The sequence below is a fragment of the Phacochoerus africanus genome, chromosome 3, assembly GCF_016906955.1.
Source record: "Phacochoerus africanus isolate WHEZ1 chromosome 3, ROS_Pafr_v1, whole genome shotgun sequence".
Classification (NCBI taxonomy): Eukaryota; Metazoa; Chordata; class Mammalia; order Artiodactyla; family Suidae; genus Phacochoerus; species Phacochoerus africanus.
This window is the reverse complement of record NC_062546.1, coordinates 80,630,396-80,697,826: the sequence shown is the minus strand read 5'-3', so window position 1 is coordinate 80,697,826 and position 67,431 is coordinate 80,630,396. Positions and strand designations below refer to the sequence as shown.

At 42.0% G+C, this 67,431-nt stretch overlaps 1 protein-coding gene across 2 annotated transcripts; it reads left to right on the top strand.

Annotated features, from left to right (window-relative positions):
• Positions 1 to 21,571: 21,571 nt before the first annotated feature.
• UBXN4 (UBX domain protein 4) lies at positions 21,572 to 66,009 on the top strand. 2 transcript variants are annotated; one of them, XM_047772032.1, is made up of 13 exons: positions 21,572 to 21,957; positions 29,879 to 29,981; positions 34,640 to 34,668; positions 35,430 to 35,548; positions 36,200 to 36,377; positions 44,340 to 44,433; positions 50,488 to 50,542; positions 51,325 to 51,489; positions 52,588 to 52,715; positions 55,891 to 55,993; positions 57,941 to 58,072; positions 62,707 to 62,906; positions 65,329 to 66,009. In XM_047772032.1, the coding sequence occupies exons 1-13, from the start codon at positions 21,876 to 21,878 to the stop codon at positions 65,465 to 65,467; spliced, it is 1,527 nt and encodes a 508-aa protein (XP_047627988.1). In that variant the 5' UTR covers positions 21,572 to 21,875; the 3' UTR covers positions 65,468 to 66,009. The 2 variants fall into 2 exon arrangements, with proteins under 2 accessions (XP_047627988.1, XP_047627990.1); XM_047772034.1 differs by lacking the exon at positions 21,572 to 21,957 and adding an exon at positions 22,491 to 22,511.
• The last annotated feature ends 1,422 nt before the right edge of the window (positions 66,010 to 67,431 follow it).

Sequence of the window (67,431 nt, the reverse complement as noted above, 5' to 3'; positions counted from 1 at the left end):
TGTGAAGGCGGCCAGCTCCCCACCCCCAGCAGATAATGAAATGGGGTTTGATTGTCTTCCCAGGCAGAGAGCAGATTCTGCCTTCTGATAGTGACGAGTGTCACGCTAGCATGAAGGTGACAGGATTCAAAGCCAGCCTGTGCTGCTTGGAATTCTCATGAGCTTTATGAGCTGATGTTAAAAGAGAACCAGAGACTCACGTGCACACATGCAGCCCGTAGTTCCCACCAGCCTGGAACACAGGTAGATACAGCTCCCCTTTCACCTACACTCAGGGCCACACTCAGGAGCTGGCCACCTTCACATACTGCACATCTGTTAGTCATTTTCCCCTTTGGTGTCTCCATTTGGATTCACTTTGGTTTGATTTCACCAGCTTAAGAATATAGGAGGAGTGTAAGGAAAAGACTGTAGGAACTTCTAATCAGAAAACTGATCGAAGTTGATTCTTTGCAGGGGAAGGGGGAGGCATTGAACCCCCCCCCCAAAAAAAAACAGCATCATTTCAGTTATCTGCTATCTAACAAACCACTGAAAATGTAGTAGTTTAAAGCACCAATCCTGTGGGTCGAGAATTTGGACGAGGCTCAGAGAAGACATCTTGGCTCTTTCCCACCTGATAACAGCTGCCCTCAGCTGGGGCTGCGCTGGGCTGCAAGTTCCAACACTGACTCATGTGTCTGGGCTCCAGGGGCTCTCACCCTCGATGCTTCCATTCTCCATGTGGACACTCTCTACTGGAGACATCTCATCCTCAAAAGTAGCTCTGTCCACGTGGCTTTTCTCTCCAGCACCCTAACCCGGACTTTATATAAATAGTCAGTCACCATGCTGTGCATTGGATCCCCAGAACTTACTAATCTTACAGTAGAAGTTTATACCCTTTGACCTCCTCCACCCAACTCCTCTCAGCCCTGCCCTGGCAACCACCAACTATTCTCTATTTCCATAAAGTCTTTTTTTTTTTTTTTTCTTTCAGCAGCACCCATGGCATGTGGAAGTTTCTGAGCTGGGAAATAAACCTGCGCCTTAGCAGTGACCTGAGCCACACCAGATCCTTAACCCACAGGCCACCACCAGGGAACTCCTTTAAAGTCATGGGGTTTTTAGGTTTGTCTCATGAGATCATACAGTATTTGTCTTTCTCTAACCTATTTCACTTAGTGTAATGCCCTCAAAGTTGATTCATATTGTTAGAAATGGCAGGATTTCTTTCTTTCTCTATGGCTAATTAAAAGGTCTCTTAAAACCTAGTCTTGTAAGCAGACAGGGCAGGGATTCCTGGAGAAAGAGAACCGGGCTTTCCTGACATTAGAGAAGCCATTTTTGGCCTAAGCCATTTGTGATCTAAGCCTGGCCATGATGCTTGCCCTTGGACAGGTCTCAGTAATAACCATCTTAAGAGAACAAAAGAACAAACCATTATCAGACAAGAGACATGACAATAGCAAAGATGATTAACCAGTTGTAAAGACTCCCAGTCCTGCTTCAATGGTAAAGGCTGGTCTGAAACACTTTCTTGAGCCATTGTGCAGAATTTTAACACCCCTCCAGATCAACTGGAACCTGAGGGATGATAATGTTGACCTTTTCTGACCCTTAAGACTTCACTTAACTAAACTTGAACAAATATTTGTTGACTGGTTAAGAGAGAAGATCAGGAGAATCCTAGCCTCCAGACCTGGTTATTTCTCCCACTAAGTGCTGTCAGGAGATGGGAGGGAGCTAGAAAGGAAAAGACTCACATGCCCTCCTCTAGCTATCTTGGCACTTAGGTCAGTTCCTTAATGGCTGGGGCTGGGGGGGAGGTGGGGGCTGGTCTTTAGAGCTGCGCTGATTGGTCACAAGGGAAAATGAAATAAAATGTACGTATGAGTCCCTGGGTAACCTGGTTAAAATGCAGATCTAGATTCATTAGGTCTGGGGTGGGACCTGAGATTCCGAAAGTTAATGACTCTGCTGGCACTCAAACAGGATTTAAGTAGCAAAGCACTAAGGCATCCCTGTTTTCAGATAAGTAACTCAGAGCACATGGCTAGAGCTGGGTCTTGCATCAATATCCTGAGAGAGGGAAGCTATTATTATTCATCTAAGTTATAAGAAAACTCACAATTGGGAATCATACATACAGTTCTGGCATATCACTAGCTTGATTTTTTTCACAATTTTTTTTCAAATCTCTCTAATGTCCGTTTTTTGTTTGTTTCACTAGTTTGATTCACCCCCTCATGAAAAGAAGAAACGAGCTTTTACAAATAACTCAGGGACAAAAGCCAACAAAACTCTCATATGTTGGCCCCTGCCAATATCACATCAATAGAAATATCCTTGAGCTATTCCTATTTTATTTTTTTATTTTTTGCTTTTTAGGGCCACACCCACAGCATATGTATGTTCCCAGGCCAGGGGTCAAATAGGAGCTACAGCTGCTGAACTACACCAACACCAGATCCAAGCCGCTTCTGTGAACTACACCACAGCTCACAGCAACGCCGGATCCTTAACCCACTGAGCAAGGCCAGGGATCCAACCCGCAACCTCATGGTTCCTAGTCGGATTCGTTTCTGCCTTGCCACAACGGGAACTCCGAGCTATTCCTGTTTAATTGCTGTCCACATCATCCTGCATTCATTCCACCCTCACCAAGACATCATCCTTCGTGGTCACCTGTCAAATTTAGACCTTTTGAGTATCCTTCCTATGTTTGGGCAAATCCCACATTACAAGTCTTTCTACCCTAAATAGCAACCAGGATGACTCAATTCTGTTTCACTTTTGCTCAGAAAAGCTGCACCCCAGCATGGCTGTGATCTGGAGCTCCCCCAGCCACCCCCACCCCCCATCCTGAGAATCTGATCAAGAAGACAACAGGGGAAGAAACAATCTCTTAACAGAATTCGTGGTTGTAGTTGACAGTTTCTGTGTGCAACCACAGGAGGTTTTCGAAACTGCTCGGCTCTGGAGTTCCCACTATGGCTCGACAGAATCAGTGCCATCTTGGGAGCGCTGAGACACAGGTTTGATCCATGGCCCGGCACAATGGGTTAAGGATCCGGCATTGCAGCAGCTGTGGCTTAGGTCAAAACTATAGCTCGGATCTGACCCCTGGCCCATGAGGGAACTCCATATACCATGGAGTGGACAAAAAAGGGGAAAAAGAAAAGTGCTCAGCCTTATCCTTCCGAGGGTTTGTGATGACAACCTTGAATTAATTATTCTTCTGTTTAAACTGGCTAGAATGGGAAACAAAGTGGCTTGAATAAAACTACACATTCTGCATAACGCAAAGCCCTCGGGTGGGTGTTTCCAGGATTGGTTAATAGAGCCATACAGATACAGTACGCCACCAACGATCCAGCTTCCTTACATCTTCCAGGCATGTTGACTTGTCCGTTGGGGCTGGTTTCTCCCCTAGTTACTACAGTCCTGGGTGCCTGCAGTTGACAACATGCAGAAGCAGAAAGGGAAACCTCTCTGCAGTGTGGCTTTTCCAGAAGTTCCCAAGAGATCTCACTTCTCTGGACTAGAATTGTATTACATGTCTCTGCCTAAAGAGATTATTGGATAGAGAGCATGAGAGCACTGTAATTGGTTAAAGTAATCAATATTCACCATCTTGAGGAGTTCCTGTCATGGCGCAGCAGAAACGAATCTGACTAGAAATGATGAGGTTGCAGATTTGATCCCTGGCCTCGCTCAAGTGGGTTAAGGACCCGGCATTGCAGTGAGCTGTGGTGTAGGTAACACGCAGCTCGGGTCCCATGTTGCCGTGGCTGTGGTGTAGGCTGGCAGCAACAACTCTGATTTGACGCCTAGCCTGGGAACCTCCCTATGCAACGAGTGTGGCCCTAAAAAGACAAAAGACCAAAAAAAAAAAAAATTCACCCATTTGAGATGGGAAAGGACACAGGCAGGGCCTCTGAAGGACAAGGCCATTTGGAAAAGGGTCAATAAAAGCAAGGTTGTTTGCAGAGAAGGGATAGGTGACTGTAAGGTAAGCGACCAAGAGTCTGTCACATTCACTTCTGCCTGTTCAGTGCTCAGTGTCATGCTGAGCACAGGACAGCGGTCAACCAGCAAGTGTTTATGGAAGGGAGTGAAGGTGGGCCAATGGATGGTGCCATGATCTCTTAATTTTTAACCCCTTCCTTCCTTCTTACAGCCACTCCTCTCATTTAACCCTTTAGCATTCACTCCTCATAACTTCAGTAGCCTCCCAGCTGGTCAGTATACCTGTGTTATCAAACCCCGATCCTTGAGCCTACACAGTAACACTAGACAAACTGAAATGGAGTTTGGAATAGAAAAATGCTTTTTGCAGGGCAAGCAAGGGAATGAGCGGCTAGTACTCAGAAGAACTGAACTCCCCAGTGGTTGTCAGGAAAGAGTGCTTTTTTTTTTCTTTGCTTTTTTTTTTTTTTTTGGCTTTTTAGGGCCGAACCTGTGGCATATGGAAGTTCCCAGGCTAGGGATCAAATCAGAGCTGCAGCTGCTGGCCTACACCACAGCCACAGCTATGCAGGATCTGAGATGTGTCTGCGAACTACACCACAGTTCCCAGCAACGCTGGGTCCTTAACCCACTGAGCGAGGCCAGGGATCAAACCTGCATTCTCACGGATACTAGTGGGTTTTGTTACTGCTGAGCCACAGCAGGAACTTCAGGGAAGAGATTTTAAAGGCAGAATATGGAGTGAGGACTGCAGGGTGTGTGACTATTCTGATGGATGGTGGTAAGGTAACAGGGCGGTTGTCCAGGAGTCTTGTGCTCAGCATGAAGTTACTGTTCTCCATCTGGGTGGGGGCCTTAGTTCTTGTGGAAGAACTCAAAAGCATATTGTCAAAATATCCCTTGAGTAGGAAATAGGACTCTGCTTTATCACTGCACTATTTTTTTTTTTTTTTTTGGCCTGCGGAAGTCCCTGAGCCAGAGACCAAGCCCATACCCCAGCAGTGATCTGAGCCACAGCAGTGACAACACTAGATCCTTAACCCACTGAGCCACCAGGGAACTCCTCACTAGTCTATTTTGTGTCTGTTTTTCCTTTGTTCTGCATTTCCTCCTTTCCCTAATAAGTAACTGTTAGAATCTGCCCTTTGGAACTCAGGGAATGTCTAGGAGCCTGAAGCCTTTTTCTTACAAACGAGAAACAGGGAACACAGAAAGGCTTTTGTACCCAGGAGGGCCCCACAGGGTCCTGTTTGTTTTCACTTGCCTCATGTTTTCCTTGCCCCTCTTTCACTCATCTGTCTAAATCCTATGCACACTTCACCCATAAAGACTTACCTGGTTACTCACATCTACTGAGATAAAAATAACAGCAATAACATGTAAGCTTATTGAACACTTATATGTAGGCACTGTACTAAATGTTTATAATGCTTGAAGTTAAAATAACCCAACTCAGAGTTCCCGTCTTGGCTCAGCGGAAACAAATCTGACTAGTATCCATGAGGACACAGGTTCGATTCCTGGCCTTGCTCAGTGGGTTAAGGATCTGGCATTGCCCTAAGCTGTGGGGTAGGTCGCAGATGAGACTTGGATCTGTTGTCGCTGTGGCTGTGGAATAGAACATTCGCTACAGCTCTGATTCCACCCCTAGCCTGGGAACCTCCATATGCTGCTGGCGTGGCCCTAAAAAGACAAAAGAAAAAAAAAAGAGCCATTTTGAGTTTATTTTTGTGGTGTGAGGGTGTGATCTAGTTTCACTGATTTGCATGCAGCTGTCCAGGTTCCCAGCAATTCTTGCTGAAAAGACTCTTTTCCATTTTATGTTCTTGCCTCCTTTGTTAAAGATTAGTTGACCATAGGTTTCTGGGTTCTCTATTCTGTTCCATTTGTCTGTAGGTCTGTTTTGGTACCAGTACCACACTGTCTTGATTACTGTGGCTTTTTAATATTGCCTGAAGTCTGGGAGAGTTATGCCTCTTGCTTGGTTTTTCAGAATTGCTCTGGCAATTCTGGGTCTTTTGTGCTTCCATATAAATTTTGTATTGTTTGTTCTAGTTCTGTGAAAAATGTCATGGTTCATTTGATAGGGATTGCATTGAATCTGTAGATCGCTTTGGGTAGTATGGGCATTTTTACAATATTAATTTTTCCAACCCAGGAACATGGAATATCTCTCCATTTCTTTACATCCTCTTTAATTTCCTTGATTAATGTTTTATAGTTCTCAGCATGTAAGTCTTTCACCTCCTTGGTCAGGTGTATAACCAGGTATTTGATTTTGGGGGGTGCAATTTTAAAAGGTGTTGTATTTCTGCATTCCTTTTCTAACATTTCATTGTTAGTATACACAAATGCTACTGATTTCTGAATGTTAATCTTATATCCTGCTACTTTGCTGAATTTGTTGATCAGTTCAAGTAGGTTTGGGGTTGAGTCCTTAGGGTTTTCTATATATAGTATCATGTCATCTGCCTACAGTGACAGTTTTACCTCTTCTCTTCCTATTTGGATGCCTTTTATTTCTTTTGTTTGTCTGATTGCTGTGGCTAGGACTTCCAATACTATGTTGAATAACAATGGTGAAAGTGGGCATCCCTGTCTTGTTCCAGATTTTAGTGGGAAGGCTTTCAGCTTTTCTCCATTGAGTATTATATTTGCTGTGGGTTTGTCGTAAATGGCTTTGATTATGATAAGGAATGTCCCCTCTATGCCCACTTTGGTAAGAGTTTTTATCATGAATGGATGTTGGAGTTTGTTAAATGCTTTTTCTGCGTCTATTGAGATGATCATGTGGCTGAAAGACTTAAATATAAGACAAGACACCATCAAACTCCTGGAAGAGAATATAGGAAAATCATTTGCTGACATCAACCTTACAAATATTTTCTCAGGTCAATCTCCCAAAGCAATAGAAATAAAAGCAAAAATAAACCAATGGGACCTACTCAAACTGACAAGCTTTTGCAGAGCAAAGGAAACCACAAAAAAAAAACCCAAAAAGAAAACTTACGGAATGGGAGAAAATAGTTTCAAATGATGCAACTGACAAGGGCTTAATCTCTAAAATACATAAGCAACTTATACAACTCAACAGCAAAAAAGCCAACAACCCAATGGAAAAATGGGCGAAAGACCGGAATAAACATTTCTCCAAGAAAGATATACAGATGGCCAACAAGCACATGAACAAATGTTCAACATCCCTGATTATTAGAGAAATGCAAATCAAAACTACCATGAGATACCACCTCACACCAGTCAGGATGGCCATCATGAATAAGTCCACAAATAACAAGTGCCGGAGGGGGTGTGGAGAAAAGGGAACCCTCCCACACTGTTGGTGGGAATGTAAACTGGTACAACCACTATGGAAAACAGTATGGAAGTACCTTAGAAAACTATATATAGAACTACCATATGATCCAGCAATCCCACTCTTGGGTATATATCCAGACAAAATTTCCCTTGAAAAAGACACATGCACCAGTATGTTCACTGCAGCACTAGTCACAATAGCCAAGACATGGAAACAACCTAAATGTCCATTGACAGATGACTGGATTAGGAAGATGTGGTATATATACACAATGGAATACTACTCAGCCATAAAAATGAACTAAATCATGCCATTTGCAGCTACATGGATGGAACTAGAGACTCTCATACTGATTGAAGTCAGTCAGAAAGAGAAAGACAAATACCATATGATATTACTTATATCTGGAATCTAATATACAGCGCAAATGAACTTTTCCACAGAAAAGAAAATCATGGATTTGGAGAATAGACTTGTGGTTGCCTGGGGGAGGGGAGGGAGTGGGATGGATTGGGAACTTTGGGTTAATGGGTGCAAACTATTGCTTTTGGAATGGATTAGCAATGAGATCCTGCTGTGTAGCACTGAGAACTGTCTAGTCACTTATGATGGAGCATGATATTGGGAGAAAAAAGAATGTATACATGTATGTGTAACCGGGTCACCATGCTGTACAGTAGAAAAAAATTGTATTGGAGAAGTAACAATAAAAAAAAAAAAACCTCAAAGGAGTTAAAGCAGCCAAGGAAATGTATTGGCTCACTGTAATTGAAAAGACCATGGGTATATGCTTCAGGCATTGCTGGATCCAGGGGCTCTGCAATATCCTCAGAATAAACTATCTTTATCTGTAAACTCTCCTATCCTGTGTTGGCTTTGTAAGCAGATAGGGTAGGGGGCTCTGGAGAAAGAGAACCAGCTATGGCTTTCTTGATGAGCCATTTTAGACCTAAGCCTTTTCTTTTTTTTTTTTTTTTTAATGGCCACACCTATGGCATATGGAAGTTCCCAAGCTAGGGGCTGAATTGGAGCTGTAGCTGCTGCCTGTGCCACAGCCACAGCAATACCAAACCCAAGCTATGCTGCAACCTACACCACAGCTTGCGGCAATGCCAGATCCTTAACCCACTGAGTGTGGTGGGCCAACTGGAATAGTCCTTAATGCCTTACTGGAGCTAGAGGTCCACTAGCATGTTGTGTATGCTGAGCAGCCATAGGCTCTGCCCCAAGCTCTGCTGAAGCCACAATGGGGCTGCTTCATCATCCCCTTGAAGACCACAACATTGTCCTTCTTCATCAGCATGTCCAACTGCTCCACCAAGTTGCTGCCCCCCGGCGCTGGGACCCACTCATCCCCCAACGCTCACCCAGCACCTGGGCAAGACAGCCTGAGCCTTCCAGGTAACAGCTTTAAAGAGACAGACACTTTCCATTAGCTGACAAGATAGCCACCTGCAGACCCAGCTTAGATCCTATTCTCTTGGCAACATCAATGAAAGAGAATAGTTCTTTTCCACTAATTCCTACAAAAATCCTGAAGTCAATTTTCATTGGTCTGGCTTGGGTAAGGGCCCTCACTGAACTATCTTCATGGCCAGAAAGAAATGGGTTGACCATTCCTGGCCCAGAAAACAGGGCAGAACCCCCAGATCACATGGACTAAGAGTGACCACCACCCACACTCCCCCCCAAAAAAAGGAAGACTGACATTCTGTGATCACAGGTGGAGGAATGGCCACTGAACTGGAAGATGATACATCCCAAGTAATATTTCATTCTTAACCCACTGCCATCAATATCACAAGCTTAGTGAAGCTTGGGGAGATTAAATAACAAATGTCATTTGATCAGGTTTAGAACTCTGGAGACTGTGCCCTGAATTCTCTGCCCATCTCTTAATTGCATATAATAGTTTATACTGAACTATATGACTTGGTTTTGGTCATATACTGTCAAGTGTTGTTGGTTATCTTCGCAAATATTTTATTCCAATTTCTGAAACTGTACTATCCAAAATGGTAGCTACTAGCTACCATAATATTATAGTAGGTATTATCTTGCTAGTAATTTAATTGAAATCAATTGGAATTAAATAAAATAGGAGTTCCTGTCATGGCTCAGTGGTAATGAATCCAACTAATATCCATGAGGATTCAGGTTCGATCCCTAGCTTCACTCAGTGAGTTAAGGATCCAGTGTTGCTGTGGCTGTGGTGTAGGATGGTGGCTACAGCTCCAATTTGCCCCTTAGCCTGAGAACTTCCATATGCAGCAGGTATGGCCCTAAGAAGACGTAAATAAATAAATAAATAAAATTCAGGGAGTTCCTTGGTGGCTCAGTGGGTTAAGGATCTGGCCTTATCTCTGCTGTGACTCTGGTTATTACTGTACCACAGGTTCAATCCCTGGCCTGGGAATTCCTGCATGCTGTGGGCATGGCCAAAAACAAAAAAGGAAAACAAAAAAAAAGAAATTCGGTTCCTAAGTTGCACTAGCCTCGTTTCAGATGTTCAAAAGCCACCTGACTTTTTGCTGTCCAAAATCCTATCACCTTCCAGGTCTTCCACTGACTCTTACCTACCTACCTCTCCAGGGTTACCTGGCACTTGCTCCCTCCCTTCCTAGACTCTAGTCACTTTGGACTTCCCTAAATTCCCCAAATATGCCATGCTGTCTGGTCTCTGGGTTCTCTCAAGTGGTAAGACAGACACTAGGATTCTCATCTGTGGCAGAGATTGCTTAGTTTTTCAGCAAACTGTAGTAGGAGGGGTGTGTCTCTCTTCCTTGGCCGGTGCCAGACTAGGTTTTCCAGCCCCCTGCACCCTGAAGGCCCAGTGTCTGAGTTTCAGCCAATGAAATGTGAGCAGAAATGATGCATTCCCTTCTTGCTTGGTCCCAAACACCTCCTAAGAAATTCTCCCTGCTCTCGCTAATCAGAGTGGAGGTGTTGCCGAAAGTTGGCCTCTGTCCACTGGTGCTGAATAGAAACGTGGTGACAGAGTTTGGGGTGAAGGAGGAAAAAAATAGCTTTATTGCTTTGCCAGGCAAAGGAGACCACAGCAGGCTAATGCTCTAAAGACTGTGTCCTCCTTTGGGAGATGTTAGCAAGCGGTTTTATAGTTTGGGAGTAGAAAATAGGGCCATAAATAATGGATCGGGGTAGATGCAAGCTTTCCTTCCTCTTCAGGGTTGGTGTTTAGTGGCCCCAGGACTGGTTCTGGTGGTCCTCCTTTTTGTTTTTTGGTTTGCTTGTTGGTAGTGTTAGTTCTGCAGAAAGATATAATATCCCTTGACCCAGCCCCAAGGCTGCACTATTGTTTCTTGACTGCTCCTCCCTGTTCTCTGCATCCCCTCCCTTCCCTGGTCATCAGCTGTTTGAACCTGCCCTTTGGAAACTCAGGGGAGGTCATGGAGGCTGGAGCTTGTTCCTTAAAAATAAGAAATTGAAGACACAGAAAGCCTTGTGTGCCCAGGAGACCCACAGGGCCCTGTTAGTTTTCAGGGGCTAGAAACCAGCAGTAATCAGTATCACCAGAGAGCTTGGCCCAAATACAGAATCTCATGTCCCACTCCAAACTGATTTGAATCAGAATCTGCACCTGCACAAGCTCTCCAGGTGATCTGTAGACACTGAAGCTTGCTTGTTGGCTGCCTGTGGAGGGTGTCCTATCTCCAGGACACCCTCCCAAAGGATGAGAAGATTTAAGACTTCTTGACTGACTTGATGGAGCTGAACCCCTTGCACCAACACCCCCTTACACCTCTGACTGGCATTAATCTCTGAGGTGAGTGAACAATAAACCTTGTGTTTAGCCATTTTGAATTTGAAGATTTCTTTTTCCCACATGTAACTTACCCTCTGCCTGGAACATTGATTCTTTCCAACCTCCAACTTCTGTTCACATGTACTCTCACTTCAGATCTCACTTCAAATAGTTCCATCAGGATATGGGTTCCAGCCCTGGCCTCACTCAAGGTTAAGGATCCAGTGTCACTGCAAACTTCAGTGTAGGTCACAGACATCTGTGGCTTGGATCTTCCATTGCCATGGCTGTGGTGTTGCCCTCATGTGCAGCTCTGATTTGACCCCTAACCTGGGAACTTCATATGCCATGAATGTGGGTGTAAAAAAAGAAAAACAAAACTTTCTTCCTTCAGGTAGTCTGCTCTCCTTCCAGAACTCCCTAATTCAATTCTCCAGACTAAGGCATTGATGCCAGTAGTAACTCTAGTACTATCCCATACTTTCTCTTCAAAGCATTACTCACAATGATAATTATATGAGTAATTGGCCAATTAGTTGCTTAATGTTTTCTATCCATCAGTATGTAAACTTCAGGGCAGGAAAAACATCTACGGCTTTTGTTTGCTAATACCTACCCAGCTCCTACAAGTACCTTTCTCAGTAAATATTTGTCTCCAGTGATTAAATGAAGAAATGATCTGGCTGAGTCAAATACTTTGAATTCTGAAAGGCACCTATGTATTTTTCTCGAGCGTGGTTTTTGCAGGCAGGCAGAAATAATAGCTAACATTTGTAAAACAGTAAATTATTATGTGGCAAGCACTTGCTAAGCACGTATCCAGGTCCATATTTAACCATAACAGTGGCCCTAAGAGGTAAGTTCTATTATTACCCCACTTTACACTGAGACAACTGAAGTGTCAGAAAGGTGAGGAGGAGTTCCTGCTGTGGCTCAGTGGGTTAAAAACCCAACTAGTGTACATGAGGGTACAGGTTCAATCCCTAGCCCTGCTCAGGAGGTTAACATTTCAGTTAACTCTGGCTTGGATCTGGCGTTTCTGTGGCTGCGGTGTAGGCCAGCAGCTGCAGCTCCGATTCAACCCCTAACCTAGGAACTTGCATATGCCACAGGTGCGGCCCTAGAAAGAGAGAGAAAAGAAAGTTCAGGAAATTTGCCCACCATCACCCAACTAGTAAGTTTGGGCTGCATACATGAAGTGGGCAACTGACCATGGCATAACTATTTAAGTTACTACCATAAGCCTTGCTGATAATGTAATGACTTTCATTAAAAAAAAAAAATATGGAAGTGAGAGTTCCCGTCGCGGCTCAGCAGAAATGAATCCGACTAGTATCCATGAGGACGAAAGTTTGATCCTTGTCCTCATTCAGTGGGTTAGGGATCCAGCATTGCTGAGAGCTGTAGTGTAGTTTGAAGATGTGGCTCAGATCTGGCATTGCTGTGGCTGTGGTATAGACCAGTGGCGGTAGCTCTGATTAGACCCCTAGCCTGGGAACCTCTGTATGCCGCAGGTGTGACACCAAAAAGACAAAAAAAAAATTGAAGTATATTAGATTTAATGACTTCCATTTTTAAATTTAAAGAAGAGTACCATCCCATCTTTACTTCTGAAAATTCAGTTTGTGTAAGTGAAGGTTATAATATATTCAAATGGAGTTCCCGTCATGGCGCAGCGGAAATGAATCTGACTAGGAATCATGAGGTTGCGGGTTCGATCCCTGGCCTTGCTCAGTGGGTTAAGGATCCGGCATTGCCATGAGCTGTGGTGTAGACTGGCGGCTACAGCTCTGATTAGACCCCTAGCCTGGGAACCTCCATATGCCGCAGGTGCGGCAAAAGACAAAAGACAAAAATAATAATGATAATGATAATAATGATAATAATAATAATAATATATTCAAATGGTTCTTCTCCCTGCCCCACTCCTTTTTTGCCAAACGTGAGGCATGTGGAAGTTCCTGAGACAGGAATCAAACCCATGCCATAGCAATGATCCGAGCCACTGCAGTGACAATGCCGGATCCTTAACTCACCACACCACAAGAGAACTCCTCTCTTTTTTAAATTTCATTTGCATCCTTAAGCCTAATATAGTAATTAAAGCATTCTCCTTCTGATATATAGGTGAGTGATTATGCTTTCCGTCATCACTTTATCTTTTTGACTCCCTTTTTCTCTCATGAAAAAGCGAGAACAGACTATTTTTTCCTTTACATTTTATTTATAAATAGTTTTCAATATGTAAGTCATACAGCCTCCTCTAGTGGTAAACAGGTGAAAGCTTCTGTGAAGCTTTTTCTAAAAAGCATGGTGTGGGATTCTATATTTCAAGATTCAGGAGGAAATACAATTTGGGGATTTCCCAACGTGGCTCAGCGGAGACGCATCTGATGAGTATCCTTGAGGACTGAGGTTCAATCCCTGGCCTTGCTCAGTGGGTCAGTGATCCAGCATTACCATGAGCTGTGGTGTAGGTCACAAACGTGGCTCGGCTCCTGTTGCTGTGGCTTTGGCGTAGGCCAGCATCTGTAACTTCGATTTCACCTCTAGCCTGGGAACTTCCATATGCCACAAGTGTGGCCCTAAAAAGCAAAAAAAAAAAAAAAAAAAAAAAAAAAAAAGAGAAATACTATTTGGTTCTTTTTCAAGCATGATAAAGGCTGGCATTGAACCATCACCTTCTTATAAATATTGAAATATATTTGTGTGAGCAGAGTTAAGAATTGAGTTTATGATGGGTTTTTATCTGTGCAAATTAGAACAGAACCTTTGTAGTGGGGAAACTTTGGCCTCATGACAATAATAATTCATTCAGTCTGTAAAGGACACAGGTATTATGGGGGGTAGAAAATTAGGTAGAGTTGCTGCTTTTCATCCTTTGGAGGAAGGAAAACATAAACCCCTGAATTTAAATATACGTAAAATAAAATGTTCACAAGAGGAATTCCTGTGTAACTCAGCAGGTTAAGAACCTGACACAGTATCCGTGAGGATGGGGGTTTGATCCCTGGCCTCACTCGTGGGTTAAGGATCCTATGTTGTCACAAGATGTGGCTCAGAACCTGCATTGCTGGAGCTGTGACGTAGACCGGTAGCTGCAGGTCCTATTCCACCCCTGGCCTGGGAACTTCCATATGCGGTAGGTGCAGCCCTAAAAAACTAAGAAGAAAAAGAAAAAAAATGTTCACAAGATAAAATGGCAATGAGAAACTGCACACTTCTTCCAGATATGCCATTTTCCCTGATCAATTGCCTTTCAGTTTCTTGGTTGGAAGCTGGTATTGAGCAGGCTGGTGAGACATAGCCAACCTTGCTTGGATACTTAATGCCTGTACACACTCTGGTGCCAACTGAATGTGTACAGCAGGCAAACTCAGATGTTTGTACTTCTGGAGAGCAAGGGAGGGAAGCTAAGAAGTGGGAGGGGCCACAGCAAACCAGAGTGCACATGGCTTTCACAAAACCTTGTGAAGCCCAATAACATTGGAATGCCAGTACAGCCCACCACAGGCTCCAGCACAAGTGCAGAACTAAAGAATCCTGAGATCCCACATAGCCAAGACATGGAGAGAGTTAAGGGACATGTGCTGGGTAAACAGCTGCGGGGCCTCTGCTGGAAAACCTGAAGAGACACAGGGTGATGGGTCACAGAGGAGAACCAACAGATTTGAGAGGTAGAGGCCAGAGGATTCAAGGTCAGCCAACTGGGAGGGTTCCCCCATCTCAGCTCACAATCACTGTGAACAACCTATGTGTGTGTGTGAGTGTGTGTGTGTGTTTTAATTTTTTCTTTTCAAAGCCACATCTGTGGCACATGGAAATTCCCAGGCTAGGGGTCAAATAGGAGCTGCAGCTACCGGCCTACACCACAGCCCCAGCAATGCAGGATCCAAATTCTGTCTGTGAATTACACTGCAGCTTGTGGCATGGCCGGATCCTTAACTCACTAAGCAAGGCTAGGGATCCAGCCCGCATCCTCACAGATACTAGTCACATTCTTAACACTCTGAGCTACAATGGGAACTCCCAACAACCTCTGTCTCTGATGACAAGAAGGCAGACTGTGAATTCACACTGGAGTCTAGCAGGTGGGTTGGGCCCTTGTGCTGGGGGTTCTCCAAAAGGTCAGGGACACACCAACTGAAACCTGGCCTTCCTCTCCACTGCCTCTGGACCTGGTAATAGTTCTCATGTCTACAATCCCTCATAGAAGAGCTCATTGCAATGAAACTACTCTTTTTGCAACAAAGAAACCCATAAATCCTTGAAGCCCAAATCATGGGAAGTCTTTTTTTTTTTTTTTGGCTGTACTCAATGCATGCAGAGGTTCCCGGGCCAGGACTGGAACCCGCACTGCAGCAGTAACCAGAGCCACAGCAGAAGCAACACCAGATCCTTAACCTGCTGAGCCACCTGGGAACTCCCCATGAGAAGTCTTCTTCTTTTTTTTTTTTTTTTTGTCTTTTCTAGAGCTGCACCTGCGGCATATGGATGTTCACAGGCTAGCGGTCGAATCGGAGCTGTTCCTGCTGGCCTACACCACAGCCACAGCAACTTGGGATCTGAGCCGGGTTTGCAACCCACACCACAGTTCATGGCAACACCGGATCCTTAACCCACTGAGCGAGACCAGGGATTGAGCCCGAAACCTCATGGTTCCTAGTCAGATTCATTAACCACTGAGCTACGATGGGAACCTGGAAGTCTTTTATTTCTAGAATGAGGTAGGGTGGTAGGAAAGAACAGAATATAACTTATTTCATAGTTTACCTCTTGCTCACTAATAAACTTCAGTTTTGTGGTTCTGATTGTAAAATTGAGCTATAATTTGTCATCAGTGATTTAGGTCCATTTGAAAAGTAGGGCTGATACCCACTTCCTCTCTGTAATACCCTATACAGGGCTCTTTCATTTTACTCAAACCAAAGTGTTACAGTTACTTCTTTATGTATTGGTTTCTCCCACTGACTACAGACTGTGAGCTTTTTGAGGGCAAAAATACTACCTATTGTCAGTCAACAAAAAGTTGACTAAAAGGAGAAAATGCAAGAAGAACCAATGAACTAAAACAGAGATGGCAAGGAACCCAGCCTGGAGACTGAAGAGAACAATCTTGTTGGCCCAGAGAGCTCAGGTGGGGACGTGGAAGATGGAACGCTGGAAAAGCTGGTTGGAGCGACATTGTAGAGGATTTTGAATGTTGAGCTACAGAATGTGTGTTTTATTTTTGGAGGCACTTACAGGGGTTGTAAACATTTTTAAGGTGAATGAACATGCTGGGTTGGGGGGAGGTTGTTGATGTCGTTGTGTGGGATGGCCTGGAGCGAAGGCAGAAAGAGCAGTGAGGAAAGTTGTATGAATCCTTCAGGTAACTGGGGCTCTGTCTCATTTGTGTTCACAGACTGAGATCTGCTTGTAGGAAGTTTGTTAAGGAGTAAACCACGTCTGTAAGAACATTGGTGTTGGTCAGATGCAGGGGTAACAGAGGCTTAGGATGGTCCTGGGAGGGGAGAGGGGCAGCTGGAGAAGGGAGGCTCTTCAGAGGCCAAAATGAGGCAAGGGTCCCAGGTCTTTGTGCCTTCAGCTGAGTGCGCCTCTTGGAGGGCACGGCTCAGAGCTTTCAGCATCCAACACTCCCAACAGCTGGGGGAGTGAGCACCATGGTTCCGAAGCAGGGCTCTGGGTGGGGAGCATGTACCTACTACATTGAAATTAAAAGGATTTAGGAGTTCCTGTTGTAGTCCAGCAGGTTAAGGACCAGATGTTGTCTCTGTGAGGATGTGGGTCCACGGGTTCCCAGGCTAGGGGTTGAATTGGAACCACGTCTGCGACCTACACCACAGCTCACAGCACCACTGTATCCTTAACCCACTGAGCAGGGCCAGGGAACCTGCATCCTCGTGGATACTACTCGGGTTCATTATCACTGAGCCACAATGGTAACTCCCTGTAGTAGGATTCTTAACCCACTGTGCCACAGCGGGCACTCCGCTTTCTTGCCCTGTGTAAATCCAGGTCTCCAGGTCATCAGTGCCTGTGCCCCAGGGGTTGGGTGATCACTAGAGAATATTACACAACTGGGAAAAATCAGGGCCCTCATTGTCACCTCGCCCTTGGTTCTATCTGGCACTCTGTGTCCCCCTCTGCCCTTGCCTTTCAATACTCCTCAGTATTTTTTCAGACCTTCCCCTTCCCTTACCATCCCTATCACTCTCAGCAAATGACTGCTCTTTCATAGGCCTCAGCCTTTAGATGAAAAGCTCAACTTACTGTCCTGAAACTTATAAACTTATTTATGTCTATAGTTGTTTTTCTCTCAAAAGGGTATCTCTGCCTGTACTCTGGATCCCCTCCCATCCCAGCTTGTTTAAAACTGTGGTGAATACAAGAAGCAATAACCAACTTACAGGAGCCTAACCTGTGAGGACTGTTTCCTTAAAAAAATAAAGAGCTACGAAGGAGTTCATAAGACAATACTTGAGTCATCATGAAATGAATGCTTTCTATATTCCATTCCACTATTCTCAACATTGTTCCTCTGGCCACAGCAGTACTAGGCATCATATGCACATAGCCAGTTCTAGCATAGAAGTGATGTATTTTCTTCCCCATCGCTCGTTCTCTTTCTTCTTATTATTCTTTTTTTTCTGGCCACACTCAAGGCATGTAGAAATTCCTGGGCCAGGGATAGAACCCATACTACAGCAGTAAGCAGAGCCACAGAAGTGACAATGTTGGATTCTTAACACATTGAGCCACCAGGGAACTCCTTCGTAGCTCTTTATTTTTTTAAGGAAAACGTCTTGAAGTGCCCTCCCCACTTTCCTGCAACGTCCTACTGGCTGTAAGGAGAGGTTGAAAAACAAATATCTAGCAGTTTCCCCTCTCAGTGAAGGAACTCTGCCAGCAAGGAATAATAGGGGGCGTGGTGTAAGCGGGACTGTTGGGTGGGCTACTGGCAGAATTGGCCACATCTCCTATTCCCTCCAATAGCCATCGGTGCCTACCTCTTTCCTGTGTATTCAATCTCTCCAAGACTAGCTCCTTTCCGTCAATATTTAATTGTGTGCAAGTCTCTCCAATCTTTAAAAAGGCTGGCTTTCTCTGTCCAAATCCCTGTCCAGCTAATGTCCTTTCTCCTTCCTTCTCTTCACACTCTCTGATACCCCCTCCCAACCTTCCCTCTTCAACCCATTGCCATCTGGCTTTCACACAGAAGATCCCATCAAGACCCCTCTTGCTAAGTTGATAACCACCTCCATGTTGCTAAAAACAATGGCTATTTGAAAATCTTATTTAACTTGACCCAATAGCAGCATTCAACACAGCAGCTTCTCACTCCTTTCTCAAAAATCTCTCTGCCCTTGGCTTCTTTGGTATCACATCCTTCCATTTTCCTCAACACATATAACTCCCCCTCCACCTCTCCTGAGTCTCCTTCACTGGTTTATACTTTTCTGCACAACCCCATAAATGTTGGGAGTTCTTTTTTTTTTTTTTTAAGGGCCGCACCCATGGCATTATGGAAGTTCCCAGAGTAGGGGTTGAATTGGAGCTGCAGCTGCCAGCCTATGCCACAGCAACACCAGATCCAAGCTGCGTCTGTGACCTACACCACAGCTCACGGCAACATCGGATCCTTAACCCACTGATCGGGGTAAGGGATCAAACCTGCATCCTCATGGATACTAGTTGGATTCTTAATCGGCTGAGCCACAACGGGAACACCTATAGATGTTAGAGTTCTTAAGGCCTCAGTCATAACTCTTGTCTCACCTTATTTTGCATACTCTGTGATGGCATTTAGAGCCTCAATTATCCCCTGTATGTAGGGAAACTTCACATCCCTATCTCTAGGTAAGAACTATTTTCTGAGCTCCAAACCTGACATCAATCTGCCTACTTAATACCTCATCCTAATGTCTCTCCAGCATGACGAATACATGTCTAATATTGAACTCACATCTTCATGCTCACCTCTCTAACTACCCGCTCTTCCTTCAATGGTCCAGATCTCACTACTGCCTTCTATGCAACTTCTCAAGACAGAAACCCAAGATCTCTTCTTGATTCTTCCTTCTTCAAATTCCATAGCTAATCAATCAACAAAACCTATTGCATCTGCCTCCAAAATTTTCACAAGTATCCACTACTCCCTTATATGTGGACAGTGGGCTCTTAACAAGTCTCTTCACATTCAAACACTCCACTTTCAGTGCAATCCATTTAAATTGCAGCACAGCTGGGAGTTCCTGTTGTGGTATAGTGGAAATGAATTCGACTAGTATCCATGAGGATGCAGGTTCAATCCCAGGCCTTACTCAGTGGGTTGGGGATCTGGCGTTGCTGTGAGCTGTGGTGTTGGTCACAGACATGGCTTGGATCTGGTGGTGGTGTGGCTATGGCTGTGGCCAGCAGCTGCAGCTCTGATTCGACCCCTAGCCTAGGAACTTCCATATGCCACAGGTGAGGCCCTAAAAAACAAAAAACAAACAAAAAATCCAAAACAAACAAAAAAATTTACAAAAAAATAAAAACACAACTCATATGTGTAACTCCTCTGTTTAAATTTCTTCAGCAGTTTTCTACAATTCTTAGAAAAACATCTGCAATCCTGAACATGACTTTCAAGGCCCTGGATGAGCTAACTTGCTCTCCTTTCAGCTTCATTTACACCATACATCATTTTGTATATTTTAGTTACCCTGGACATTTTCCAGTTCTTCAAGGGTACTGGTCTCATTTGCTTCAGAGCTTTCATCTGCTGTTCTCTCTACCTGGAGTAATCTTGTCCTTCACCTGGCTAGATTTCCCTTCACATGTCATTTCCTCTAGAAGGCCTTTTCTCAACCTGCCATCCATGTTTGGTCACATGATTACATTTCTGATGAATTTCCCCTCTTGTATTCATCATCACTTACAGTTCAAGGTCTGTCTTCCTCTTTAGACTATGCAGTCACAAAGACATGGCCTCCATCTGCTTGCCTCATCTCCTTATCAATGCCAGGTACAGGGCCTAGTTCATAGCAGGTAAGCAATACATAATTGATGAATAAGTGAAAGGCTATGAATGATTCTTCTCTCTCTCTCTCTCTTTTTTTTTTTGTCTTTTTAGGGCCCCACCCATAGCATATGGAAGTTTCCAGGCTAGGAGTTGAATCAGAGCTGTAGCTGCTGGCCTACACCATAGCCACAGCAACATGGGATCCGAGCCATGTCTGGGACCTACATCACAGCTCAAGACAACATGAGATCCTTAACTCACTGAGTGAGCCCCAGGGATCAAATCCACACCCTCATGGATACTAGTCGGGTTTGTTACTGCTGAGCCACAGCAGGAACTCTCCTAATATTTAATTCTAACACTAGGAATAATTAATCGTTCCACTGCAAGGGTATATACATTAATCGAATTTTAAGGAATCCATTTAAAGTTGATGTTAAAGATCAACTCTAACTCTTCCTGAGCAACAGTGTCCTATATAAGCAGCAACTATCTGTAAGATTACTGTCTATAATCAGCATTATGTTTGTTTATAATAACACTGTATGTGAGGCCTCGTTGGAAAAAAGTAAATAAAAATTGGAATGTTAGCTATTTTTAGGTTAAATATTTGTAGAAAATGGGTATTTTCGGATGTAGCCCCTCCTTAACCCTGCAAAGATTGTCAAATGGTTGTACTGCTGGAGAAGAAATTTAAGTCATGTAGAATGTACAATATAAGAGCGTATGCAACTGTAAACAAACCATACATGCCTTTAGCCAATAGTTATTAGAGACCATATAATTTCATGAAAGTATTAAATATGGATCAGTTTTCATTTTAATGACAACCAACCAGAAAGTGCCATATCTTGATTATAATACATTATCACATATGGTCATAAACAAAATTCTTCTTTTGTAGTACCATGAAAAGTAGCTGGAAAATAAATCATTATCTATTCTCTGGTTTCAACTTACTGTAGAAAGCAACTGTGGCAACAGCATAGCTAAGTGTTATGAGGTTTGAAACGATCTCTAACCAATGACTAGGAAATTACTCAAGGTCTGCGTCGAACCAATACCTCCCCTGTACCACACCTCTGCATGGTATTACAAAAGGTTCTTTTCTGCAAGGTTGAGCTGATAAATTAAGATCAATAGAAATCAAAGCCTTGTAGTGAATCCCCACAAAGCCCACTTAGTCCCTTACCCAGAGACACCCACGCTATCACACAATGGTCACTAATAGTAATACAGAATTACATCGTCCCAAAGGCAGGGTTCCACTCAGGGCGGGGACGATTTCCTCCACTTTCAAGGTCTCAATAAAGCCAAGAATGGCATCTCTCGGCGAGTAGCACTACTTCTCCTCTTTATAGATTGTGAAGTGACTCACTACCGCCCCTTTAGCGGTGCCCGAGAAACCAGTTATATTTTCCACAGAGTTAAAGGGACCTAGCCTAAGAAGCCTACAATTCCCATCATGCCTTAGGAAGGCGCCGCCGACGCGCCTTAGCTACTAGTCATCCTTCCTACTACCTCCGTCCACTTCCGGGACTGCCGGGCCTGCGGCCTTGTAGGATAGCTCACCCACCGACTTGCCAACAAGACAAGTCACCGGGGTGCCTAGACGACGGCGACGTGTGGTGTCACGTGTCGCGGGGCGCTCCTTGTCTGCGCGCTTGCGCGCGTCCCAGAGGGCCTCTGACGGGCTTGCGCGCCTGTGCGGGGCCGGAGGCGGGGGGCGGACCAGCTGCGGCTGCGGAGGCCGCGGGGCCCGAGGACGGAGAGGGCGGGGTCAGCTCCGGGACCGCGGCGACAACACACCAAACGAGCGATAGGGCCCGAGGGCAGCGATGCTGTGGTTTCAGGGCGCCATTCCGGCCGCCATCGCATCAGCCAAGAGGAGCGGCGCGGTCTTCGTGGTGTTCGTGGCAGGTGAAAGAGGCGAGGGCCCGAGATGTGGCCGGGTCATTCCCCACCCCGCCCCGGCCTACGTCCAACCCCAGAAGCCCCCTGCCTTTCGTCCTCGTGCTGAGGGGCCCGGCCTGTCGGTGCTGACTGGCTTCTCAGCGCCTCCCCCGTCCGTTTGGAGCTCACCGGGCTTTGCCCCCACCACCGGCTTCTCCCGGCCTTGTCCGGAGAGCGCGCCTAGCCCCGCGGTCACCTCTCTGTGCGGGGCGAGGGGAAGAGCGGAGCAGGCCCTCGCCCGCCCTGCCCCGCAGCTCCCCGCTGAGCCTTACTCCGGGCCGCCTGCGGAGTTGTTGCTCACAGACCCCCACCGCCCCCGTTGGAGATTTCTGTCTCCGAGGACCCGCTTCGGGAAACTTTAAAGCCGCTGTCATTAGTGTTGAGGTGCGGGGAGAGACAGGCCATTAGCCAGGCAGGCAGTTTGTAACCAGTTGTGGACTGCCAGGAAGAAAGCTGTGTCATAGGTAATCCACAAAGAGAAACCACCTGATGTTCACGTTCCTGAGACGCAAACTTTTCAGGTCTCTATAGGTTTGACTTTTTAAACAATGTTATGGAGGGGGGGGTGGTGGAGAATCTAATCTTTTTCTTATTTTAACCATTTGTTTAGAAGAAGTAGATACAGAGGCTTTGGCTATCTTTGTTGTCTTCCTAGTTTCATAGCTGCAGTTTCAGGTGTACTGACTCATTTATCCTAAGTTGCTCTGGGTTATTTTGCTCTGTATTTTATTACTGAAATCTTCTATATTTTCAGTAAACAGATGCTTCTATGGTTTTGTTGATCCTCATTATGTAAACCAAGTCAGTGTTTGTGACTACCGTTAATTCGAGGTGTATTATTTCAACTATTTGTGTTTAATAGCAATTTGGTCATTATTAACTCATGACTTGGGAAAATAGATAATAGCCCTATAGCTTTATGCACTACAGTGAAGACGAAGTTGCTGAAACGTGAGTTCCACTTAACATTAAAGTTGGAATTTCAGATTGTTTTAAATTCTGCTAAAATTTTAGTGCAGTGCTATTAATTAGAAGAACTTGGGTAGTTTAGATTCTCTTATGCTGTTTTTGTTTGTTTTTGGCGGCGCTTGTGGCATGTGAAAGTTCCAGGGCCAGGGGTCAAACCCCTGCCAGACCACAGTGTGACAATGCCAGATCCTTACCCTCTAGTCCACCAGGGAACTCACACTATTATCCTGTGTTAGTGTTGTATTTCACATAAATAAATGTCATAAACGTATAAGGAATTAAGTGGATAAATAGGAAAAGGAAAATTAAATGATACTTAGTATGCTTTAAGAGAACAGTTACGTTTTGTGACATTTTATGTTGTGTTTTCCCATATAATCTCAAGTGATCCTTGCAGTTGGTGGAACAAGATTATACCTATTTTATAGACAAGGAAATATATTCACAGTAAAGTGATATGTAAGAGGGTCAGAAAAAGAATTTATATCTTTTGACAGATTTTATTTTTTAGCAACTTCAAAAAAGAGTATCTTTTTTGTTTCTGAAAGAAAAAACCGAACAGTTGTAGACTCTAGGTAGTTAATGAAATTAGTGTAGAAATCAGGAAACCTAGGATTATAGTAGTCATATTTTTAAGTGAAAAACACTTTTTGGGGGGGGTCTACTTTTTGGGGCTGCACCTGAAGCATATGGAGGTTCCCAGGCTAGGGGTCAAATCTAAGCTACAGCTGCTGGCCTACACCACAGCCACAGCAACTGCAGATCCGAGCTGCGTCTGCAACCTACCCCACAGCTCACAGCAACGCCAGATCCTTAATGCACTGAGCAAGGCCGAGGATCAAACCTGTGTCCTCATGGATGCTTGTCAGATTAGTTTCCACTGAGGGAGATGGGAACTCTGAAAAACACATTTGATGGTGTCCAAATGCTCCTAGGAGGCACTTTTGGGTTAACCAGGTTTGTTTGTTTGTTTGTTTTTACTTTTTTTTAGGGCTGCACCGTGCATATGGAAGTTCCCAGGCTAGGGGTCGAATTGGAACTGTAGCTGCTGGCCTACACCACAGCAGTGTCAGGTCTGATCCGCACCTTCGACCTACACCACAGCTCACGGCAATGCCGGATCCTTAACCCACTGACCAAGGCCAGGGACTGAACCTGCATCCTCATGGATGCTAGTCAGATTTGTTTCCCCTGAGCCATGGGAACTCCAGGTTAACCAGTTAATTTGAAAGAAGAAATAGTAGATTTAATTAGTGGAAATTTGGACACCCATTTGTAAATAGTAGTCCTAATTATTACAATAGAAATATAGGTCTTTGGGGTTTTGTATATATATATATATGAGTTAATAATGACTAATTCCCAATTGCTTTAATGACTGTTGAACATTTGCAGAAAGACCCTTGGCAATCTGTCAAAGGAGTCTCTCCCTTGACCCATTCAAAATATTGTTAGTTTTTCTAGAGTTTTAGGACGTAATCTCCAAAACCAGGTAGAATTAGTGTCACTTCAGGAATATGTAGACAGTGGAGTCATGAAACTGCTACACTTATAGGTGACTTAGACCTTTGTTCATGACTTTGAAGATTACAGTGAAAACTCATGATTTTCTTAGATATCACACCTTAACAATAATATTTCAACTCTGGAAAATTAAAAAGATATCTTTATAGTTGGAAGGAGTGGTCTTAAGTGTATATATAGTTTATATAACCATTCAAGTGGGAAACATTTTTAGATAGTTTTTATTTAGTGAAATTTTCATGGATAAAGTGTAATAATTTTGATGTTTAAGAGACTGCAGTGATTAGTGCCAGTCAAGTTAACAAAGATTTTTTACAGTGTTATAGTTTTGTAAATTGAAAGAAATAAAACTGAAAACGATTTTTTTTTTTTTTAATCTTATGGCCACACCTGCAGCATATAGAAGTTCCTGGGCCAAGGATTGAATCTGAGCCAAAGTTTCTACTTATGCTGTAGCTATGGCATCGCCAGATCCTTTAACCCACCATGTGTGGCTGGGGATCAAATCCTGCACCTCTGCACTGACCCGAGCCACTACAGTCGGATTCCTTTTTTTTTTTCTTTTTTCTTTTGTTGTTGTTTTAGGGCCACACCCAAGGCATGTGGAGGTTCCCAGGCTAGAGGTCAAATCGGAGCTGTAGCTGCTGGCCTGCAGTCAGATTCTTAACCCACTGCACCATGGGGAGAACTCCAAAAAAGATTTTGATTCTGTTCTTAGGAAGGTAGAATAATCTGACAAGAATCTTGAAGCAAAGGTGTCACTTCGCTGACTTGTTGCGAATTGGCTAAAATTTCCTTGACCAACACCATGTAATGCCTTTTTTTCATTAAAAGAGACCACAAAAGGAGTTCCCATCATGGCTCAGAGGAAACGAATCCACGAGGCATAGGTTCAATCCCTGGCCTTGCCCAGTGGGTTAAGAATCTGGCATTGCCGTGAGCTGTGATATAGGTCACAGATGTGGCTTGGATCCCGAGTTGCTGTGGCTGTGGTGTAGGCTGGCAGCTGTAGGTCCAATTTGACCCTTAGCCTGGGAACTTCCATATGCCATGGGTACAGCCCTTAAAAAAAAAAAGAGAGAGAGAGACCAGAAAACCTTTAGTTTTTGACTAGCTGAGTTTTCCTAGATTGAAATTCCTGGTTGAATGGTCTGCAGCCTTTTGCTTTAGAGTTTGTACTATTTAACTGGCTTTCACTATTTTTTTTTTTTTTTGTCTAGGACCTCACTTGAAGCATATGGAGATGCCCAGGCTAGCAGTCTAATCAGAGCTGTAGCTGCTGGCCTACACCACAGCCACAGCAACTCGGGGTCTGAGCTACATCTGTGACCTACACCACAGCTCATGGTAATACTGGATCTTTAACCCACTGAGCGAGGCCAGGGATCGAACCTGCAACCTTGTGGTTCCTAGTTGGATTCATTAACCACTGAGCCATGATGGGAACTCCAACTAGCTTTCACTTTGGATACTAACTGATACCACCAAGATGGTAAATTTTTCTCCTAAAATCATAGGCCCACCTAACTCCGCATCATAGTTCATAATTTTATTAAAAATAAGGAACTGGGGGTTCCCTTCTGGCACAAGAATAAGGATTTAATGTCACTGCAGTGGCCGTGGTTGCTGTCATAGAGTGGGTTGGAGCCTTGGCCCAGGAACTTACATGTGCCGTGGGCATAGCCCCCCCCCCCAAAAAAAAGCAAGAAACTAAAGACACTGTTGTTGGCAAATTTTTTTTTTTTTTAAGGGCTATACTCAAGGCATATGGAGGTTCCCAGGCTAGGGGTCCAGTCAGAGCTGTAACTGCCGGCCTATGCCACAGCCACAACAACTCAGGTTCCGAGCCGCATCCGCGACCTACACCACAGCTCACAGCAATGCCAGATTCCTAACCCATTGAACGAGGCCAGGGATCAGACCTGTGTCTTCATGGATATTAGTCAGATTTGTTTCCACTGGGCCACAATGGGAACTCTCTTTTTGGAGTTTTTAGATTTTTAGTTACACTGAGGGTATACAGTATATCCTTTGTTTTATTATAGCTCAATGCCTAGCACAGTGTAAATGTGGAACAAAGTAGTAAATGAATAAAAAGAATCATGCCTTAGAGTTCCCCTTGTGGCACAGTGGGTTAAGGACCTGGCATTGTCACTGCAGCAGCTTGGGTGTGGTGTTCTATCCCTGGCTCAGGAACTTTCACATGCTTTGGGTGCTGCCCAAGAGAGAAAAAAAAGAATCACTCCTCACAGCCTTCTCTAAGAAATAGTTGTAGTATGAATGTTCCTCAGTAGCTATTCTCAAGGTTGATAATTGTGTCATTTACTTGGAATTTTTCATCTCTCCTCACCCCATAGTGTCTGAAGATGTGCTCAAGGTGATCTCACTGCAGATAGTAGATTCCTGTCTGCTGCTTCAACATCTAGGAGTTTGCTAATGGGCATTCTTTTAATGTTGGTCTGTGGATGCATTCTAGTCCCTGTTTACTTTTCCATGCCCAGTTTTCTCAAGCCCCTTATTACTGATATTCCTGGGTTTCACTTCACAACCAGTCAATCAATCAATCAATAAAATGCTTTGAGCTGTGGAGCATTAGTCAAATATTGTAGGTATGCCATGGTACTATCCCAGAAATTTAGCTATTCATTCCACAAAATACTTATTGAGAGCCTGCTATATGCCAGATACTTACTGTATGTCAGGTTCTATTGTAGCCATTTGAGTTATATCAGCAAATAAAAAGGAAAACAATTCTTGTCCTCATGGTGCATGCATGCATTTTAGTGGAGGGAGACATACAACAAATGCTAAACATAATAAGTGTTACAGAAAAAAAGGCAGGAAATGAGGGAGCTTTGGGAATATCTGAAATGTATAATTTTAAAGTAGTGCTTAGGGAAGGCTTTATTGAGAAGATAACATTTGAACAAAGACTTAAGGGAGATGGGAGTTAACCATGTAGGTATCTGTGAGGAGGAATATTCCTGGCAGAGGAATCAACTAGTAGAAAAACCTTAAAGCAAGAGTGTCTTTCATATTTGAGGAATAGGAAGGAAAGGGACAGCAAGAAAGTAAAAGGAAATGAGCTCAGAGAGGCAACTGAATGCCTGAGGCCATTAGTAGGTTTTTGGCTTTGAATTTGAGGGAAATAGAGAGCTATAGTAGGATTTTGATCAGAGTTGATATCTGACTTTATTTTAATTTTACTTATTGTCTTTTTAGTGCCACACCCACAGCATATGGAGGTTCCCAGGTTAGGGTTTGAATTGAGGCTACAGCTGCCGGCCTACACCACAGCCACAGTAACGCCAGATCTGAGCTGCGTCTGCGACCTACACCACAGCTCATGGCAATGCTGGATCCTTAACCCACTGAGCGAGGCCAGGGATCTAGCCTGCGACCTCATGGTTCTTAGTTGGATTCGTTTCCGCTGTGCCATGATGGGAACTCCAATATAATCTGACTTTTTAAAGAAAGATGCTGTGTTAAGAAAAATTCAGTGGGGAGACCAATTAGGAGGCTGTTGTAATCACTTATGTGAGAGTATGATAGCTTAGATCAGGGTGGTAGCAGTGAGGGTGGTAAGACATAGTTACACTCTGGATATATTTTGGAGATCGCATCAACTGAAGGCAAGAATAACTGAAATTTTTGGCCTCAGAACTGAAAGGATGGTGTTACTATTAACAGATAACTGAGATAGGGAACCTAAGTGTGGATTAAATTGGGAAAGGGAGTCACCCATGGGAAGAAAGCAGCTTACAAACGAGTAGGTATTAGAAGGATTTTTTTTTTTTTTTTTTTTTGCTGTGCCCAAGGCACGTGGAAGTTCCCTGGCCACGGCTTGCACCTGTGTCACAGCAGTGACCCAGACAGTCACATTGACAACACCAGATCCTTGACCCACTGCACCAAAAGGAAATTCCAGAAAGTTCTTTTTGTAAAGCAAAGAATGTGAACTGGAAACTTTTCAGTCATAAATTGGCAAAGGTTGCTCACCTTTGAGGAAGCACTTAGCTCTGCTAACCTAAGAAATACTTATTTTGCAGTGACTTAGGTAGGTTTTCTTTTGCCCACAGTAAGTGACCATGTCAAAATTTAGGTATTATAAATCTGAAATGGAACTAATCTCTTGATGGGGATAACTTAAAACATTTTGAACATTTTGTCACTGAGGGAGTTCCCATTGTGGCTCAGTGGTTAACGAATCCGACTAGGAACCACGAGGTCGCGGGTTTGATCCCTGGCCTTCCTCAGTGGGTTAAGGATCCAGTGTTGCCGTGAGCTGTGGTGTAGGTCACAGACGTGGCTCTGATCTGGCATTGCTGTGGCTCTGGCATAGGCCGGCAGCAACAGCTCCGATTAGACCTCTAGCCTGGGAATCTCCATGTGCCGCGAGTGCGGCCCTAAAAAGACAAAAAAAAAAAATTTGTCACTGAGATATGTCACATTGTGTAAAGTGAAATGTATTTGGTGAACAGCTAGGTGAATTTTTGCAGGTGAATACACCTGTGTAACTGTCATCCAGATAAGACATAAACAAAGATCCCAGAGGGGCCTTCGTCTTTTCCAATCAGTAACACCTCCACCAAGGTGGAGGTGAATTCTATCACCATAAACTAGTTTTGCATCAGCATAACATTTATAATCAGCATACGTATAAAAAAGGCAGGTCCAAAACAGCAGATGGAGTTGTACCTGCTTCTGTCTATCCTGGAGGAATTCTGGAGAATAAATGTGTGTGTGGAGGACATTGAACTCAACAGAAAAATGTTATGTAAAGGAAAAGTATTGTACCTATATCTTCTAAAATCATGTACAAAAGCCAAAATAGTTACTTTTCTGCCCATGGCTTCTAATTATTGTGATGATGTTTGCATCATAATTTGGATGTCTTCTTTTTTTTGTTTTTTGTTTGTTTTTTCTAGGGCTGCGCCTGCAGCATATGGAGGTTCCCAGGCTAGGGGTCTAATTGGAGCTGTAGCCACCCCCTACACCACAGCCACAGCAACGTGGGATCCGAGCTGCATCTGTGACCTACACCACAGCTCATAGCAATGGTGGATCCTTAACCCACTGAGCGAGGCCAGGGATCAAACCCACAATGTCATGGTTCTTAATCAGATTTGTTAACCACTGAGCCACGACGGGAACTCCTGGATGTTTTTTTTTAGAAAATGTATTGTACAATCTAAATAGTACTGTTTTGTTTTTCATTTTTATTAATGTTAGCCATGCATATAAGTCACACTTTCCATTTATAGAAAAATTCAGTTTTCAAATTTGGTATAAAATAGTATTTGTGGGATTATATTTTATTTGAAGTTCCAAATTTCCAGGGAAAAGAATCATTAGATACTGGTTCTATGTTTTAAGAATGCTTAATGTTTTACAGGTGATGATGAGCAGTCTACACAGATGGCTGCAAGTTGGGAAGATGACAAGGTGACAGAAGCATCTTCAAACAATTTTGTTGCTATTAAAATCGATACCAAAAGGTTTGCTTATGTTTTAATCTTTGAATTTAAATTTTTTTTTTTTGTCATTTTGCCTTTTCAAGGACCACTTCCCACAGCATATAGAGGTTCCCAGGCTAGGGGTCCAATTGGAGCTGTAGCCGCTGGCCTACGCCAGAGCCACAGTGACGCAAGATCTGAGCTGCATCTGCGACCTACACCACAGCTCACAGCGACACTGGATCCTTAACCCACTGATCAAGGCCAGGGATCAAACCCACAACCTCATGGTTCCTAGTCAGATTCGTTAACCGTTGCACCATGATGGGAACTCCAGAATTTTTTAAATGTTTTAACCATTGTCTTTGGTCGAGACTTATGGTAATACTCTTAAACTGTAAGAATGTTGATTTTGGAGTTCCTTGTAGCTCAGCAGGTTAAGGATCTGGCATTTGTTGCTGTGGTGCAGGTTAGATCCCTGGCCTGGGAACTTCCGAGTGCTGCAGGTGTGGTCAGAAAAAAAGTTTACTTTTGTCTAAGGCTTGTTGGAGACTTCAATTCTGGTTGCCATTTTTCAAATTCATCATTATATCTTGCTGAAAAACTTAAAAATTCTTGGTCTACCAAGCAGCTGTGTGACATGCATCAGTAATGCAAAGAACTGTGATCCTCAGATTCTAAAACCTTTTGGAAGTAGCTGCAAACTATATTTTGAATATCTGGGAGGTTGATCACTGTCTTGGATCCTTTTTTTTTTTTGTCTGTTTTTGCCATTTCTTGGGCTGCTCCCGCAGCATATGGAGGTTCCCAGGCTAGGGGTCGAATCGGAGCTGTAGCTGCTGGCCTACGCCAGAGGCACAGCACCGCAGGATCCGAGCCGCGTCTGCAACCTACACCACAGCTCATGGCAACACTGGATCCTTAACCCACTGAGCAAGGCCAGGGATCAAACCCGCAACCTCATGGTTCCTAGTCGGATTCGTTAACCACTGCACCACGACAGGAACTCCCTGGATCCTATTTTTGAAAACGGAGACATTTAATTCATAAGAATAAGGACATTTCTTTTTTTATTTTCTCTTTAGAACCACACCTGGAGCATATGGAAGTCCCACACTATGGGTCAAATCAGAACTGCAGCTGCCAGCCTATAGCACAGCCACAGCAACTCCAGATTTGAGCTGAATTGGTGACCTACACTGCAGCTTACAGCAACGCCAGGTCCTTAATCCACTCAGTGAGGCCAGGAATTGAACCCACATCCTCATGGATTCTAGTCAGGTTCTTAACCCACTGAGCCACAGCAGGAACTCCCAAGAAAAAGGACATTTATAGGTCCACCCTAGTACCTGATAACTACAAGTCTGTTTTTTATTTTAAAAATTAAAAAAAATTTTTAGCCACACCTGCGGCATGCAGAAGTTCCTGGGCCAAGGATCCAACCCATGCCATTGTAGCTACCCAAGCTACAGTAGTGGCAGTGCTGAGCCTTATCTCACTGATCCTTAATCCAGCAGCCACCCAAGCCACTGCAGTGACAATGCTGGATCCTTAACCTGCTGTGCCACAGGAGAACTCCCTCATGTAGCATTTTTTTTTTGTCTTTTGTCTTTGTTGTTGTTGTTGTTGTTGCTATTTCTTGGGCCGCTCCCTCGGCATATGGAGGTTCCCAGGCTAGGGGTTGAATCGGAGCTGTAGCCACCGGCCTACACCAGAGCCACAGCAACGCGGGATCCGAGCCGCGTCTGCAACCTACACCACAGCTCACGGCAACGCCGGATCGTTAACCCACTGAGCAAGGGCAGGGATCAAACCCGCAACCTCATGGTTCCTAGTCGGAGTCGTTAACCACTGCGCCACGACGGGAACTCCAGCATTTTTATTATTATTATTTTTTTCCTTTTTAAGGCTACGCCTGTGACATATGGAAGTTCCCAGGCTAGGGACAGAATTAGAGCTGTAGCTCCTGGCCTATACCACAGCCACAGCACCATGGGATCTGAGCTGAATCTGCATCCTATACCACAGCTTACGACAGCACTGGATCCTTAACCCACTGAGCGAGGCCAGGGATCGAACCCGCATCCTCATAGATACTAGTCAGGTTTGTTTCTGCTGAGCCACAGCAGGAACTCCTAGCATTTTAAAAAACTAATTTTTGTTAGTAAACGCAGGGATACTACTTATGTATGGTGATGGATGATGTTTGTTTTATTGTGGACTGACTGTTAATAGAATCTAGTATGTCTTTTAATTATGAAAACTAATTTTTATTTTATTTTATTTTTTGGTCTTTTTGCTATTTCTTTGGGCCACTCCTGTGGCATATGGAGGTTCCCAGGCTAGGGGTCGAATCGGAGCTGTAGCCACTGGCCTACGCCAGAGCCACAACAACGCGGGATCCGAGCCGCGTCTGCAGCCTACACCACAGCTCACGGCAACGCCGGATTGTTAACCCACTGAGCAAGGGCAGGGACCAAACCCGCAACCTCATGGTTCCTAGTCGGATTTGTCAACCACTGCGTCACGACAGGAACTCCTAATTTTTATTTTTATACAATAATAATAACAGGAGTTCCCATTGTCGTGCAGCAGAAATGAATCTGACTAGTATTCATGAGGATACACGTTCGATCCCTGGCCTCATTCAGTGGGTTGGGGATCGGGCATTGCCGTGAGCTGTGGTGTAGGTTGCCGATGCGGCTTAGATACTGCATTGCTGTGGCTGTGGCGTAGGGCTGGCAGCTGTAGCTCTGATTCAACGCCTAGCCTGGGAACTTCATATGTTATGGATTCAGCCCTAAAAAAAAATAAAATCTAGCTAATGTTCTAGGAACATGTTAGTTTCTATTTATTTGTGGAGATAGCATGCATTGAAAATAGATTGGGGGGTTCTTTTTTTTTTTTTTGTCTTTTTGTCTTTTTTGTTGTTGTTGTTGTTGCTATTTCTTGGGCCGCTCCCTCGGCATATGGAGGTTCCCAGGCTAGGGTGGAGCTGTAGCCACCGGCCTACGCCAGAGCCACAGCAATGCGGGATCCGAGCCGCGTCTGCAACCTACACCACAGCTCACGGCAACGCCGGGTCGTTAACCCACTGAGCAAGGGCAGGGACCGAACCCGCAACCTCATGGCTCCTAGTCGGATTTGTTAACCACTGCGCCACAACGGGAACTCCATGATTGGGGGATTCTTGTTGGAGCTTAGCAGGTTAAGAACCTGACATAGTGTCCGTCAAGATTGAGTTATCTCACTGGCCTTTCTCAGTGGGTCAAGAATCTGGCGTTGTCATAAGCCATGGGATAGATTACAGATGTGTCTCCAGTTTGACCGCTAGCCTGTAAACTTCCATATGCTGCAGGAGTGGTAGTAAAAAATAAAAAAAAAATAAAAAAAAACAGATTGGTAGGAAATGTGTCAAAAGTTTACAATGATTATTTCTGAGAAGGTAGGATTCTTGGTAATTTTTTAATTATATTTTCAGATTTTTTTTGATAATCATGCTTTATAGTCAGGAAAAATGAAACAAATTTCTAGTTCTTGGAAGCATTAATTTGATTCTTGGAATTACTCATCTACATCGATCCATGTCTCTTATTTGTATTGTAATATAAAGTTTCTTTCCCATCCCTTTCCCTAACTACACAGATCCTGGAGGCTACCAAATCTTCTCTGAAGGCCACTAAATCAAGAAAATATGTTTGTATTTGTTTTCATCCCCTTTTTTTATAAAAATGGTAGCAGTTCGATGTACTTTTTTCCTTTTTTTTTTTTTTTTTTTGCTTTTTAGGGCCACACCCATGGCATATGGAGGTTCCCAGGCTAGGGATCTAATTGGAATTACAGCTGCTGGCCTACATCACTGCCACAGCAATGCAGGATCTGAGCCATGTCTGTGACCTACACCACAGCTTACAGCAGTGCCGGATCCTTAACCTGTTGAGCGAGGCCAGGGATCAAACCTGCTCAACTTCATTGTTGTTAGATTTGTTTCCACTGCACAACAACAGGAACTCCGACTCTTTTCCTTTTTATGATTATATAATCTTTGTTGTTTCAAAGTATTGTATTATTACTTGCACGGGTAAGTCACAGGTATTAATATTTTTTGTTACAAGTTAAGGTATTATATTCAGATATACTTGCTGCTGAGGAAGAAACAGCATATGCTAACTTGATTTTTAGGTGTCAGGATCCAGCCACCAGTTTGTGGGTTATAACAACAAGTGCCTCCTTTTTTTTGGTTTTTTTTTTAGGGCCACACCCCTGGCTTATGGAGGTTCCCAGGCTAGGGGTCCCAATGGAACTGTAGCCACCGATCTATATCACAGACACAGCAACGTGGGATCTGAGCCGCATCTGTGACCTACACCACAGCTCACGGCAATGCTGAATCCTTAACCCACTGAGTGAGGCCAGGGATTGAACCTGCGTCCTCTTGGATGCTAGTCAGGTTCGTTAACCTCTGAGCCACAACAGGAACTCCCAGCAAGTGCCTCTTTAATCTGAAAATTATAAAACAACCCAAGAAGCTCTGTGAAATAAGGATTACATTTTTCTTCCTTTTAGCTGATGCCTATGAAAGGAACTTGTAGTTTCAGAAAAATACTTGAAATTGGTAAAATTTTATAAAAACAGCTCATTATTTGGGAAACACTTGCATTCATGTAGTGATTGATTTTCTGTTTGATTTTGTTTTACAGTGAAGCCTGCCTACAATTTTCACAAATCTGTATCCTTTCTATAAAGAATCAGTTTTATGTATATTTTGCTTGAGGATTTACTTTTCTTCTGATTAATTCATGACAATTAGAACTTACTCATTTTTATTCAGTAGCTCATGCATTCTTGTTTATGGAAACTTTATGTTACTAAATATCTTTTGAGACAATACCTTGTGGCACATGGGATCATAGGTTTTTTTTGTTTGTTTTATTTTTATTTTTTTGTCTTCGTCTTTTTAGGGCTGCACCCGCACATATGGAGGTTCCCAGGCTAGGGGTCTAATTGGAGCTATTGCCGCTGGCCTTCGCCGGAGCCACAGCAATGCCAGATCTGAGCCTCGTCTGTGATCTACACCACAACTCATGGCAACGCCGGACCCTTAACCCACTGAGCGAGGCCAGAGATTGAACCTGCACCCTCATGGTTCCTAGTCGGATTTGTTTCCACTGCGCCACGACAGGAACTCCTGTTTGTTTTAAATTGTGAATAGCTGCAAAGCAATTCATATTGGAGCAGTGTTGTTGGAATGTTAGAAGTAGCTTGCAAGAGATATGATAGATGTAAAACTTATGGTAGAGGAAAATGTAGTGGGTGTTTTCCACTTGATATATAGTACAGATAAATCAATTAAATAGCGCATGCGCTGGGGGCATAATGATATGGTAGTTGAAATTATTTTATGAAGATGTTATCTAATTATAATGTGAAATTCACAAAGATGATTTCTTTTGCTTTGTTACCACGAATTGACTTAATTGAACTGTACAGATCCTGTAGTATGTGTTCCATCCAGTTTCTTTATTGGAGACAGTGGAATTCCCTTGGAGGTAATAGCAGGAAGTGTTTCTGCAGATGAACTTGTTAGCAGAATCCACAAAGTCCAGCAGGTGAGAAGGAACAGAATTCTTCTTTGTATAAACATTGGAAAATGGTTTATCAGGAATTTAATTTTGGAGTATTTTTGGAACAACCCTGAATATTTAGAAACGAGGTATGCTATTAAACCTAAAAGGTAGTAAGTACTCTCTTTCTGGACTGGTTTTGAAAATAGCATTATGAGGTTAGAGGTGCCTGTAACATACTACAGGAATAACTTCCTGTTCTCCTTTCCCTTTTTTTCCCTTGCCCAACCACTAAAGGCACATTATTATTACTCTGTTGCCAAAGAGAGTTGCTGTCTCATTAAGGTCTCTAACAGTATATTATTTGCTGTGTTTTAAAGACCTTACTCAACTTCTCACTTGCATCCACTTTGGGCAAATAGCTAATATAGCATGTAACTTTTTCCTTGATTTCTAATTTTAAGGAAAATCAACAATGTACTCTAACAACTTTTTATGCTGTTGTGACCCTGCAGTTGAATTCCATAATGTGATTGTCATATTTAGGATTATACGTTTTAGTTTGATCTACTAGGAAAATTTAGTATTTCCCCCTCCTGTGGAGTACAAATTAACTTAATCATATTTTACTCTCATATGCCTTTGGTAAATTTAGATTCTTCTCTGTAATTAAATTCTGATTTTTTTTCTTTCCAGATGCACACATTAAAAGGTGAAACATCAGTGGCAAATGGTAGCCAGTCAGAAAGTTCAGTCTCTACCCCATCCAACTCATCTGAACATAACAACACTTCTGAAAATTGTCAGTCTGGAAATGTAGAGCTTTGCAAGACATCACCCACTTCTCCTGATAAAAAGTCAGATTCTGCAGCAGGTAATTTTCAGTGTATCCTTTCTCCTCCATTTCATTTTAAAGGCTGGAAATTAATATCCTTAAAATAAAAGTATTGTATTTTTCCCTTTCACATTCATTTAACTTAAATTTTTTTTTTGTCTTTTTGCTATTTCTTGGGCCGCTCCCGAGGCATATGGAGGTTCCCAGGCTAGGGGTCTAATAGGAGCTGTAGCCACTGGCCTACGCCAGAGGCACAGTAACGCAGGATCCGAGCCGCGTCTGCAACCTACACCACAGCTCACGGCAACGCCGAATCGTTAACCCACTGATCAAGGGCAGGGACCGAACCCATAACCTCATGGTTCCTAGTCGGATTCGTTAACCACTGCGCCACGACGGGAACTCCCATTTAACTTAAAATTTAAGTGTTGTTTTAGATATGTGTGTTTGTCATTTAGTGGCAGAAGAGGGTAAAGTCACTATGTCCTTCAAACCCAAATAAGTAATAGTCCAGAACAGCTGATAGTAGTAATTTCTGCTACTGTGCTATGTGGTTCAGGGTCTGTCATTAAGACACTCATCAGTTTTATATATATCAGCCAGAGGATTTTGAAAGATCCAAATGAATTGATTTGTTTGGAATTGTTTTTAAACCTATAAAATACACATTTAGGACAGTTGTATTTGCATTTTAAAAATTAGAATTAAAAGACAGTTGTAAAATAAAGCCTGTAGCAGTCGGAGATATGATTGCGGAGAGGTTGAAGAAAAGGCAGGAGAGAAATTTTAACACTGTATATTAGGGATCCTGCACAATCAGAGTTGTTTTATGTAATATAGCTTTGTATTAGGTAGGGTAAGGTAAGTCAAGAAGTTAGAATAGAGAGTTCTTGTTGTGGCTCAGTGGTCAATGAACCCGAATAGTATCCATGAGGATGGCTTTTACATGGCTGTGGCTGTGGGTGTGGCCACAGCAGCTACAGCTCCAATTGGACCCCTAGCTGGGAACCTCCACATGCCTTGGGTGTGGCCCTAAAAAGACAAAAGACAAAAAAAAAAGAAGTTAGAGTATTAGTATCCTAAAAGATGATCCTGCTCCAGCATCCTGGATAGATAATCAAGCCTCTATTTGAATACATTTAATGACAGGAAAGTCATTATCTTGATGGGAAGCCTGTTCTCGTTTTGAAGACCTAGTTTTTAGAAAAGTCTACTTTGTATTGAACTGAAATTTGATGCTCTTTAATTTCCCATTAACTTTAGTGCTTTAGCATTGTTTATAGAGTTGCACACAACACACTGGATTCTGTTATATTCCTGCAAAATGTTGATGTTATTGTTTTAGTAGGCAATTAACTTGGCTAGACTCAAACTGTTAGACTCTGTCTTATCTGAGGTGAGTAGCCACTCTAATCTCAGTTCTTTGTAGATTTTTTTTAGCTTCTTTATGGGTTTTGTTTTGTTTTGTTTTGTTTTTGTTTTTGTTTTTGCTTTTTAGGTCCACACCTGTGGCATATGGAAATTCCCAGGCTAGGGGGTTGAATCAAAGCTGCAGCTGCCAGCCTACACCACAGCTCATGGCAATGCCAGATCCTTAACCCAATGAACAAGGCCAGGGATTTAACATTTGTCCTCTTGGATGCTAGTTGGGTTTGATACTGCTGAGCCATGATGGGAACTCTTTTTTTTCCCTTTTTTTGGATACCCCGTAGCATATGGAATTCCCTGGCCAAGGATCAGACCCAAGCTGCAGTTGCAACCTACACTGCAGCTGCAGCAACACCTGATCCTTTAGCCCACTGTGCCAGGCCCAGGATTGAACTTGCATTCATATGCTACAGAGATGCCCCTGATCCCATTCTGCCACATTGGGAACTCCTGGAAAATTTGAAACATATACAGAAGTAGAGAAAATAGTATAAGAAATCCCTTGAGGGAGGAGACAAGATGTCGGAAGAGTAGGGGGACATGCTTGCCCTCTCCCACAAACACAACAAAAAAAAACACATCTACAGGATAAATGACTCGCACAGAACGGCAACCAATCGCTGGCAGAAGAACCTAAACTACAATAACGGCAAGAAGTTCGTGACATTACTAGGTAAAACAAGAAAAAAGAGAGTGAGAGAAGGTGAATCCGAGCTGGACGGGTACTCCCAAAAGGGAACTGCAGAGGAGAAAGGGATCCTGAACCCTGGAAAGTCACCTACTCAGGGGAAAGATCAAATGAACCAGAGGAATCTCCAGATGCAGAGAAGAGTGTAGCAGTAAGTTGGAGTTCTGAGAAGCAGATTGAGAACCGAATGGACCATCTGAACTATGGGCACAGTCACCAAAAATTGAGACGCCTGGGTGGGGGCTGGGCACCGAGACCTTGGCTCCGGTTAGTCCCCGGGAAAGGGCTGGGGGGGTGGGTTGGAGCGGAGACTGCTTGGGAGGTCTAGAAACTGGTCTGTCAAGTTTGACGGGGCAGAGACTGCCTGGGAGACTAGAAAACAAAGCTGTCGCAGAGGGAGGGAGCAATACTCTAGGGGCGGGGAAGTGGAAAGCCACATCAGAGGGAACCTGGGAGAAGAGCCTGGTCTGCCCCCATGCTGGGGAGGGGAGAGAAGAAGGAGTGGGTCCCCATAGAATACTCCCTACACCACAGCAATCTTACCGGCCCACTAGCTAGCAGAAAGCTGTGCTTCCTAGTGCATCCCCTCCCCTCACCCCTGCCACCCCCTACCCACTCGCCAGACCTGGGGCTGCCTGCCATCCAGGAGGGCTGGCCTCAACAATTGCCTGAAGCCTACCACCGCAGGGGCTGTCCCTGCACAGGCCTGCTTGCCCTTTGGAGGGGCTACACCCCTCGCAGAGCAGCACCAAACACCACCAGCCCCCGAGAAAAGGCCTGCAGCCCAGAAAAGCTAGAACAAGCCTAGCCAGGCCGTGAAAAGATCTGCCTAATTCTCGGACAGTCTTTTTGAGTCGGCCTGCCCTGGGGAAGAGCTTCTTAGGTTGGCAGTGGCCCAGCTAGCCTCCCAAGCCCTCAGGGGGGTGCTGAGCTCTCACGGGTCAGCTGCATAGGACTGCCAGCTCCAGGCAGGACCCCCTGCAGCCCAGAAAAGCTACAACAAGCCTGGTCGGGCCGTGAAAAGATCTGCCTAATTCTCGGACAGTCTTTCTGAGCTGGGCTGCCCTGGGGAAGAGCCTCTTGGGTTTTCAGCGGCCCAGCTAGCAGCTCCAGCCCTGGGGGGGGTGGAGAGCCGCACTCTTGTGGAACAGCTGCAAAGGACTGCCAGCTCTCTGCAGGACCCCCCTGCAGCCTGGAAAAGCTACAACAAGCTTGGCCAGACTCTGAAAAGATCTGCCTACATTCTCAGGCCGTCCTTCTGAGTTGGGCTGCCCTAGGGAAGAGCCTCCTGGGTTCTCAGTGACCCAGATAGCTGCTCCAGCCCTCAGGGGGTGCTGCACTCTTGAGGAACAGCTGCCCAACACCGCCAACCCCCTGCAAGAACCCCACAGCCTAAAAACACCAGCGCAAGCTGTGCCTTACTGAGTGAAATCTGCTGCCATCGTAATGTGGACCTCCCAGTCCTATTTGCCCTCAGGAAGTCCTCCTTTGCTTCAAAGAGACCCTGTTAGCCCCATCAACACTCCAGAAAAGCCATGCTGCCTCAAAAAAGACTGACCAAAAACGCCAGCCCTCAGGAAACATTCCATGGCAGTGACAAGGCAAACACTGCCTGGTCACGGAGAGTACAACTCCCTCAGGAAAAAGAAAACAACAAGCAAGATGAAGAAGCAGAGAAACCACCCCCAGTCAAACCAACAGGAGAACTCACCTAAAACAGTCAACAATGAAACAGATCTCTGCAGTCAGACAGACCTGGAGTTCAAAAGAGAAATAGTGAAGATACTGAAGGAATTAAGAGAAGAGATGAACGGTAATGCAGATACTCTCAGAAAGGAACTAGAAAATATAAGGAGGAGCCAAGAAAAACTAGAACATTCATTTGCAGAGATGCAAACTGAACTAAGGGCAGTAAAAACCAGAATGAATAATGCAGAAGAACGAATCAGTGATATGGAAGATAGAATAATGGAAATCACCCAATCCGGTCAGCAGACAGAAAACCTAATCAAAAAACAGGAAAGCAATATAAGAGACCAATGGGGTAATATAAAGTGGGCCAATCTACGCATAATAGGGATTCCAGAAGGAGTAGAAAAAGATAAGGGGATGGAAAATATATTTGAAAAAATTATCGCTGGAAACTTCCCAAATCTAAAGGATACTGAGTTCAAGATACAGGAAGCACAGAGGGCCCCAAACAAATTGAACCCAAATAGACCCACACCAAGACACATAATAATAAAAATGGCAAAAGTTAGTGATAAAGAGAGGATCCTAAAGGCAGCAAGAGGAAAGCAGAATGTTACCTACAAGGGAACCCCCCTAAGATTGTCAGCTGATTTCTCTACAGAAACACTACAGGCCAGGAGGGAATGGCAAGAGATACTTAAAGTGCTAAAAGGAAAAAATATGCAACCTAGAATACTCTATCCAGCAAGAATATCATTTAATATAGAAGGGGAAATAAAAAATTTTCCAACAAACAAAATAAAAATTTTTTCCAACAAACAAAAACTAAAAGAATACAGCAACACAAAACCCAGGTTAAAGGAAATATTGAAAGGGCTTCTCTAAACCAAAAAGGAAGGAAGGAAAGGAAAGAAAAAAGAAAAGAAAAAAAAAAAAAGGAGGAGGAAGAACTAGGACTGAGGAAACCGCAATCAGAGAGCAGTCACTCAAATAAGCCAGCATACAGATTTAATCATGAACAGGCCTCAAACAAAATAAAATTAAAAAGAAAAAAAGAAAAAAGAGTCATCAAAACCATAAAATGTGGGCAAGGGATGTTAGGAAGTAAATAACCCTTTTTGTTTGTTTGTATGTTTCTCTTCTTAATTTTAATATAGTAATGGAGTGTTTGAACCTACAGGACCATCAGGCTAAAACACACAATTATAGGAAGGGGTTAGCATACTTAAAAAACAGGGCAACCACAAGCCAAAACCAAATATTGCATTCGCAAAAAAATGAAGAAAAAAAAAAAAAAGAAATCCCTTGAACCCATTGCTTTTCTTCCAACTGTTTTGCATATGGAAGTTCCCAGGCCAGGGATTGAATCCAAGCTGCAGCTGTGGTAATGCCGGACCCTTAACCCACATTGCACTGGGCCAGGAATCGGACCTATGCCTCAGCAGTGACCCAAGCTGTTGCAGACAATGCCAGATTCATAATCTGCTGTGCCACAGTGGGAACCCATTATTTTTAACTCATGGCCAGTATTATTTCATCTGTGCTCTCTATTTTGCGTCTCCTTGCTACTTGTTATTTAGAATAAAGTTAGACATTATATTATTTCATCTTTTAAAATGTTAGTATCTAAAAGATAAGCACTTTAAAAGATAACCATGTAATATACAGCACAGGGAAGTATATCTAATGTCTTGGGATAGAACATTGATGGAAGATAATGTGAGAAAAAGAATGTGTGCGTATGTGTGTGTATGTATGTGTGTGTGTATATCTGGGTCACTATCCTGTACGGTAGAAATTGACACAACACTGTAAATCAACTATAATTAAAAAAAACCCCAAAGAAATACCAGGAAAGGGCTTTATAATATGGTAATATATAAATATAGTGTATGACATATTTCAATATGTAAATGTTTGGGCATGAATACGTATGAAAGACATAATGGAATAGTCAGAGGCTTGTATCTACTTGAAAAGGTTTGGATGTAAGATAAATAAGACAATACTGAACCGAAAAAAAAACCACCACCATTACCGTTATCCCATATAAAACTTAGAAAATTTAAAAGTAATCTCCTTTTATCATTAATCATCCAGGCATTATTTACACTAAATTTTTCAGTTTCTTTGAATCAGAGTCCAGTAAACTGATTGATGAGTCATTTATTTTTAGCTTTCCACTGTCAGTAGTGGTTTTTATCTGTAGTTTCCCGCAGTCTGGATTTGGTGTATCTTCAATGTGATTTGTAAACATTCCCCTAAATTGGTAATAAAACTATAGACTTGTATTACTTATCAGATTCATGTTCATTCTTTATTTACTTTTTTTTTTTTTGGCAAGACTACTTGATACTGTGTATTTTCTTTTCTCTCTCTCTTTTTTTTTGTTTTTTTTTAGGGCCATACCTTCAGCAGAAGGAGGTTCCCAGATTAAGGGTTGAATTGGAGCTATAGCTGCCAACATATACCACAGCCACAGCAACGCCAGATCCTAACCCATTAGTGAGGCCAGGGATTGAACCCGCGTCCTCATGGATACTAGTTGGGTTCGTTACCACTGAGCCACAACAGGAACTCCAAAATGTGATTTTTTTTTTTTTGTCATTTTTTAAAGTTTTATTGAAGTGGAGCTGATTTACAATGTTGTAATAATTTCTGCTATAAAACAGAATTTGTATTTTCACTTAAACACACAAGTGTTGGTAAATATATAATGAAAGGTTTTTTTGGAGGGAAAAAATCCTTTTTTGTAGCGTTTGCTGATTTCTAAAGTGTAAATATGCTGTGGTTGATTTTAAGCTACCTAGGTGAGGCAGTGTATGCAGAGGTAGGAAGAGATGTGTCCCAGTGACTCTGCCTAAGAACTGAAGCACTTACTATGTGCTAGTCTTAGTAAAAGACTCAGCCTTTCACTTGTATTAACACATATTTCTTGTAACAACTCTATGAGGTTACTGTGCCCACTTTATAGATGAGGTACGGTGAGAATTAAGTCACTTACTAAAGTGACAGAATAGGACTTTTGGAGCCCAGACTTTGTTCCTTCATAGTCCATGCTCTTTGAGAGATCAAAAATGGTAAATTCCTGCTGTGATTCAGTGGGTTAAGAATCTGCAGTAACTTGGGTTGCTATGGATGCTTGGGTTTGATCGCTGGCCTGGGATTTCCACATGCAGGAGCGGAAAAAAAGAGAAGAAAAAAAAATGTAGAGAATAATTCAGTTAATGGTGAGTGGTAAGGAAGGAAATGGCAGAGGTTCTAAAAGGAAGTACCAGACCATAGCTATCCTCTACAGCAGTCCAGGACAAAATTCTGTACTTCAAGACACCCGCCCCCCCCATTTTTTTTTAACAACTGCACCTGTGGCATATAGAAGTTCCTGGATCAGGGGTTGTATCAGGGATATAGCTGGGACCTACACCACAACTTGGGGCAACACTGGATCCTTAACCAACCAAGTGAGGCCAGGTATCAAACCTGTGTCCTCACAGAGACAACATAAGGTCCTTAACCCACTGAGCCATAACAGGAACTCCAAGAAATTCTTAAAAGAACACTAAGGATCTTGTCTTGTCACTGCTTTGGCTCTGGTTATGGCTGTGGCTCAGGTTTGATCCTTGGCCTGGGATTTTTTATATGCTACAGGTACAATCAAAAATAAAAATAAAAAAAGAATACTAATGTAGATACAAAAAACTTTTCTAAGGAATCATTGTGGTCTATAGAAGCCAGCCCTTTTGATAGAGTATAGAGTGATACCCAGTATCAAACTTGGCCTCTAGAGCTTCACTGTTGAATACCACAACCACAGCCACATGTGACCAGTGGCTACCCTGCTGGATACCAAAGATATTGGATCATGCTGCCTTAGAGTGGAACCTACTCCTGGCCAGGCATACTTAGTCTATTTTTGTTATAAATCCTCCTGCCAGATTAACATTTTCATGTTTTGTCTCAGTGGTTTTCAACTGGGTGACTGCATTATTTCTCATTTATATACTGTTGTACCCAGGTCCAAACTTCAGAATTAGTATTAGCTCATTTCTTATTTCCTACTCCATTCTTAGGGAAAGTATGTAATGCTTAAGAAATAAGATTATTAACAAATGTTATACCCCAAAGATTTATACCTTTTTAAAATTGGCATTAAATGCAATTTTTTTCTTATTTCTTTTTATTTAATAATTAAGGAGGAGAAAGTTCAGGCCATGCTACTGTGTCTCAGGAGCCTAGTGGATGTTCAAATCAGAGACCTACAGAGGACCTCACCGTCAGAGTGGAAAGGTTTGCTCTTATTTTCACAGATATAGTATTTTGTTAGAAAGACGATGGTTTTCAGTCATTTCATTAATTTAGATAGGAACTAAAACTACACAAGTGAAATTTCAGAATTCTAGGTTGAAATTTTTTATTACCTGACCAACTTATTTATATCCATAAAATTGTATTCTAGAAGTAAAAATTTCTGTATCTCTGAAGTTATAGGTCAGCTTTGGGTCTAATAATTCTAAGAATCTCATTTTCACTGGTGTTTTGGTACATGTATTTCCATCTGTCACTTCCACTTTTATCTCTCTGTACTGTAGGACAAGTTCCAGATGGGCAAGAACTTCAGCTCATTTTATGACTATGTACTGAGCCTGGGGTCTGTATAAGTGGGTGTCTATTAAATTTCATAAGTTATTAGTTTGTTTATTAATCAAATTTCTGACTTTTCATAGTTTCTAGTTTAGTTTTCTTAATGCTATAACAGTTATAAAATCATAGTTTTATACTGTGATTCTTAAAAAGATATATGAGTTAATGGTAAAAGGATAAACAGGAATATTTGTAAGTCTTAAAAAATCACTCAGTGTTATGTAGAAGTTAAGAGAAAATACTTCAGCTTGACATTTTCCTGTTCATATAGATGCCATTATGGGGAAACAAGGTTCAGAATGACTACTGACATTGACATATCTGTGTTGGCTTGGCTCAGTAAAAATGAGAATCGTTTCAGCAAAACCTAGATTCTGATTGTTTTTCATAGGGGTTAGGGCAGGCTGGGAACTGGAGGTGCAGGGCAGGGTAGATCTCTCATAGCAGTGAGAAATGGTGTGGGGCTGGGAGAAGAGCAGTAGAGAAGTATAGTTCCAGTGGTTCATTCTCCTTTGTGTCTTTCTGTTTTGCTAAGACCAGTCCCACCACCATGCACCCTTATTTGCACAACCTGGGGTCCTGGGATGAAGTGAAAATGAAAAATGAGGAAAAGATTTTGAGACTTTGGGGGAATGAGAAAAACATGGCAGGTAGCACTTTATCATGGGGTGGGATCAGGTGCTGTTTAATTGCTGTGGGAAAGGGGAGTTTCTGGGTTTTTTTTTTAATTTTTAAAAATTTCTTTCCTTTTTTTAGGGCTGCACCTGAAGCATATGGAAGTTCCCAGGCCAGGGGTCACATCGGTGCTGGATCTGCCAGCCTACACCACAGCCACTGCCACAGCAACACGGGATCTGAGCCTTGTCTACGACCTTAAGTGGGTTAAAGATCTTGCGTTGCTGTGAGCTGTGGTGGAGGTTGCAGATGTGGCTCAGATCCAGCATTGCTGTGACTGTGGCCCAGGCTGGCAGCTACAGCTCCGATTCGACCCTAGCCTGGGAACTCCCATATGCTATAGGTTCGGCCCTAAAAAGACAAAGAAAAAGAAAAAATTTGGCAGGAGGGATTAGTAAATGTAGGATTCTAATTTTCCTTTCAGACCATAACATCTATTTCCAGAGACCAATATTTTGGAAACCTAATTGTTCTACACTAGATCTTAGGCCTTTTTCTCACCTAGCATAAAGGGAAAGTAATTTTGTTAGGGAAAAAGTGACTAAAGCAAATTGATGTCGGCTCAGAAACTCATCCTATCTTGGACATAAGAAGAATCAAACTTCATTTCTCAGGGAAGAAAACTTGATTAAAAAAAACATAGGAGTTCCTATGGTGGCTCAGTGGTAACTAATCTGACTAGAATCCATGAGGACTCGGGTTCGATCCCTGGCCTCGCTCAGTGAGTTAAGGATTCAGTGTTGCCGTGAACTGTGGTGTAGGTCGCAGATGCAGGTTGGATCCCCAGTTGCTGTGGCTGTGGAGTAGGCCGGCAGCTGCAGCTCCGATTTGACCCCTAGCCTGGGAATTTCCATATGCCGAAGGTGTGGCCCTAATAAGAAAAAAAAAGAAGATTGAGCAGAGTTCTGGTTGTGGCACAGTCGTTTGATGATCTGGCATTGTCTCCTTGCCAGCGCAGGTTTGATCTCTGACCCAGCATAATGTGTTAATGATCTGGTGTTGCCACAGCTATGGCATAGATTGCAGTTCTAGCTTGGATTTGATCATGGCCCAGGAACTTCCATGTGTTGTGGTGCAGCCAGAAAAGAAAAAAGAAATTAAAAAAGCATTGGCTAAGATTCTGTTGGCCCTGAGCGGGGGCTGCAGCCTAGTCAGGGCCCAGGACCCATCCCCTCAGGCCAATAAGATCACTAAATAGTAGATTCCCAAGTGCAAAAGTGATGAGAAACAATTGATTTGTCATTAAGATGTAGTGAGCTTTTCAGCCAGATTAGAACAAAATTGCATCTGTTTTTTTGGGGGGTGTGTGTACCTGCAGCACATGGAGGTTCCCAGGATAGGGGTCAAATCGGAGTGCAGCTGCTGGCCTACGCCACAGCCACAGCAACAAGGGATCTGAGCTGCTTCTGTAACCTACACCACAGCTCATGGCAATGCCAGATCATCAACCCACTGAATGAGGCTAGTGATTGAACCTACATCCTTAAGGATACTTAGCCCACTGAGCCACAACAGGAACTCCACATCTGTTTTCTCAGAAGAGAAAAGTGGCGTATAAAGTGGTATATAATTAAAGAATAAAGACATTTTCAGATGTTAGTACCATTGTCACACTTAGGAAATTGTAAATTGATACAGTAAAATTATTTAATATGTGATCATATTCAGATTTCCCCAGTTACCCTAATAATATTCTTTGTAACTTTTTCCCCCTGATTCAGGATCCTTGACCCACTGAGCGAGGCCAGAGATCAAACCCACATTCTTATAGATACTGGTTGGGTTCATTTTCACAGTGCCACAACAGGAACTCCTCATTCATTGAATATAGTCTCTTTTATTTTTATTTTTATTTTTTATTTTTTATTTTTGTCCTTTTGCCATTTCTTGGGCCGCTCCCTCGGCATATGGAGGTTCCCAGGCTCGGAGTCGAATCGGAGCTGTAGCTGCCGGCCTCCGCCACAGCCACATCAGTGTGGGATCTGAGCCGCATCTGCAACCTACACCATAGCTCACAGCAATATCAGATCCTTAACCCACTGAGCAAGGCCAGGGATCGAACCCTCAACCTCATTGTTTCTAGTCGGATTCATTAACCACTGAGCCACGATGGGAACTCCAGGATATAGTCTCTTTTAATCCAAAACATTTCCTTCATTTTATTTTTGTTTTCATTTTTTTCATGACTTGAACTTAATCCTTTTGTGTGTGTGTTTGCTATTTCTTGGGCTGCTCCCATGGCATATGGAGGTTCCCAGGCTATGGGTCTAATCGGAGCTGTAGCTGCCATCCTATGCCAGAGCCACAGCAACGTGGGATCCAAGCCGTGTCTGCGACCTACACCACAGCTCACGGCAACACCGGATCGTTAACCCACTGAGCAAGGGCAGGCATCCAACCTGCAACCTCATGGTTCCTAGTTGGATTCGTTAACCACTGTGCCACGACGGGAACGCCCCGACTTGAACTTAATCTTTTAAGAGTCTGGGCTAGTTGTTTCTAGAATATCCCTTGATCTGGTCCCTGTTCATCATTCCAGATTCAGGTTAAACTATGATGAGAACATTACCTAGGTAATAATTTGACCTTCCTGTTAACCACATCAAGAGGTAACTAGTATCAGCTGTATGTTTAATAGTAGACTATGATGGTGTCTGTTGGTTTTTTTTTATTATAAAGATACGCTTTCCTAATTAATAAGTTATCTAGAGATGATTCTTTGAAACAGTTCTGTTTCTTAAAAACTTTCACCCAATGGTTTTGGCATACATTAATTTTTCACATGGATTAGTTATTTCATTGGTAGTTAAAAATGGTGATTTTTTTTTCTAGTTCTATTCTTTCTACATATATTAGCTAGCATTCTTCTGTAGAGAAGTGCTTTGATCCACCTCTTCCTACTTTCCATTACCCCCTTTTTTAAAGTAAATTTCTTATTGACACCAGCACCCATATGCAGCACCCATATCAAGAAATTATCAGTGCACTACATGCATGGGACCTAGTGCCCCCTTCTTAATTACTGCTTCCCTCCCAAAGATAACCACTGTCCCAAGTCTCACACCATAGTTGAGTTTTGCCTGTTTGTGAACTTCAGAATGGAGTCATACCACATGTACTCTTTGTGTTTGCTCTCCTTTGCTCTGCATTGTGTTTGTGAGGCTTTTCTGTGCTGTTGCATGTGGCAGTAGTTGAACTGTCATTACTGTGTAGCTATATTGACTGTACCAGTTAATCCATTCCACTGTTGATGGATATTTGAATTATTTTCACTTTGGGTCTGTTATGAATAGTATTGCTATGAACATTCTTTGACATATCTTCATGAGCATTTTTGAATATACAGGAGTGGAAGTTTTGGGGTACTGGCCAGTTTTCCAAAGTGGTTATACCATTATATAACTCCCCTCCGTAGTAAGAGGTTCCATGGGTCCTTTTTTTTTTCTCTAATGTGTTTAATTTTTCGTTCTTTTTTTCTTTTTTTTTTTTCTTTTGGTGTGTGTGTGCACAAATTTCCCCAAATTTGGATAGTGGAATCCCCTTCATGCTGGGCCTCATGTCCTTTTGATGGCCTAGAGGTTAAAGATCTGGCACTGTCACAGTTGTGGCACAGGTTCAGTCCCTGGCCTGCATACTTATGCATGCTGTGGGTGCAGCAAAAAAAAAAAAAGGAAAGAAAATAAATTTGGAGACATTTTGCTGAATTTTTCCTGTGGTGTGGCTGCCCTCTAGTGCACTGTTTATTTTTCTCACCATGTGCACCTAAACTTTGTCATCTCTTTGGGTTCTAAACCATCATTTTTTGTGCACTCCCTTGATTTCTGGCCACAAGTTGTTCAGCTGGGTTTTAACAAATGCATATGCCTGTGTAACCCAAATCTCCCTCAGAGAAAGTGCCATTAGTTAAAAAAAATTGAGATATGAGTCACATACCATAAAATCCAAAGTGTATGTAGTTCAGTGGGTTTTGTACATTCACAAATTTGTGCAACCACTACCACCGCCTGCTTTCAGTATTACTAGCTGTTTTTTTTTTTTTGGTCTTTTTTTAGGGCCACACATGTGGCATATAGAGGTTCCCAGGCTAGGGTCTAATAGCTGCCAGCCTATGCCAGAGCCACAGCAACGCAGGATCTGAGCCATGTCTGCGACCTACACCACAGCTCTTGGCAACGCCAGATCCTTAACTCACTGAGTGAGGCCAGGGATTGAACCCGAAACCTCATGGTTCCTAGTCGAATTCGTTTCTGCTGCACCACAACTGGGAACTCCCAGGATTACTAGTTTTTAGTTGATGAATTTCTCACAGTTCAGCATTTGGGTATTATTAGTTTTTATAAATTTAGTTTTCAGCTATTTGCTTTCATTTTTTCTTGCTTTTCAGGGCCACACCCGTGGCATATGGAGGTCCTCAGGCTAGGGGTTGAATTGGAGCTTCAGCTGCTGGCCTACACCATAGCCACAGCCACAACAACATGGGATCTGAGCTGCATCTGCAGCTTTCACCACACCTCACAGCAAAGTGGGATCTTTAACTTCCTGAGCAAAATCAGGGATCAAACCTGCATCCTTGTGAATCCTAGTTGGATTTGTTAACTGCTGACCCACAAAGGGAACTCCTCAATTTTTACAATTTTGTGCCATGTTCATGTTTACGCCTATGTAAGAGGTAAAGCATTTGTAAATCATTGATTTATATATACATACATATATTTGAAAAAGTTTATGTGTATTTTAAAATCAACATCTGATAAATTGGGGGAGGAAAGGGAGCTAATTAATGGTAAATAGCAGGTAAGGCACTCGGAGCTGCAGTGAGGTTTCTGATGGTTCCCACTGAATCCATGAGGATTTCCCTAGGGGCCAGGGACCAGGTGGGTACATTGTTGCTTTGCCTTCAGTTGCTTTTTCTTGTTTGTTTCCACATCTCCTCTGTTGTTTTTGGCTAAAGGAATATTTTAAATGTAATTTATATTAACAAGATGTATCTCAGTTAATGTGTTTTTTTAAACTTTTAAAATACAGACTAACGAAAAAGCTTGAAGAAAGAAGAGAAGAGAAAAGGAAAGAGGAAGAACAGGTAAAGTTCATGTGCTTGGTATTGTTTTCCTCTTCCCTTAGGTGAAGGAATGTTTGAGTCACTGTGCACTTTGTCAAACATGGGATGGCTTCCTGGTTATGTAGTTCAGTGTTGCAGTGCAGTGAGGGGAGTTAATCTGTCTTATGTAGTAAGATCATAGTGTGCACTTTTTTGTGTTCTTTCTGTAAATTGTTAGGATAAATTGGACCATCTTTTCTCCCTCTGCAGTTAGTCTTCTACACTAAGTATAAAGAGACTTGAACTAAAATTAGTTTGATGCAGATTAAAGTTTTAGTTCCTTTTTATGAAAAAGAAATTTGTAGTTTTTTTGCTGAATTTTTCCTCTGATGTGGCTGCCTTCTAGTGCACCTTTCATTTTTTCTTACTCTGTGTACCTAAACTGCATCATCTTTTAGGGATTCTAATATAGGCAGGTTAACCTGTCTTCAAGCCAAGTAAATAATTACCCTGTCTTTGGAGGGCATTGTATTCACTTCAGAAACTAAAGACCTGTAATTCTGGGGTTTTTTTGTTTGTTTGTTTTGTTTTCCCAAATTACATTGACAGCATAATCATAACAGAACCACTGGTAAAGACATAAATTGATGAACATTTGACCATTAACCCATGCTGTTAATATATTCTTCTAGATACCTACATTTTGTGAAGTCCTATTCCTTTAGCTGTACCTACAACCAGCTTTCCCTGCCTACAAAGTCATATTAAGGGCAGATTATTACATTTTGTTTTTGGCTCATAAAACATACTTTCTCTTAATTCAGAGAGAAATTAAGAAGGAAATTGAGAGGAGGAAAACTGGTAAAGAAATGTTGGATTATAAAAGAAAGCAAGAAGAAGAATTAACAAAAAGAATGTTAGAGGAAAGAAACAGAGAAAAGGCAGAAGATAGGGCAGCTCGAGAGCGTATAAAACAGCAGATTGCACTGGTGAGTATTTATTTATTTATTTATTGGCCACATCTGTAGCATATGGCAGTTCCTGGGCCAGGGATCAAATTGGAGCTGCAGCTGTGGCCTACAACTCTGGGTCCTTAACCCACTGAACAAGGCCAGGGATTGAACCTGCATCCTCAAGGAGATGATGATGTTGGGTCCTTTACCCACTGAGCCGCAATGAGAATGCCATTAAGTTTATTTTTAGTGCTTGACTCTAGAACATTTGTGAAATTGTTTTTCCATGCACAGTGGTTTTGGTTTACTACCAGACAGTGCATATGAAAATAGTAGATTTTAATGACTCAGAGAGTACCAGTTCTCAGTATTGATTTTAAACTACAGATAAGATTAAAATTGAGATGATTTTTTGAAGTAATTTTTCTCCATGTTACGAATTTTATCAAGAGTCAAAAGGTAGTTTTCAGAGATTCTCTAGAAAAGAAGCTAAGAATTTGCCACCTAGCAGTCTCCTCTAGTTGTAAGTGTACTCTTTTAGGACATTCAAAGGATTTAGACATGACAGGTAGAAGTTTAGGCTAGTTTTGCAACAATTGCTTTTAGAATTTAGCATTTATAATACACATGAAAGTCACCCTACCTTAATATTGTTTGTTCTTTTTTTTTATTCTTTTTGCCACCCCATGGCATATGGAGTTCCCAGGCTGGGGATCAGATCCAAGCTGCAGTTTTGACCTACACTGCATCTATGGTGACACCAGATCCTTAACCCACTGTGCTGGCTGGGGATCAAACCTGCACTGCAGCACTGCACAGACACTGCCAATCCTTTTGGGCCATAGCAGGAACTCCTTGTTCATTTTTTCATTCAGTAAATATTTACTGATTATCTGCTATGTGCCATACTTTGTTCCAGGCTTTAGAGACACAGTAGTGACCAAATCTTATTTGTTTAATCATAATTCTAGTTCCTGATAGTTGATAAAATTAGATAATACCAGATCCAGAGTGGTGAAGTTCATGCATGGCCTTAAGGAATTTCATGCATATTTGTGTTCCTTGTAATTGGGAATGTGTACCTGGATCTTTCTGGCAGTGAAAGATAATTAATGTCTAACAAATGTTTTACAGGACCGTGCAGAAAGAGCTGCTCGTTTTGCAAAGACAAAGGAAGAAGTAGAAGCTGCTAAAGCTGCTGCCCTGCTGGCCAAACAGGCAGAAGTGGAAGCTAAGAGAGATTCTTCCACAAGAGAAAGGAGGTACTTTATTTCCTGCTAAAATGTGGTAGTTGAGAATAGCAGTTGTGGGCTGCTTTTTAACACCAATAGGTTCTGTGGCTTAATAAGCAGTTATAGCAGAACATACTGATCAGCTTGGCAGCTGCCAGTGGTATTTGTCATTGAATATGAACGTACAACAGAACAGTCCTAAATAAATGATGTTTAAAAGAAGGCTGAAGAAATCTCTTTTCAAAAGACAAAATGCATGCATACATCAAAATGATTATAGTCATCATTTCCTATGTACTAGGATTCTTTAGTTGTCAGAATCTCAAGTCAGACAGGATTAAGCAAAAGAGGGAATCCATTGACTCTGCAGTAGGGAGTTACAGGGTTAGATTTGGTCAGGCCTCACTATATCCAGGAATCTAAAGGGTACGCTTAGGACTTTTTCTCTCTCTCTTTAATTTCTTGGTTTCTGTTTAGCTTCATTCTAGGATCCCTGGGCCTCCTGGCACCTTTCAGGAGCTTGAGTTCCTGATCCTAGAGGAGAGACCAGTCCTTTTTCTTAAAGCTCATATCATTCACTGAGCAGACTTCTGTTAGCCCTGCTTGGGTCATGGGGCCATCTCATTGCTAATCACTGTGTCCACATATATGGACTGGCTGGTTGGGGTAGTAAATATGCCCACCCCTGTGGTGGAGAAGACAGGAAATATTACTGATAATCATACCAGAATAAATGACATGTTGGAGCGATAAAGCAGTTCCCAAGACAAAAATTTAGGTTTCCAGTATATACTGTTAGCTGTATCATGGTTATTATTTGTTTTCTGTACTTTTCTGTATTTTCCATATTGGAAAATTAATAGTGGAGCTCCCTAGTGGCAGCAGGTTATGGATCTGGCATTGGGACTGTAGCAGCTGGGGTCAGGTTCCACCCCTGACCTGGGAAATTACGCATGCTATGGGTGAGGCCAAAACAACACAAAACAAAAAGCAAAAAAAAAAAATATTAATAAGCATTGCTTTTGTAATCAGAAAAATAACTTTTTATTTATTTAGGCCATGCCCATGGCATGTGAACGTTCCTGGGCCAAGGATCAAACCTGCACCACAACTGCAACCCAGAGCCACTGCAGTGACAATGCTGGATCTTTAACCCACTGCACCACAGGGAGAACTCCTATTTATTTATTTTTTAAACCTTTTTTTTTTTTTGGCCGCACCCATGGCATTCAGAAGTTCCTGGGCCAGGGATCAGACCTGAGCCACAGCAATGACAATGCTGAATCCCCAACCACTAGACCACCAGGGAATCCCCAGATTACTTTTAAAAACTATTTTCTGGGAGTTCTTGTAGTGGCTCAGCTGTAACAAACCTGATTAGTATCCATGAGGAGGTGGGTTTGATCCCTGGCCTCATTCAGTGGGTTAAGGATCCACCGGTGCTGCCTCAAGCTGTGGTGTGGGTCACAGACATGGCTCAATTCTGGCATTGCTGTGGCTGTGGCATAGGCCAGAAGCTGCAGCTCCAATTTGACCCCTAGCCCGGGAGTTTCCATATGCCGTGGGTATGGCCCTAAAAAAATAATAAAAAAAAAAGGAAAGTGAAAAGACAACCCACAGAAATGGAGAAAATATTTGCAAGCCATATATCTGATAAGGGACTTGTATCTGGAATATAAAAAAAAAGTCTTACAACTCAACAATAAAAAGCAAATAACCCAACTTGAATATGGGGAAAATAATTATTTTTTCCAACAGAGTGTCTCTCATATTTACTACTGAGCCAAAGCACTAGTGCAGAAACACACAATGAGAAAAATTATTTTCCCAGTAAATCATATCCACCTGTTCCGATAGTAGTGATCTTTTCAGAGTGATGAGGTAAGATGCAAGTGACCTTGACACAGCATAAATGTGTGTGCCACTTCATGTGCAGGGCTCTTTTATTACCAGTTTTCATTTGAATCCATTGGGGAATGAGATGATTCTGCTTTTGCTTCTTGGCCAGGAATCGTTTGATCCTGATACGCAAAATATACTATATCCCATACAATGTAATATTACTCAGCAATAAAAAGGAATGAAGTTTGATACATGCTACAACATGGAAAAACCTGGAAAACTATGCTACATGACAGAAGCCAGTTACCAAAATGTCACATGTATGATTTCTGTATGAAACATTCAGATCCACAGAGATAGACATTAGATGAGTAGTTGCCTGGGGCAGGGAGAGGGAGGAATGGGGAGTAACTGCTAATGGGTTCGTGGTGTCTTTTTGGGGTTCTATAAATAAATAGTGGTGATGGTTGCATAGCTCTGTGTTAAAAACCACCAAATTGTACATTTTAAGAGTGAATTTTGGAGTTCCCTGGCAGCCTAGCAGTTAAGAATTCAGTGTAGTCACCACTGTGGATTGGGTCCCAGCACAGGTTTGATCCCTGGCCTGGTAACTTCCACATGCTATAGGCGTGGCCAAAAAAAGAGAGTAAATTTATGTGAATTATATCTCAAGCTGTTCTTACAAATAATAAATGAGAACATTTGGGGAAAAAACTTTTTTTTTCTAACTAGAGAAATATTTGACATACATTACTTACAAGTTTAAGGAATACAACATGCTGGTTTGATTTACATATATTTTGAAATGATTACAACAATGGGATCAAGTAACATCTATCTTCTCACATAGAGTTGGCGCTTGAGCAATGCAAGCATGCACCACCCATGCTGTCAAAAATCTGTTTAACTTTACAGTCTGCCTTCTGTATCTGTTGTTCCACATCCATGGATTCAGTCAGCTGTGGATAGTGCAGTACTGTATGTGCAAAAAATCTACCTAAGTATGGACCCCTGCAATTCAAACTCCTCTTGTTCAGGGAAGGGCCAACTGGAGAATAGAATAAAAAGAAAAAACATCTTTCCTTGTGATGAGAATTCTTAGGGTTTACTCTCAGCAGATTCCTTCCTATGTACCATACAACAGTGTTAATTATATTTATCACATGGTGTATTACCTCCCCAGTACTTAGTTATCTTATAACTGGACATTTATACCTTTTGACCACTTTCCTCCAATTCCTTCTCCCCCACCAAAGAAACCTATTTTCATTACACATTTCCACTTCCATTTTCTCTAAGTTTTAAAGATATTTGAGAATATGTAGATGTAAAGATGCTAACTTTAATTTTCATTTTTTCACAGCTCTGTTGCAAGAATTCAATTCCGTCTTCCTGATGGTTCTTCCTTTACAAATCAGTTTCCTTCTGATGCTCCTCTAGAAGAGGCAAGGCAGTTTGCTGCACAGGTAAATTTATGTCTTGTATGAGTGTAGTAAAGGTCGATGAATGGGTGATTAGAATGTAGGAGGGGGAACCTTCCAAACAGAATTTGAAGAGTGTGAATAAGTCATGACTATTCCTAGGGGACAGGCACAAGATGCCTCTGGGGTGTTGTGGAGCCTCTGTCATGTATGAGTGCCATATGGAAACAGCAAAAAGTGGAATTTGCTGATATTGTATAATAGCTGCTGGACATTTCTCACTACTTAGTACATTAAGCTGGAGGAATGAAAAGCAAGTGATTTTCCGAAAGTCTAATCTGAGGGAGATGTCTTCAGCAAAAGATGCCGTTTTTCTTGGTCCTCACTCTTCATGTTTTCTGCAAGTTGCTTAGAATTCTTTGAGGCTGGCCATTTTCCCATCATCTGCCAGTTGGTCAAGCCTAAATAAAGATCAGTAATCTTTATTTGGCAACAAATATGTTCTTAAGGAATTTCCTTCCAGAATGTGGCCTTATTCAACATCTGAATGGGTGTGAAATTTGACATCTTAGAAAATAAGAGTAATTTCCAGTTAGTTTGTTTTCCTCTGATTACTTACTCAAAATGAATTTGAGGCATCAAATGTCCTTTAGGATCTAGGCTTATTATGTGTGGCAGTATTTGTCTTGTAATACTGGTTAAAATTTGAGTTCAGATTTTTCTGCTGGACCTCTTCTCTGCATTTAGTCTGCTATGTCCAAAGCATTCAAAGGGTCCCGAGAAAAGGATACCTAAAAAGCACTATGCGTTCCTCTAGTGGTGAGCTTGGATGGACAGTACAAAAATTTATTTTAAGTACCCCTTTCCCCAAGCTTTATAGTAGAACCAACTCCAGGTAGCCCGTTTTCATTCTTCTTTTGCCTTGGGGTCTCACTTGGGGATTCCCCAAATGGGGTGCCCTAGTCTGAGTCTTACTGCTTCTGCTGCAGGTAAGTGAAGATGGAGTCACGTGGGGAAAAAAAGAGTTTTGATTGCATCAGTCCTATTAGAACTTCACCTCAGGAGTTCCTGTTGTGGCTCAGTGGTTAATGAACCCGACTAGAATACATGAGGACATGGGTTTGATCTCTGGCCTCTCTCAGTGGGTTACAGGATCCGGTGTTGCCGTGAGCTGTGGTGTAGGTCACAGGTGCGGCTCAGATTCCGCTTTGGTGTGGCTATAGCATAGGTTAGCAGCTACAGCTCTGGTTCAACCCCTAGCCTAGGAACCTACATATGCCTTGGGTGTGGCTCTAAAAAGACAAAAGACCAAAAAAAAAAAAAAGGAACTTTACCTTGGTATGATGACCTAATTTTGCAGCCTGATATTAGAGTGAGAACAGTGACAGGTGGGTGTGGGTTTGTGTAAACATGGAAATTAAATTCTTTCTTTGGAATCTTCTAGGGAAAGGTAAACTTGTCTAAGATTGTACAAGTATAGGTGACTTAACACTGTGAAAGTGGTTGTGATACTCCCCACTGTAAATTCCTGAATCTGGGATTATATGTATATAAAGGGTTGATTATGGACAATTTACTCCTTGAGATAAGGAGGAGACAAAACCCATAATATTGTATATAAGAGGGAAATTGTGGTCTGTTCCAGATTTTTAATAAAAAATACCTACAATCCAGATGTGTACTTGTAAGATATTAATGCTAGTTTGCCGAAATATAGTAAAACACTTAATTGCAAACTGAAGGCATACTTAAGATATAAATTGTTCATTTTTTTTCCTGTTTCCTGGTTTGAATAATAAAAGCTTTTAGATACTGTTTGGACTTCATAGCTTTTAGCTACTTTTTGAAGCACAGAGTTCTTAATAAACTTTTCTGAGTTTACAACATTTAAGTGAACTTTTGAAATTAAAGCAGTCATAGTGCATGCATATGAATTTGTATCTTACTTTAAAAAAGGCTCCATTGTAAGGTTTTCAAACTGTTTTGTTACAGACTGTTGGCAACACTTATGGTAATTTTTCGCTAGCAACCATGTTTCCCAGGAGGGAATTTACCAAAGAAGATTATAAAAAGAAATTATTGGATTTGGAACTTGCCCCAAGTGCTTCAGTGGTACTATTGCCAGTATGTATATACATACATATATATATATATATATATTTTTTTTTTGTCTATTATTACAGTCCTGTTTGTTCTGCTTGTCATCTTTTCTTATAAGAGTGAAAGTAAGGTGAAAAGTGTACTGTGGGTAATTACAATCCAAATTATCCAAAAGTGTTGGGCCAGTTTATTGTTCCATTATTCTGGGCTTTATATTTGTTTTGCTGGTGAGGCACTGAATAAATTTTCAAGTTTTGTCCTCACCTGTTTTCATGTACCAAAGGAGAAGGTAGGAAGGAGAAGATAAGAAATGTATAAATGAAGATAAGAAATGTATGAAGATAGAAGAAGGTAAGGAGAAGAAATGTAGACTATCTGTCTAACCTGCCAACTTCGTATCTTTTATTTATATATGACTACTCTACCAAGTTTTGAAAAAACACTTTAATATAAAAAACATTAATTTTTAAAATTGAAGTATATTTGACTTACAGTGTTAGTTTCAGATATATAGCACAGTGATTCAGTTTATAGATAGATAATGATGTTGGTTATCTATTTGATATATAGTGTATGTGTTCATCCCAAACCCCTAATTTATCCCTCCCCCTCTCCCCCTCTCCCCCCTTTGGTAACCATAAGTTTATTTTCTATGTCTGTGAGATACTTTCTGTTTTGTAAATAAGGTTACTTATATCTTTTTTTTAAGTTTTATTGAAGTGTAGTTGATTTACCACTTGAACGATTTCTTAGATTTAATTATGATGTTTGTCTTTCTCTGTCTGACTTCACTTAGTATGGTAATCTCTGGGTCAATTTATGTTGCTGCTAATGGCATTGTTTCATTCTTTTTTTGGATGGGTAATATTCCACTGTGTGTATATGTGTGTGTGCACATATACATACTGCATCTTTTTTATCCATTCATCTGTCAATGGGCTCTTAGGTTTGCTTCCATGTGTTGGCTATTGTAAATGATGCTTCTGTGAACACAGAGAGGCGCATTATTATTATTTTAAATTTTATTGACATATAGTTGATTTATAATGTGTTAATTGCTGCTATACAGCAAAGTGATTCAGTTTTACATATACACATATCCATTTCCATATAGGTTATCACAGAATATTGAGTAGATTTCCCTGTATTATACAGCATGTCCCTGTTGACCATCCATTTCAATATACCATAGTGTGCATATGCCATCCCAACCTCCCAATCCTTCCCTCTCCCTGACCCTTCCCTTTGGTAACCATAGATTTGCTTTCGGTTTGAGTCAGCATTTATTATCTGTAGACTTTTTGATGATGGCTGTTCTGACCAGTATGAAGTGATACCTCATTGTAGTTTTGGTTTGCTTTTCTCTAATAATTAGTGACATTGAACATCTTTTCATGTGTCTGTTGACTGTCTGTATGTCTTTGGGGAAATGTCTATTTAGTTCTTCTGCCCACTTTTTGATGGGGTTGTTTGTTTTACGATACTGAGCTGTATGAACTATTTATATATTTTGGAAATTAATCTCTAGGTGGTTGCATTCTTTGCAGATACCTTCTCCCATTCTTTTTTTCTGCTGCACCATGATGGGAACTCCACCTTCTCCCATTCTGTAGGTTGTCTTCATTTTGTTTATGGCTTCCTTTGCTGTGTAAAAGCTTTTAAGTTTAATTAGGTCCCATTTGTTTATTTATTTATTTTTATTTCCATTGTTCTGGGAGATGGATCCAAAAAGATATTGCTGAGATAGGTGTCAAAGAGTGTTATGCCTATGTTTTCCTCTAAGAGTTTTATAGTGTCCAGTCTTATATTTAGGTCTTTAATCCACTTTGAGTTTATTTTTATATGTGGTGTTAGAGAATTTTTAAATTTCTTTTATATGTTGCTGTCCAGTTTTTCCAGCACCACTATTGGAGAGACTTTTTTCTGCATTGTATGTTCTCACCTCCTTTGTCATAGATTAATTGACTATAGGTGTATGGGTTTATTTCTGGGCTTTCTGTCCTGTTCCATTGATCTATAGTTGTTTTTGTGCCAGCTGCATACTGTTTTGCTGACTGTAGCTTTATAGTATAGCCTGAAGTCAGGGAGCCTGATTTCCTCCTCCTTCATTTTTCTTCCTTAAGATTGCTTGGAGTTCCTGTTGTGGCTCAGCAGAAGCAGATCTGACTAGTATCCATGAGGATGCAGGTTCAGTCCCTGGCCTCGCTCAGTAGGTTAAGGATCTGGTGTTGCCATGAGCTGTGGTGTAGCTCGCAGATGCAGCTCAGATCTGGCATTGCTATGGCTGTGGCATAGGCCGGTGGCCACAGCTCCAATTTGACCCCTAGCCTGGAAACCTCCATATGCTGTGAGTGCAGCCCTAGGAAAAAAAAAAAAAAAAGACAAAAAAAGATTGCTTTGGCTACTTGGGGTCTTTTGTGTTTCCAGGCAAATTTTAAAATTGTTCTAGTTCTGTGAAAAAATGACATTTGTAACTTGATAGAGATTTCACTGAATCTGTACGTTGCCTTGGGTATAGAGCCATTTTAACAATATTGATTCTTCAAGTCCATGAACATAGTATCTTTCCATCTGTATCATCATCTGTTTCTTTCACCCATGTCTTACAGTCTTTGGAGTATAGGTCTTTTGCCTCCCTAGGTGGGTTTATTCCTAAGTATTTTATTCTTTTTGATGCTGTGTTAAATGAGATTGTTTCCTTAAATTTTCTTTCTGATCTTTCATTATTAGTATATGGGGATGCAAATGATCTCTGTGTATTAATTTTGTATTCTGCACTTTTATGAAATTCATTAATGAGCTCTAGTATTTTTCTGGTATCATCTTTAGGATTTTCTGTGTATATTATTATCATGTCATCTTGGCTAGGACTTCCAAAACTATGTTGAATAAAAGTGGTGATGTTGATTATCCTTGTCTTGTTACTGATCTTAGAGGAAATGCTTTCAGCTTTTCACCATTAAGTATGATGTTAGCTGTGGGCTTGTCACATATGGCCTTTATTATATAGAGGTAGGTTTCCTCTATGCCCATTTTCTGGAGAGTTTTGTTTTGTTTTGGCCGCACCCATGGCATATGGCAGTTCCCTGGCCAGAGATTAAATCTGAGCCACGCTGTGACCTGTGCCACACCTGTGGCAGTGCCCAATCCTTAATCCATTGCCTGGGCTGTGGATCAAACCCGTGCCTCTGTAGTAACCTAAACCACTGCAGTCGGATCCTTAACTCACTGCACCACAGCAGGAACTCCTGGAAAGTTTTTTTTTTTTAAATAAAAAATGGATGATGAATTTTGTCAAAAGCTTTTTCTGCATCTGTTGAGATGATATTTTTTATTCTTCAGTTTGTTTGGCAAGTGTTTAAAAATCCTGCATCCCTGCAGTAACTCTCACTTGGTTATGGTATATAATCTTTTAAATGTATTGTTGATTTTGGTTTGGTAGTATTTTCTTGAGGATTTTTGCATCAGTGGTTGTCAGTGATATTGTCCTGTAATTTTCTTTTTTTGTGGTGTCTTTGGTATTGGTATCAGGGTGATGGTGCCCTCATAGAATGAGTTTGGGAGTGTTCCTTCCTCTGCAATTTTTTGGAATAGTTTCAGAAAGAGAGGTGTTCATTAACTTTTAAACATATTAATTCTATTTGATCTTAACATTTTAATCTCTGATAAAAAAAAGGCTCAGAAAACTTAAACATCTTTGCCAAGGCACCACTTTAAGTGCCAGAGCTGGCATGAGAGCCTGGATCTTCGGTTATCTTGGTTAGTATAACAGTAGTGCCCCTAATCCATAGCTCTTCTTTCCATGCATTCAGCTGCCGGTGGTCAGCTGCAGTCCAAAAAGATTAAATAGAAAATTCCAGAAATAATTCATAAATTTTAAATTGCGGGCCGTTGTAACATGATGAAATAATGTGTCTTCCTACCCAGGACATGAAGTGTCCCTTTGTCTGGCATGTCCACATTGTTTATATGCTGCCATTTGGTTGCTTAGCAGCTGTCTTGGTTATTGACAGACTGTTGAAATATTACAATGCTTGTGTTCAAGTAATCCTTGTTTTAATTAATAATGGCCCCAAAGTGTAAGAGCTTGCAATTTAGATAGTTTCTTACTGTGCCTAACCTAATTGATAAATAAATTAAACTTTATCACAGGTATGTATGTATAGAAAGAACATGGTGTACATCAGTTTCAGGCATCCATTGGGGGGGGCCTGGGAATATATCCCTTGGGGAAAAGGGGGGACTACCGTAGTTTGGCCTGCTCTGAACTAGAGCCCTATACTTAAAACAGTCCTGCAATAATCAGGATTGATTGTATTCACTGAGGTTTGAAACCTTTCTCTTGTTGTAAGTCATAAAGACTTTTTAAGTCAGAGTTGTTAATTTGATTACAAAAGTTTAGTTCTCTTCCAAATAATTGATTCATTTCATTGGGAACTACTTTCTAATGTCTATGTTGTGATTACTCCTTTAAAGAAAGCTCCAGGAATTTCTGGAAGTTTATATGCTTGAAAAATAGCAAAAGATGGCAATTTTAGCTTCTTGAAGTAAACTGAAAATTCACAGGGCTTTTTCAGATAAAAAATATATCTGTAAACTTGAGTATGATGCATCTGGGCTGATGTAGTCTTCATCTAGTTTTCTTTCTTGATTTTTAGGCAGGAAGACCAACTACATCCATGGTACATTCTTCCAGTGGAGACTTTTGGACCTTGTTGGGGACAGTACTTTACCCATTCCTGGCCATCTGGAGATTGATTAGCAACTTCCTATTTAGTAATCCTCCTGCACAGACCTCAGTGAGAACAGCATCAGTGGAATCCTCAAACCTTGCATCTGCTAGCAACTCGGAGAAAAGGTATTTGCTTGTGTTTTCCCCATTTGCAAAATTTGTTAGTAATGTTCAATGCCTTATTCAAAATGAGAAATTTTTGCTGTGGCTGTGGTGTAGGCCAGCAGCTACAGCTCCCATTAGACCCTCTAGCCAGGGAACCTCCATATGCAGCAGGTGTGGCCCTGGAAAAGACAAAAAAAAAAAAAACAAAGGAAAATTTTGTTATGGGTAATTTGTCTTTTTTCTGTGTAAGTGGGAAAAACCCAACATGTTCCTGAAGTTTTATTACATTACCTCCGGGGAAGCTCACTACCTGAGTTTTCTCAGTCATCTTTCTAAAACCTATTCCAGGAGTTCCCATTGTTGTGCAGCAGAAATGAATCTGACTAGTATCCATTAGGATACGGTTTGGATCCCTGGCCTGGCTCAGTAGGTCGGCCACATGGCATTGCTGTGAGCTGTGGTATAGATCACAGATGTGGCTCAGACCCCGCATTGCTGTGGCTGTGGTATAGGCCGGCAGCTATAGCTCCAATTTGACCCCTAGCCTGGAAACTTCCATATGCTGCAGGTGTGGCCCTGATTAAAAAAAAAAAAAGTCAAAATAAATAAAATCTAGTCCATGGAAAGCAATTTCTACTTAATTTTATTATTTCATGTATTGAATTCTTTTCATCCCATAACAAAAAGCAGATTTTTTTTTTCAGGTCTAAATAGTAACATCTTTCTTACTAGCCATGTTTTGTCTGACAAGGTATTTCATTCCAGTAGTTACTCACAGTCATCTTGCATAATTACAGTTGCAAGATCATTGTGCTCTAGATAATTTAACCTCCTTCTCTGGGTCAGTCAGAGAAGGACCAGACTGAGGAAGCAGGATATTCACTTGAGAATGGTGCCTCCTTCAGAGAGTTCTTTTGGACTAGTGCCCTAACCAAGAGACCTTACCTTTATTGCAGAGGGCCAACGTTAGAGTGGTAGTACTAAAACACAACACTAATGACCTTAGTTCCTAGCGCTGTTAAAATTGTACATATTTGAAAGGAATTAAGAGGGGAATATATTTTGTTAGAAATTGGGATTATACCCCTTTCCAATAATCAATAGCACAATTTATTACAATATATACCTAGTACTGTTAAGTAGTTTATTAGGCCATTAATAGGCATCAGAGCAAATCCCTACCCTAATCGTATGTGATGAACAATGAAAATCCTTGCCCCTGTCTGCTGTAAGGAGATTCCCTAATCTTGCGTCCTGTTCTCTCTCCAGTTGAAGATTTGTGTAAATATTGTGATTGGGCTGATGTAGCCTTTATCTTGAATTTTTTCGTAACTAACATGCAAGAAGACCAATAATATCCTTTTAGTGTATCACTCAAGTGGGGACACAGAAAAATTCTCTAGTCTTAGAGCAGTATTCAGACAGGTCTTGTTAGGTCTGAATTTCAGAGATCATACTGAGTAATGAGTGGAAGCATTTCATTCTGAATTTTTGGCATATAGAAGAACTTGCTGTCTTAAAAAATGTATTTCAGATAAGGCCAGCAGGAGCTCCCACTGTGGCTCAGTGGGTTTTAAGAACCAGACACAGTGTCTGTGAGGATGTGGGTTTGATCCCTCCCCTTGCTCAGCGGGTTAAGGATACAGTGTTGCCACAGGCTGCAGCGTAGGTTGCAGGTGCAGCTTGGATGTAGCATTGCTGTGGCTGTAGCTCCTACTTGACTCCTAGCCCAGGAACATCCATCTGCTTCAGGTGTGGCTATAAAAACACAAAAATAAAAAAAATAAAAATAAAAATAAGGGAAGCAGTCTTGGGTTGAGGCAAAGGATGGGATGAATATATACATGAATATACATCTAAGAGGGTGAAGCTCTGAGTTCCACTATTTTTTTTTTCCTCCTTCCACCTATAGTGTTAGAGAATGTATTAGCAAAAAATTCACCTGTTTCCTTCCCATTTTCAGATGAAGAAGGCCTGTTTGTTCTCGGTTGTCCATGTAAAAATACATCATTCTTAAAGATTAGGAAAGGATTGAAAATTGCTGAGCATTTCTATAGATCAGTCTATGAATGGAGTTTGGATAGCCTCTAGGGTGCCGTGTAAGTTATAAATAAATGTTTCAGTAGATGTGTCAGGTTGCATAAATAATAAAGGAAAGGTTGAGTTGGCAAAGAGTCCCACTCTTCCAAAGCTCGGTAAGTCATCAGAAAAGACATGCACATAGAAAACAGGACCTGCCTGGTTTGACTTAGAGATCAGATGACGTAAAACCACCAAAAACACGTAAAGTCTAGTACCGTGTTAGTAAATACAATGATCATCTCCCATGGGCTTCATAAACTATAGTTGCCTACACGAACCCGAGTTTAAAGGAGACGGCTTTGTGTTACTCCTGTGTTCATTTTATAGCGTCTTCTCTTTTCTCCCTCTTTTGTTCTATCAGGGAACCAGTCAGAAAAAGAGTGCTGGAGAAACGGGGGGAAGACTTTAAAAAGGAGGGCAAGATATATAGACTGAGGACTCAAGACGATGGTGAAGATGAAAACAACACTTGGAATGGGAATTCTACACAACAGATGTAGTGTGACAAGTACAATATGCGCAATAATGATTGTTTCTCTTATGATTTAACTCAGCTAAAATTCTACTGGAGAAGTGGGACTGCTTTATGTTTTCCAACTCACTACCAAGTGTCTCTTTATTCCTGCTTAGTGGGTTCAAGTTGTTTAACTCAGACAAGTCAAGAGAGAAAAAATAACTGGCTGCTAGGTCCTTGTATATGGTAACCAACTGCTAGAAGCCTAAAAACAACAACAACAACAAAATCAAAAGGTCTGCGACAACCTCCCTTTATGAGCTCTCTTATTCAGTATTTCATGTACCCGTTAGCCCTGTGCTCTTAAGATGACAGGTTTTGTTTAGGGCTGTTTTGCTTCAGAACTCCTAAACCCAGAGTAACTGGTATGTCACAGAGTAATCTGACTCTGAGTCAGAGCATTTTAACTAGCCTATCAGATGATAATCTAGGCTTAACTTTTCTCCTTTTGCTCATCAGCTGCAAGCAAAATCTTGTAGTTTTTAATCTTACTTAAATACTGAATAAAAAAATCTTTTCCAAAAACCAGAGCGGTCTTATTTTTGCTTTAAGGTTTGGTATCCTAGCAACTTTCTGATGCACAGGTGTCTGTTGAGGTCATGGGTCCCTGATTTCCCCCACCCCTTCAGTACTGCCCTGGAGCTGTCCCAAGAGAGGAGGCGACTGCCTTACCTTAACTGTCACTGAGGGAAGACATTTCCTGACACACACTGACAAGCTAGTTACTGTCTCTTAAGTCAGGGAGGCATCACTTTGTTTACACAATGCTACGGTCTTTGTTCTCATCAGATGCAAAACAACCGCTGGTCTATGACTAGTTCTCTCTCACTTTATGCTATAGTTTTGCTCTTGATAATGATAATCACACGTCAAAGAACTACAGTACCTGTAGTGTACGATAAGAAACAGCGAATTAAGACCTGCCTTTTGCTCATTTGGTTATTCTTAAGAATTTTAAAGAGATCCTCAATCTGACTTAATGCTACTTAATTTTGTTATTTATTTTTTGCTTTTTAGGGCTGCCCCCGTGGCATATGGAGGTTCCCAGGCTAGTGGTCGCATCAGAGCTGTAGCCGCTGGCTTACACCACATCCACAGCAACGTCAGATCTACACCACAGCTCCCCCAGCAATGCCGGATCCTTAACCCACTGAGGGAGGCTGGGGATCAAATGTGCTTCCTCATGGATGCCAGTCAGATTCGTTTCTGCTGAGCCTGCTGAGCCACGACGGGAACTCCCAAATGCTACATTATATGTTATGGTATGTTCAGATTCAAAAATACTACTCGAGGGAACAGAAGGACTCTGACTTTTATAACGGGAGGAAGAAATTTTCTCAGACAAAACCTATTTTTTCATCTCTGAAGTAACAATAATGCTTAAAAATGGTAATAGTATTTTGTCAAAGAAACAGTGAGACTGGCTTTGTTGGTAGAAGTGGAACTGGGATAATCTTTCTGAAAAACGTTATCAGAAACTTTAAACATTTTGTACTCTTTGATCCAAAAAGTTTTTCTAAGGAATAAACATAAATGTAGGCAAAATTTAGATATAAATATATTCATTGAGTATTATTTCAGAACTAGGAATCAACTAAATGCCATCCGCAGAGTTAATTTTAAAAAGTTTTTAAAAAATATTTTACCTTTTTTTTTTGCCACTTCTTGGGCCGTTCCAGTGGCATATGGAGGTTCCCAGGCCAGGGGTACATCGGAGCTGCAGCCACCGGCCACAGCAACGCAGGATCCTAGCCGCGTCTGCGACCAACACCACAGCTCACCACACCACAGCTCACTGCAACGCCAGATCTTTTAACCCACTGAGCAAGGCCAGGGATCAAACCCGCAACCTCATGGTTCCTAGTCGGATTCGTTAACCACTGAGCCACGACGGGAACTCCCACTTTTTTTTTTTTTTTTTTTTTTGTCAGTGCCTGCAGCATGAGGAGG

Coding starts and splice junctions, on each gene's coding strand:
- UBXN4 (XM_047772032.1), top strand. CDS start 21,876: ATGCTGTGGTTTCAGGGCGCCATTCCGGCCGCCATCGCATCAGCCAAG. Junction 36,378..44,339: donor AAAGTCAGATTCTGCAGCAG/GTAATTTTCAGT, acceptor TTAATAATTAAG/GAGGAGAAAGTTCAGGCCAT. Junction 55,994..57,940: donor CAAGGCAGTTTGCTGCACAG/GTAAATTTATGT, acceptor GTTTTGTTACAG/ACTGTTGGCAACACTTATGG.